Source organism: Ornithodoros turicata, chromosome 1 (assembly GCF_037126465.1).
Source record: "Ornithodoros turicata isolate Travis chromosome 1, ASM3712646v1, whole genome shotgun sequence".
Taxonomy (NCBI): domain Eukaryota; kingdom Metazoa; phylum Arthropoda; class Arachnida; order Ixodida; family Argasidae; genus Ornithodoros; species Ornithodoros turicata.
This window is the reverse complement of record NC_088201.1, coordinates 159,239,754-159,311,842: the sequence shown is the minus strand read 5'-3', so window position 1 is coordinate 159,311,842 and position 72,089 is coordinate 159,239,754. Positions and strand designations below refer to the sequence as shown.

At 45.4% G+C, this 72,089-nt stretch overlaps 2 protein-coding genes across 8 annotated transcripts; one reads left to right on the top strand and one right to left on the bottom strand.

Annotated features, from left to right (window-relative positions):
- The first annotated feature begins 30,918 nt into the window (after window positions 1-30,918).
- LOC135378702 (uncharacterized) lies at window positions 30,919-46,231 on the top strand. 3 transcript variants are annotated; one of them, XR_010418541.1, is made up of 6 exons: window positions 30,919-31,038; window positions 31,474-31,650; window positions 32,390-32,553; window positions 33,872-33,998; window positions 38,513-38,659; window positions 45,940-46,231. XR_010418541.1 is itself a non-coding variant. In XM_064611797.1 (5 exons), exons 3-5 carry the CDS (start codon window positions 33,984-33,986, stop codon window positions 46,123-46,125), a joined length of 348 nt encoding a protein of 115 aa, XP_064467867.1. In that variant the 5' UTR covers window positions 30,919-31,038; window positions 32,390-32,553; window positions 33,872-33,983; the 3' UTR covers window positions 46,126-46,231. The 3 variants fall into 3 exon arrangements, 1 of the variants encoding a protein (XP_064467867.1); XR_010418540.1 differs by lacking the exons at window positions 31,474-31,650; window positions 45,940-46,231 and adding an exon at window positions 39,164-45,929; XM_064611797.1 differs by lacking the exon at window positions 31,474-31,650.
- A 15,155-nt stretch (window positions 46,232-61,386) lies between these two features.
- On the bottom strand, window positions 61,387-71,695 carry LOC135378701 (uncharacterized). Of its 5 annotated transcripts, none has more exons than XM_064611793.1 (3): window positions 71,592-71,695; window positions 69,254-69,540; window positions 61,387-66,421 (listed from the first exon to the last, which is right to left on the bottom strand). In XM_064611793.1, the coding sequence occupies exons 2-3, from the start codon at window positions 69,371-69,373 to the stop codon at window positions 61,907-61,909; spliced, it is 4,635 nt and encodes a 1,544-aa protein (XP_064467863.1). In that variant the 5' UTR covers window positions 69,374-69,540; window positions 71,592-71,695; the 3' UTR covers window positions 61,387-61,906. The 5 variants fall into 5 exon arrangements, 4 of the variants coding, with proteins under 4 accessions (XP_064467863.1, XP_064467866.1, XP_064467865.1 ...); XM_064611796.1 differs by having other exon boundaries at window positions 69,265-69,540; XM_064611795.1 differs by having other exon boundaries at window positions 69,254-69,380; window positions 71,592-71,685.
- Between the last annotated feature and the right edge of the window lie 394 nt (window positions 71,696-72,089).

Genomic DNA, 72,089 nt, shown 5'->3' with positions numbered 1-72,089 from the left:
TCTTTCTTGCTGCAATTTTTACCCTTCGCTGATATCTTGTTGCTGTCATGTTGTGCTAGCCGCGTAGCGATAAGCGGTGATTCTCCGATTATTCCTAGGCGGTACGGCTTAAGCCTTTTCCCTGCTCACTGAAGGAAATTTGTGTATCCCTGTCCTGTGCTTTCTTTACGCAAGGGTAATGCGTCTGTGTATGTGGCACTATCATATAGCAGACATGAGTGTCTTTTTCTTGGTTTATTGGCATATGCTTCAGGTTTTTTAAGTCAAGCAAAAGTGCGTGTAATATTTCGCTGCTCTTTTTCTTATTTTCTCTACTTTTATGTAGAAGAAAGCCTCCTGCGTAAAAGCTGAATAGTGTTCTACCAGTGGAAGTGGGGTTGTTTGTTTGATTTTGTTGGGTGTTCGATATCTTGACGAAGTAAGCAGTGCTTAATTTTTGCAGGTTTTTGAGCAGAAATGCTGGTATCTGAGCACGGAGTAGAAATTTCTATATTTCTCTGCTCCTTAAGAAAATTTGTACGTCGTTTTCCAAGCAGACCGCGTTTAGTTTACGCGAAGTAGAAAAATGAAGTTGTGTATGCTCTATGATGATCCGCCGCGGGCTTAGGCCTTTTCCCCGATGAGCAGTGTTTTGTATGCGATGTCGCATGTCTGGACTTGTTCAGTGTTGCAATTTTTACCCTTCGTTAATATCTTGTTGTTGTTGTCGTCTTGTGTTAGACGTTGAGCTTCGTAGCGATGTGCGGTAACGCTACGATTATTCCTGAGCGCTCCGTGTGTTTAATGCGTTGTCCTCTTTGCGTGCATGCGTGTGCTTTTTTTCTCCTGATTTGTGACGTCCTCGTGGCATGTCTGGACTTGTTTAGCAGTGTTGCAGTTCTTCCCGCTGCTAGTATCTTGTTGGTGTCATGTTGTGCTAGCCGCGTGACGATGTGTGGTGACCTGAGGTCTTAAGCCTTTTCCCTGCTCACCTAAGGAAATTTGTGTATCCCTGTCCTGTGCTTTCTTTACGCAAGGGTAATGCGACTGTGTATGTGGCATTATGCAAGAATTATCTGGTGGCAGAAATAGGTGTATTTTTCTCAGTGTATTGGCGTGCGCTACGGTTTCTTGCAGTTACAGCTATTGGAGCACACATACGTGTAATTTTTCGCGGTTCTTTTCTCCTTTCACGGCTTTTACTCAGAATGTAGATGAGGGGAAACAGTCAGCATCCAGGTAGAGCAGGAGAAAGTAGCTCGGCAGAGGAGAGAGTTCATGAGAATGGAATTTGTTTGTTTTTTGTTATATGTTGAGTGTTAGTATTCGCTTTCCTCGATATGTTGAGGAAGTCAGCCGTTATAGGCATTTGTGCAGAAATGCTGGTATCTGAGTGTGTGGAGTAGAAATTCCTATAAAGCACCTCTCCTTGTGCATTCCTGAGCTGCTGTGTGCGCGCGCGTGCTTCTTTTTCCTGGATTGCGACGTCATGATGGCATGTTGGGACTTGTTTAGCAGTGTTGCAATTTTACCCGCCGCTATTATCTTGTTATCTTGTGTTAGCCGCGTAGCGATGTCCAGTGACTCTGCTATTATTCCTGAGGTCTTAAGCCTTTTCCCTGCTCACCTAAGGAAATTTGTGTATCCCTGTCCTGTGCTTTCTTTGCGACAATGCGTCTGTGTATGTGGCACTATCAGATACCAGACATGAGTGTCTTTTTCTTGGTTTATTGGCATATGCTTCAGTTTTTTTTAAAGTCAAGCACAAGTGCGCGCAATTTTTCGCTGCTCTCTTCCTCAGATCACCGATTTTACGAAGAAGACAGTCGCATGGTACAGCTGAGAAGAGGGTTTCTCTGATTGTTTGTTTGATTTTGTTGGGTGTTCGATATGTTGAGGAAGTCAGCTGTTAAAGGTATCCGTGAAGAAATGCTTGCACCTGAGCGCAGGATAGGAATTCCTGAAGCCCGGCACCCTCAGTGTAAATTAATTATGTTGGATATGAGTCTGCTTCCCTGCATGACAAGGCTGAAATGGGAAGAGAGAAAAAATTGGAGCGCTTCATTAGTAGCGATCCAAGTAATAGGGCAATTATAGTTTCCATAGAAAGTTGGGTTCCTAAAATTATAGTTTAGTTGTAGTTTTTCTAAACTGCAATGCAATAATCATTAATATAGTATAGGAATGCTATCGTGTTCCCGTAAAGGCGTTCTGTCTTGTGCTTTGGAATGCGCGAATAGAACTTTGCTCGCAGCCTTTCCCGCCTTTATGCTCGCAATGCGCGAATGGAACTTTGCCCACCCGGCTTCCGCGCCTTTTTTGCTCGCAGGTGTAGCCTCAGACAACGAATGTATGAGCATAGAAAGGGTCACGTATTACATAAGCCTGGAGGTGATGTTGAGTGGTCTCACTTATTATTTTAAAAGAGCAGTGGCAGTTTACTGTAATTCTAATGACCATGATGAGCCTTTGGGGTGAAAATCGTTAATATGCGGGGTGCTTTTTTGTTGAATTTTAATGAGAGAATCAATGTCATTAAGAGTAGGACAAAGGAAATAATCTTGCGATTCAATAATTAATAGGAGTCTTTGCCGCTGTCTTCTTCTTCAGACAGGATGTGATGACGTCACGCAGTCTGTAGCAATGCATTGACCGTCACTGGAAAAAAGTGTGGCAATAGAAAAATAGTGTGTATTGCCCTGGACGGATTTATGATGTGCACTGTTTTTGAACAAGAGGAGTGCGTGTGCTTGGAAATAGTTTGATGCTGGTTTCCTTCTTTGCTTCTTTTCGCTTTTTCCCCCTTGTTGTCTGACAAACATGCGCTGACATGCCTGGGCTTGTTCTGACATGCTTTCCTTCTACATGTAGTTTTTTCTTTTTGTACAAGGCATATTCTTGACGATAGTGCTGCCTTGAATGGGAGTAGAGCTATTCTTAATAATTTTGCGATTCATTTAGTTCAGAGAGTAACCGCGAGGGGGACAGGTGTGTGACTTTATGTCTTGCTGAACCATTTTTTTTTCCTGTACAGTAAGACTTTGGGAATGAAATGCTGCAATCTCCTCTTGTCTATGGTGCTCTTCTGCAATAGTTTCCTACGCAATCGTTATAGAAGAATAAAGGAAATAATCTTGGGATAGTGATTCAATAAATAACAGGTGCCCTGTCTAGAGCGTACGCGTCCTTGAGCCACGCACCTGCATGATGACCGCATACCGAGAGACTATTGTTTCAGGTTGACCTTGTCTAGAGGAGCATTAGTGGAAAAAACTGTGTAGCCCTGAGACAATAGGATGACGTTACGACCAATGAGAACGGCCTGCAGGGGGCGCAAGGATTCACTTCTCTCTTGGACACTGACGGGTCTCGACACGCAAATTCTGCTCCTGGCGTTGGCCGTCAGTGGAAGAGCATAGCTTCGGTGGGGTTCTGTCTGCCTCTGATGGGGTACGGATGTGTGGTTCGTCACTGGTGAATGGTGTTCGACGATGCAGGTGGATTTTGTGACGAGCGGATTTACAATGAGGGAATGCTGTGAACGGGAAAAATGATGGTGAGTGCCTTTTTCACTCTGTTCAAGTGTTTGTTTTCCTCTGTTGCGCAGCAGTCGTACGATTTGTCCTGACGTGTCCTGATATGCCCCGATATGCATGCTTTCCTTTGTTGACGCTTAGTATTTTTTTCTTTTTTGACAAGGAACATTGTCGTCTTGACGATAGTGCTGCCCCGAGTTCTGCGCGCGTTGATTTGTTGAGTGCCTAGTCCTCTTATTAGCCATTGATGGAGTTACATGTTAGGATGTTTTGTTCTTTTGCAAGTCTCATTTAGTAAGACTTTGGAATTCCTACGATCAGCTTTCATGCATGGTGCTCTTCTGCAATAGTTTCCTATGCAATCGTTATAGAAGAATAAATGAAATAATCTTGGGATAGTAATTCAATAAATAATAGGTCCCCTGTCTAGAGCGCACGCGTCCTTGAGCCACGCAGGTGCATGATGACGTCATACCGTGGCTTCACTGCAGATTGACCAAAGGAGCATTAGTGGAAAAAAACAGTGTAGCCCTGAGACAATAGGATGATGTCTGGACCAATGAGAACTGCAAGCAGGGGGCGCAGGAATGCTCTTCTCACTTAGCCTCACGACCAATGAGAACGGCCAGCAGGGGGCGCAGGAATGCTCTTCTCTCTTAGCCTCTCGCAGGTGGCGGTAGGAGCGCGCAGAGGGCGCTACGAGCGCGCGCATGCGTAGCACCCGTAGAGTGGCGCTTACGTCAGTCCACCTCTGGCTCTCGTTTGGAGAAGACGTGCGGTCGTTCGCTCCGTCGTCACTTGATCCCTGGCTGTCGACGAGAGCAGTCGCATCGGTCTGCGCTCCTGCTGTGGTGAGGTGATTTGTTGCGTAACTAATGCTTTCATCAACTTTGTTCCCGCTTTGTTTGCGATTTTCGTGCCAGTGCTGGTTGCTGTTGTCCGGGCATTCCCGCCATTTTCTATCATCTTCTGCCTTGGGACCGGGAGTAGCGCTGGCGTGATTCTTAATAATTTTGTTGTGAGATTAGTTGAGAAAGTAACCGCTAGGGGGTGCAGCTGCGGGGCTTTATACAGGACAAAAAAGCATTACGAGTCAGTTTCTGCCTGCCTCTCGGATGGCGCAGTCGCATGGTTCTGCGCTCCTGTTCTGGTGGGCTCATTTGTTGTGTAACTAATTGTTTTTTCTTGTTAGCTATTGATGGTTTGCATACTCTTGCTTTCCCAGCCTCTGTATTACGAGTGTTTTTCTCCTTACATGTCCAGAGCTGTCCTAACTTGCCCAGACATGCCATGATGACGTCACAGCTGACGTCACAGGATGTCCGGAACTGGTGCTGCGATGCTTTGCAACCTGCCTCCGTGCTCCGTCGCGGCATCGTTGATTTTCGAATAAATTGTTTCTCTCCACTCTATTTCCATCTTTTTATTTTATTTTCTACCTATTTTTTTATTTTTTAGCAGCTCAACTAGCCCACAACTCACACAGTGGTCTGGACTTGTCTTAGATGATCCCCAATTAGTGTAATGACTCCCTGAATGATCCTAATTACTGTGGGGGGTCCCAAATTGCTCTAATTGCTCATTAATGGCGTCCAGGCCACTGTGTGAGTTGTGGGCCAGTTGAGCTGATACATTACTACTGCCGGCAACTCACATCTTCGTCTGGACGTGTGTTAGATGGTCCCCAATTAGTGTAATGACTCTCTGGAGGGTCCTGATTAATGTGGGGGGTCCCAATTAGCTCTAATTGCTAATTAATGGCGTCCAGACGAAGATGTGTCTTGCCGGCTTCTTGAGCTGATACATTACTACTCAAGAGGAGAAGTGCGCGTACAGAGAGATGCAGGCTCAACTTTCAGCTCTCCTTTGGCATAATGCCCAAAGGTGGACGGCACCAGGCAATGAGCCCGGGAGTCGGCGAATTCCTGGTCATGTGCAGACGGCTCTAGCGGAAAATCGTCACTCTCCGCGCGTACGCATGGACCAACTCATAAAGGATGATGGGACAGTTGCGTCCACAATGGAGGATCTTTTGGCGACTTGTCACGCGTACTACGCTCGGTTATTTTCTCAGAAGCCCGTGGAATCTTCGCTGTGGGACCAAGTCTGCTCTGAGTATCCTAACCTCCGGCCTGAGCAGTCGGGAGACTTGGATTTAGACATATCAGTCTCAGAAATTTATCAAGCGGCTAAAGAGATGAGGAAAGGAAAGACACCGGGCCCGGACGGTCTTCCTGTAGAACTCTACCTACGCTTCTCGAAATATCTTGGTGGAGCTCTCGGAGAAGTGTTCTGCATAGCTATTGAGAAAGGAGTCCTTCCTGAATCCTCCCGCTGCGGCTTGATCAAGCTCCTATGCAAAGACCCGATGCGCTCCCAAGAACTTTCAGCTTGGCGACCGACCACTCTTTCGAATACGGACTACAAGATACTGGCCAAGGCCCTACAGATGCGTCTTTCACGAGTGTTCGACACGACCATCTCTCCCGCCCAAGCGTGTGCAGTACCCGGCCGAAGCGTTCAACAACATCTTTTCGCCCTGCGCGACATCTTCTACTGGGTAGCTGATCGCCGGTCTTCAGCTCTCCACTTCTTTATGTCCTGGTGTTCGAGGTAGCCATTACGATGTTGTCCAAGGACTGTCATCTACCTCGCTTGCCAGTCCCAGGAAGTCATCGCTGCCCCACGTTGTTTGCTTACGCGGACGACTTGACGGTGTGCGTGCCGTCGCCAGACGCGGTCAAGCAAGTCTTGGCTTGTCTCGACAAGTACAGCCGTGCTTCTGGTGCAAAGATAAACGAGAGGAAGTCAGCCATCCTACCCATTGGCACTGACTGCCCGTATAGCGACGCTCATGGGATACCGGTGAAGGATTCCTGCCGTATCCTGGGCATTCGCTTTAACCGAAGAGGGCCTCTTACTAGGAATTGGGAGCTGGCTTTACGGGACACAACTCGCCGGATCGAGTCCTTGTCCCACGTTGTCCTCGACTTTCGAGAGCGAGCAGAAGTCGTCTCGCGCCACCTGTGTTCGCACTTCTGGTATTTCGGAACAGCTTTCCAGCCTTCTACAGCTACCGCTCGACGAGCAAATAGCCTCACCTTCAGGTTTTTTTTTTTTTGAGTGGACGTCCCGAACTAGTTCAGAGTGCGCTGATGATGAGGCCGGCAGAAATGGGCGGATGGCGGTTCCCGGACGTTCGTCTCTTCTGCGCAGCGCTGGGTCTCGCCCCTCTCTTTGCCATTCTGCGAGATCGAACGCATATATCCCACAACCTTGCCAACTTTTTCCTGGGTACATCCATCAGAGATTTGGGTGGGTCATATGATAACACTAGACGCCACACCGAGAGGTTAATGACTTTTTATTGTCTAACGAAACGGTATGCGGTGCGACTTCGCCAGCTCCTCCCGGACACAGACTTTACAACCAGGTCAGTCCGAAAGCTCTGTGAAGCCCTTTGCGAGCCGTCTTTCCCGGTGCAGGGTCCTCAACCCCACGTGAACCGGCGCGACATGCCATCCCGTCTGATTGAAGGCCAGAGAGTGGATGTGCTGTGGCAAATCTCTCACGAGATCTTACCGGTACGGGAGACTCTGCCGTTTCGGTATGTCCCGAACGGACGTATGTGTGGTGTGCGGTGAGGTAGAAAGTCACCACCACGTGTTCTATGACTGCCTGAATGCAGCTGCCTTGTGGCGCAGGGTGGCAGCTCTTTATCGTCTGCCTGGTATCTGCTACGACACTGTGAGGTTCCTGTACCCGGTGCCGATGCCGTCGAGGAAGCAGCCCGCGTTCATACTTCTTGTAGCGGAGATCTGCTGCCAGCTCTGGTGCGCAAGGACAAGGTGTGTGTATGGTGGTCAGCCAGCGGACCTTGTGATACTAATGATGTCTACCCGACTCGCCCTAAAATCACAGCTGCAGGCTGAGCTCAAGTCGCTTGGCAGAGACGCTTTCCGCTTTCCTGTAACCTCGAACAGAATGAGGAGACAATAAAACGTCTCCTCGTGAGCGAACTTGTTTCGTAAAATAGTCTATTTATTTTTTCACGACATACACAAGACGCTTGTGAGACGATCTTCCAACGTGCTGACCCGACGCTTGTCGCCGGCCACCGTGACGCAGAGGGATGTGTGGAGAAGCCAGTAGTGACGGACGATAGGTCGGTTGAAACCCACGTTGATGAGACACGGGACGACTGCCTCTCCTCGTATATACTTTTCCAACAGCTCCAGCTTGCAATCCACGAAGCGCTTCATTTTCTTTGCAATCTTCCCACTGAAGGGGAATAGACGTAAGGGTGTCGTCTTGAGAATCGAGCGAAAGTCACCCTCGCAGCCATCGCCGTGAATATAATCGCGTATCGTAGGAAGTCCTCATACATTCGCGTTTGCACAAAGGTTGCAAACCTCTGCTCGGGCGTCATCACTGAGACGGAATGAGAGTACACCCAACCTTTTTTATTTATCGTGAGAAGTTGCACATGAATTAGGCTCCAGGTTTGGTTTCGTAGCCAGGAAGACAGCCCAAATACGGACGAAGTCGAAGTCTAGTCTAAGTCGAGTCTAACCAATGGCTGGGGTTTCTTGACCACAGTCCACCTCAACGACAGGTGGTCAGCTGATCGCCGATCCGCAAAAAGAAGGTCTTCGGAGGAGGTTGAAGGTTAGGACCAGGGGTAGATCTCCCGTCAGTAGTCATTCGTAATCTGCATGAAAGAAGCGTGAGCCACACGCGTTTTTATCTTAAACACACGTACAATCTTCTTCAGTCACAGAGTGACAGTGATGGTCCATCTTCTCCATCTTCCTTCAGTAGTCGAAGTCCTTCGCAACGTACGTCGAACGGTATTGTCCTACAGCCGAGAAACGGGCGTATCAATCGGTCCGTCCAATGCTTTTGCTCTGAAAAAATGTAACTGGTTATAGAACGCATTAAAAATAACGAGGAAGCGTACCTTTGACCACAATCCACCGCAGTTGATGCAGAAGAAGCGGGCGGTGCCAATCTCCCGAATATGTGAGGCAGGAAAAAACCAACTTCACGCGCAGCAAAAGTGTTGTAAACTGAAAACGAAACTCTTCAAACATTTCGATGACGATGATGACGACATGGGTCTTACTTACGAGGATCTACCAAGCTGAGCATGATGGCACGAGAATGGCGATCAAACAATCGCTTCGACATTTATAGTAATGCTTTTCCTCTCACTCTCTACGACGTCCTTGAACGTGTTTGGACATGTTTGAACATGTTGTGACGTGTTTAGACACGTACCCCGCGATGCGAAAAACGTCGCGCAGAACGAATTAGTCTAGTGGTTAGTGTATCACGGCCAGCGCGGGAGGTTCCTGGGTTCGAATCCCACTCTGGGTCTTGTTGTCGCCATATAGAAGTCGGCTCAGAACCCAACAGAGTGTTAGCTAGACATTAGTGTAATGTTTTATTCAACGACGATGGTATCATCGCCATATCCAACATCGCAAACAAAAAAGGCATAAAAGACGGAAGGTGGGGTGGGCAAAGTCGCAATGCGAGGAGGAGGAAAGCGATGTAGCGACTATAAAAGGTGCTCTGGTTCTACGACGATTGATCGAAAGCCCACGAGGGGTATCCATCCATCCACCACGTGAGACGTTTCTCGGAGCAAAATGGAAGTTGACCGGTGCTCCTGTGTGAGTGTATTCTATGTATGACATTGTTTTTCAGGAACCAATAGCCACTGTTACCGCATGTCACTAAACACACAAGGACTCATCCTATCCTCTCTCATCATAAACCTCTCTCTCATCGTCAATGTTAAGCGTTCCTCAACTGAAGGGAAAAGTGAGTATTGTTTTGTGAAGGGTAATCTCGTGCGGATTTTGTTTGACCGCAGTGCCACGCTGTCTCGTCTGTGAGTACGACCCAATCGATGCCATGCTCCTTGCCATAGAAAGAGAGCACGAAGCTAGAATACAGAATCTCGGTAACAGTGCAGTCGTCTTTTCAGATGATGACGACGACAGAGTTAGTAGTCCGCCTTTCGTAATAACTGAAACGAACGAAGATGACGAACCCCTAGATGGGCACGATAATGCAGACGAATTACCTCATGTGGGAAGGGGATCAATTCCATGCAGATTTCATTCTTCTCTCTGGTAGGGCTAGAGACGAATCACCAGATGCAAACCCAGAATTTCGAAACTAAGTTGAACCTGTCCAGGTTCGTAGAATCGCTGAATTATGAGAACATGTCGTAGAGAATCATCCCTCCGTCACCGATAGGCGATGTCTTCCTTTCTTTGTCACAGATCAGGCATTCGACGGAACGGCTACTAGGTACACGCTTCTCTGTTCCCCGCACGACGACAACGTTGACGATTTGTGACTCTATCTACCGAGCATAGCTCCAGTAATCACGCGCGTCCTCGAAGCGTATCCCATGCCTTTCAAATTTTGTCTGTGCTCGAAAGCGCTCATGATTAAGGACGGAGCCGACGGGTTGACTTCTCATCTTCTTCACGTGAACCTTCACATGAGAATGGCTCATAACTGCCAAGAAATCCAAGGTGCGATAAATGCTTCCATTGCATTGTCCTCGCAACGCGTAGAAAACTATGCGAGAGAAGCGTTTGGTTTCACCTCGAACGACTTCCAATGTGTCGACTTAAAACTAATGCAGTTAAAAGCGAAGCGGATTGGGTGCACGATCGAGCTTCCCGAAATGTTGAAGAGAAAAACAAAGACTCTCAGAAACGTCAAACTCTCACCAAATCACCAAAATGAGTGTTTCAAGTATAGCGTGCTGGCACTCTTGCATCCTTTGAGGAACAAACCAAACGATTATGTCAGATACCACAAATACATGAATCCTTCGAATCCGGAGACGCGCCTAACGTACTGGCAACCCTGCGTCCCAGTCACTTATGTAGACATTATCCTGTGGGAGAGAAAAAACAAAATCTCCGTGTACATCTACATCAAAAATAACAAAGACGGTTAAGAGCATCAACTGTTTACTATTACATAAAAACAAGACTTTCGTGCAGTAGGCTGGACTTCTTCAGGTGAAGAAGTGCAGTCTCCTGAAGAAGTGCAGCCTACTGCACGAAAGTCTTGTTTTTATGTATATAGTAAACAGTTGATGCTCTTAACCGTCTTTGTTATTTTTGATTCTGCATCGCCGGAAACTTGTACATTGTTTTTTCTTCATGTTCTACGTACATCTACATGTTCGATGAGCAGACGAGTTCAATATCTACCGGGCGGATTCCCTGCACGCTACATCAGGATAAAGTCCATCTGCTTGAGGTTAGGGGGAGTTTCTATGGAATCAGAAAATTTAGCACTTTCATGGGGCAAGGAGACTATTTTTATTGCGAGAAATGCACGAGCGGTTATAGGACGAGAGGGGCGTTGGAGCAGCACGAATGTCTGTGCCGAGACGTAAACGAAGTGATTCTCGAAATGCCAAAAGTGGGGGAGAGCGTCTCCTTCAACAACATACAGTACATGCATCCCTACCCTTATTTCGCGGTATTGGACACGGAGAGCATATTGGAAGCATATTGGAGAGAATTCCGAGTCAGCCGAGTCGAGTCGTCAGGCTTCGAGTGATCGTTGAACAAAGAGCAAGTCCTTCGAGCACGCGCATATAATTCAGAATAAAAGTTCTAGTCCAGATATGCTTCTCTCTCTCTCTTTCTCTCTCAGACAAGAGAAGCACGGGTCATCGTGGCAGTGTGGTAGCGGAATGTGTTTAAGAAAAGAATGACCATTCCGTCATTGTGCTGCTACCGTGACCCGTGCAATGACGACGCTCCGATGACGATTCTATACCTTTTCTGGCACGCCTTGTCTTCTCATAATGTACTGTTCGTGAGATCAAGCAAGTCAGGGAGGGTGGACGCATCTATCGACCAACTTCTTTGAGTGTATTCAATAAAGATGTTACGGTGAAAAACACACAGTCTCGTCAAAGTTATTCAGACTGTTTAATGCGTTGCATTTCAATAACCAAACAATATTTCAATAAATCAGTGACAAAGTTTAGAATGTAGACTGCTTGCAGATGTTGCTGCTTCCGCAGAGCGTACTTAATATGCGCAACGGCACGAGCGAGAAGGTCCACGATGTCTGCAGAGACGTAGGGAAATTCGGTGTTGGTCAAGCTCACAAATTCGCTCATCAGTCCCGGGGGTCCGTCCCGAACCGTTATACAGACGTTCTTGTAACGGCCGTAGATACGACGCACCATCTCCTGCAGTGGCCCCGGAGAGATCCCTTCTATATTGCCAAAGCCCACCATGTCTACGATGTAGCGAAAAACAGTAATGACAAGCTCGTTACGGGGGCTCTCCTTGTTGAAACATTAATTCTCCAATTCTTCCCAAGAAGCATGGATACGAGGACAATTTTGTGTGGTAGCTGAACACGTATTGATGCCTTTATACAAATAAACGCGCGCAAAGAAACGAGAGCAAAACCGAAACGGAGAAGCCACCCATCTCCGCTAGGAGCGCGCGCGCATCGGGAGGAGCAGAGAGCGAGACCGAAACCGCCCGCGTGACCCCCTCCATGCCGGGCGGGCGGGCGGGCGGGCGGACGGCGCTAGGAGCGCGCGCGCACATGCGTAGCTGCCGCGGAGAGGCGCCCCAGTCACTTCCTCGCTGTCTCTCGTCGAGTACAGACGTGCGCTTGGGTGGCTCCGCTGTCCCTGCGCCGGCTTACTTTCTGCCTGGCTGTCGATGGGATCGGACACACTTTCGCCGTGGTGGAAAAGGTGAGTGATTCGCAGATGTTTGCGCATTGTTTTACCGCACTCCTTTTCTGGCATATTTGCCGTAACGGATATTCTTTGTACGCGCATGTTTAGACTTGTTTAGCAGTGAGCCGTAGTGGCCTTTTGTGCGTGTTGTCGCATGTTTAGCGTTGTGTGCCTCGCGTTTTGCGGTTCCTGCCTTGTGTTAGCTGCATAGCATTGTGAGGTGATGCTGTGGTTAGGCCTAAGCGGTAGCCCCTAAGCCTTTTCCCCAATGTGCACTGTTTTCTTCGTGCTGTTTAGCAGTAGCGGTTAGACCTTTTCCACGCGCTCTGGCATGCCTAGACTTGTTGAGCAGGGTTGCAATTTTACCTGCCGCTAGTATCTTGTCGTTCTGTCTTTTTCACATAGAGCTGTGATGGTGGCGCCATCTGGTGTGATGCCTTGCAGCTAGGTGGCCACCTTTCATCGATCTCTGCAACTATCCGACGCCTACAAGCAACATGGCGGGCGCTGGTCACTCCGGAGTGGTTTCTTCGCCACAACATCATTGATTGTCGAATAGATTGTTTCTCCCCACTCTATTTCTATCTTTTTATTTTATTTGCTACCTATTTTTTTTACTGTTTATCAGCTCAAGTAGCCAGCAACTCACACAGTGGCCTGGACACGTCTTAGATGCACCCCAATGAGTGTAATGACTCACTCAATGATCCTGATTACTGTGGGGGGTCCCAAATTGCTCTAATTCCTAATTAACGGCGTCCAGATGACTGTGTGAGTTGCAGGCTTCTTGAGCTTATTCAATACTACTTGCGTTCACCCGCGTGGACATTTGAAATGAGCCGGGGTTCACCAACCCCGGTTAACGAGATTGAACGCTCAACCAAGAAATGCTGGACAGTGCTGTTGAAAGAGAGTTCTCTCACAAGGTCATCACTGCTACACATCTAAGGCATTGTTATTTCCTTGGACAGCGACAAAATGCTAACTCCAAGGAGCTTTGAGAAAGCATTTGCGTTTCAGCTCGGACCGAATTTAAACTACGGTGTGCAGTACCTGCCACCAACATTTCTTATGTTACAATTCATGCAGTGGTATGCGCTCTCCTGTATTACAGTCGTATCGTAAATCGTTATAACGTAGTCGACAACTACTCCGCTGTATTCATGCTTCTATTCTTCATTGTTACCGCGGGGTGACAATAAGCTTTACGGCCGTGTGTTTCAATTGTTTTTTTCCTCTGTCTTTATATTCCTTGGTTTCACACATACTGAAAAACCTGCTGCTGCTCTAGGCAACGTGCCGTTACTGGGAAACTGGGTCATCATACATTCACTTGTGTACAGCTATGTTTGCAGATTTTATTCTGACGGTTCCAGTTGCACAAGAAAATTAGCAGGCTTATCTAATTCAAGAATAGGTGGCTGACCTGCCCATGAATCTGGGAAGGCAGTCCAGCTCCTGACATGGCAGAGCATGAAAAATTAGGATTGTTGAAAAATGCTGTCCTTTTTATTTCGCAGCTATTTTGGACACATCAGCAAAAAAGAGGAACAAGACACCCCCAACGGTAAACAAGATTAAGTGGCATTCCTGTTCGCGTTCTATCACACCTGCTGCTCTATCCCAGTAAACAATATATGTCTCAGAAACGTCCACACGATATCCCACTTGGGATTTTGGGATATCCCAGGGACTAGGCTGAATAGCCCGTTGACGTCTCTGGGACAGACAGAGGACCCGTATTTCTTCCACATTTGCTGATCCAGGGAAGGTTCCAGGAATGTCTGTCAGGGATATTTGGACATATAGAGGACATATACAGGACGTATTATTATTATTGTATTTTGTAGCTTTTTTTGCAATTTTTATTTATTCTACGGAAAATACCACTCTGCAACAGAGAACATCGTACCAACGAACTCTTGTTTATTGAACACAAACCAAGTACAGTGATGTTACATGCACTGTAAGAAACGCTCTTTCTAATAGTACAAAATATGATATTACAACATAAATAGGCTAATTATTAACAATATAGGGTGACACGGATAAGACTCATAATAAGACAATAATGGTCATAATAATAATCACGTGATTGCTACGCCACTTCGCAACCGTCATCCCTGAAAGATAATCAATAACATAGTTAATTCCATCTATTGGGATAGCAGCTCAAACACTGCCATAAATAGGCGTAAAGAACAGACACTCTGCAAAAGGTGGGAACAAATGCAAGACAGTGACTTACCGCAGTTTATCATGCAGTATAGATGGTTACATGCGGAAGCAGTCTAATCACTGGCAGACCCAAGCGACGTCTTCCGGTTTATGCCTGGCTCTTCAGTGTTGTAGAGACACCAGTAACTTTACACATGTGTGAGGCTATCCATAGTTGTGTGTGGATACTGTAAAACAGTCATGCTTTATTAATCTAGAGTCACATCGCGTCCATGTGACATTTAGGAAAGATAAGCGGTCATGCAAAAAACAAGGAACTTTGAAAAACAGTGCAGTCCAACGTGAAAACATAACTGCTATCCTTTATATGAAAGACAACTGTAGCTGAGCCAAGCTTATCTACTAGCAGGGTGCGCATAGTTAATAGAATTTGCTTCACCATTGCTTTCATCATTTCCAATCAAATCCTGAATCAAAGAGATGTGAAGAATTGGACTTTCACTTTGTAGCTGTACACACACAATCTCACACAGTTCCGCCGTTCGCATGAGTTCGTCAGTGATACGCACCAGACTCTGCAGGTAAAGCAAACTACAGCTGTTTACCCAGATACAAAGCTGTCATTGCTCCACACATCTACAACGTGTGATTGTTGAAAAAAAAGAACAACGCACAAATCTTAAGTGACGCAAAAGGAAGAACGAACTCACCTTAACTGCAAAGCCGGAGAACAAAGGAACGCTAGCTCTCGCACACCACGGCAATCGTTGTTATGCACAACGTAGTTGTTCGACGTACTGGACAGTACTGCCTCGATGCTCCCGAGATTCCAGTACAAAATACGCATGATGCTGAGGTTCCAAAGACCCTTCCGTGTAACATGTCATATCCTACCGAACCGCTAGGGCAACCTCCATAGAGCGAATGTACAGCGAAAAAGCTGCGAACTTCGCTCAGCGTCGGACGCCCTGCGCGAGGCGTCAAAAATGTGAGCGTCCGCCGCCGATCTGCCCATGCCAGATATTTTCGCCCAGCGTCCGCGATTCCGGAAGCGTCAACTGCAGATGAACCAATCAAAGTGCTCTTCCGCTACGAATCTACGCCAGATCGCCTGCACGTGGTCGTCTGCTCTCGTGAATCATCGTCGTCGTCCTCTTCATGCAACTGGATGCTGTCGTCTGCTCGCTGTTTCGCCAACTGCATCGTTAGAACGTGAGCCATTCTCTGCCAAGAAACATGTTTTCTTTTCGCAGTTGTGAATATGCTTTTCGGTACGTTACTGGGCGCATCTTTTCATACAGATGCTGGATTTAGTTGCAAAATTTGTGACATTAAATGCACTTTTATGAGCAATTGATTTCACTAAGCTTTCACCTTATACCCTGGCAACAGTGACATCACAGTATGACTTCCCGACGCCGTCCGCTGGTTTTTCGCTCCATGGAGCTGGTGCCGGCGAACAACTGGCGGCGGAACGCACGTGGCTGTCTGCCGCGCGAACTTCGTTGCAAAAATTCGCTCCATGGAGGTTGCCCTTAAGACGACGCGCCTCGCCTGTTTGAAACGGCGGTTGGGGAATGTCGATGGCGATGAGGCAGACGTCGTTACGCTTCGGCTCGCGCTTGAGAGAAATTGCCACGTCTGAGAATGCTGGAAATGACTGCTATCGACACAATAAATCCTTGTAAGGTAAAGAAATGTCATTGTTGTGATATTCGTAGTATATCCACAGAATATTCACTGGGGGATATTTTTGACGTCTCATGGTGGATATACAGCGGACGTTGTGAGGATACGCGTGACATCTGTGACGTGTGAGACCAATTTGGGAGGTCTGTGGGATATTGATGGTTTGCTGGGATCATTCTGCTGGTGCCTATCAGTGAACGCGTCCACAACAGTTCCATCTTCAGGCAGTGGATGGGTGATTTGCGCTTTGTCTACCATTCGACTCGCGATGTTCCATAGAGCTTGAAGCCCTGTTACCACAGCAACGCTTTTCACTTCGGTGAATTCGTCGCGCTTGAAGTTGAGAAACTTCAGGGCCTCGTATGGATGTTCCTCCTCAATCTGCAAAGATGTGCGAAAATCCCTCCAAAAGAGAAAAGCGTTCCTGCACTCATACACGACGTGGTGCGAGGTTTCTGTTTCACCATACACATCACATCTTCCTTCCCCGGGTAACAGGAACTCCTTGCCCTGGAGCCAGTTTTTGCAGGAAGTACTTCTATGTGAAACTTCAGAAAGAAGTCCTTGGAGCTCGCTGGATTAGGCAGGTATCTTATCTGCTTCAGAACATCCCGCGGGGAGATTTCTGTGAAGTTTTGCCGGTAGAGTGGAGGTGGGGTCATCATGGTCACGGTGTCCCAATGCAACTTTTTCTTCTTGACTGTTGCCATGTATTCCCACTTAAAGACCCCCAAGAAAAACCTGATGCTGAGCTACGATTCCTTGTAGAATAGCAGGATTATCCCGTTGAGCGCTGTACACTACACTGTACACTTTTCGTCTACACTATCCACTCCAGCAGGTGACTTGTTCCCATGACTTGCATGGCAGCACGAATATCGGGCCTCCTTTGATCCCTGAAGTACGGAAAACGCCGAAATTTAATGTTTATTTTCGGGTTTACAAAGCCATTCGGCCCGTGTCCAGCGACCAGAAGATATTTGACCTGCGCATGCCCTCGAATTTCGACTGCCACAGGTGTATTGCACATCGCCTGTGGAATTGCTGCACTGTCCTCCTATCTACAGGAATTGCCTGTTCAGAATATAAGATGGCAGGATAGAAAGCAGCGTTAATTATCACACTCCTGCGTAGGATGCACAGCTCTCTTCCATGGCTGGAGATTTCCATGCAGCTGGTTTAGCTTCTGCTTCCATATGTCAGGGTGCCATATCTCCGGATCTTGTTTTACTCCTAGGTAACCCTGTTGAAAAAAAGCCAAATAGGTTGTATGCGATCCTATTTATCCTATACAAATTGATGTAGGATCCTTTATGTCCTATTTTGTATCATGTGGGAAGGTTGTGGGATCCTACATGTCCTATATTCATTCACATATAGGTGAGTCATAGGATCCTACATGTCTCATATTAGGCTATGTAGGAGAGTTGTGGTGTCCTACTTGTCCCATATTCGGCAATATAGGAGAGTTGTAGGACACTACATTGCCTATATCTGGCTACGTAGCAGACTTGTAGGATCCTACAAGGCATCAAAAAGGAGCTATGGGAGATCTTACGTGACCTGTTTGGTTTCATGTGTGGAGGACTTGGGGAATTATTTTGAGATATGGAAGTGATATATTAACACAGCAACAAACATTATTTGATTGCATATATTTATATATATCCTTCAAAACTGGGGCCTAGAACGAACTAGTCATATTCAATCATGTTTGCCCACGCGCATACATACGGCAGGTTATCAAGTGCGAATTCTATTAAAACCACTACAAATAAATATATATTTTTAGGTTAAAAACAACTGAATGGACTGGTTGCATTCATTTATGGAACATGCATAGAGTATGTACATTACTAGTCGACGAACCATCAAGCATATACAATGATGCGTGCATTCCTTTGAGTGCTATTTAAGCACAAACTTCGACAGCAGTGCGCAACAGGTCGAGGTGGCGGTTGAACCCCATCGAGCGACATTGCGGTGTCGATTGGGTTCTCGGTCTAATTTCTAGGACTAAACCGGTTCTTTCAGGACGCGGTTTGTTGTGACGGATTCCCCAATCCTTCGCCTTCACGTACACGCTCACGGCTCGCAGGAATCCTAAGAGTAGTCGAGATACTTGAAAATTCCAGGCCTCCGTCTGCACTTCCGATACATTCGGAGCTCCGTAACATCCGCCCCGCTGGTCATGTCGACACCAGAATTTCCGTCCTAGTAGGACTTGAGTCGCTCTACGATCGGTCAAATGGAACCATGGGTCGGTCTTTAGCGGTTCGGGGGTTGTGGGCAGAGACGCGTTCGTAACTCTGTTTTTCTAAGCCTTGACGCCCTTTTTCGGACGGAAGCCCGCGATGGACAGTTTTCATCTTTCTAGAGTGTACTCGCCTCAAATCGGTGAACGTGGCAAAATTTACTACAGCTGTCAAAGTCTTCTGGTTCTCGAGCTACAGGTTTCCGTGTTTACACTCCTCCCAATACATGGGACTGCCGGCTGTTTTTTCCCTAAAACCGTTTCCATCGCACCTACAGAGTCGTGTTTGACATAGTTTTGAAGCTCTTGACGTGCTCTTTCCAACCGCTTTAATCCCGTAAGCGCGCGACTCTCCGTTCCCCAGATATGGGCTTTGGAGTTGGAGGGTCATGGCACTGGCGCCAGCAAGTCTGGCTGACGCCGCTCGGAGACGCTTCCGTGAGTGCCGTTCCTTTAGTGCCGTAATCTCGCTTACCTAACGTCCAATTTACTGGAAATTTTGGATGCGTGTTCTTCGTTCTTTGCTCTACAACTTTTCAATTCGCACCTTCCGTCTATTTGCTACAGGTTACGTTATTCCCGAAATTCCTTAGGCTGACTCTCCTAGTTCTGCAACCTTCGGCCCTGTTTTTAGGTTTGAACCCTGTGGGAGATCTGAATCACCTATTAACGGATTCGTGCACTCCGAACACCGAACGGCTGGAAACTTGCGGGATCTTTTTATCTCTCTTCATTCTCGAGTGAGGACAACATGGCAAAAGCGGCTCGTTATACATGGGGCTGGGGGCATTTTTTTCGATGTCGGTTGTTTGTTGGCGTAGAAATGTGATTGAAGACTTAGTTTGACGGGAAAAACGTCCTCTTTCCAATGGCACTGGTCACCCGTACGCGCGACTTTCTGCTTTCTGGATGTTGCGCGAGGAGAGCATGGTGGAGAGCCGTTACAGCCAGGTGGCGCCGTTGGAGCTTGGAATTCCTCCAGCTCATTTCGAAGGGAAATCTTAGAAGCGTTCGGACGCATGTCCAGAGAGCTCTCGTTCGGGAAGCGTCTTTCGTCGTAGTTTTGGTGGTTTTGGTGCCCTGCAGTGCTGTGACTGTATTTCATGCCTTACTAGTGGTATCTGGACCTGTTTCTGTGTGTGTACCTTGGAAGACCGAAAGCTGTTGGATTTCGTGAATTGAAGGTTAGTTGTGTGCATGTAATGCCATGTTTTGTGCACCTTTTGCGTTGTATTCTTCCAAGCGTGTGGGTTCCTATAACTTTATCCGCTCAGTGCGATTATTACCCTATTGTTACCTATTTCCTTATCCTCTATCTGTAATGTTGTGCTCTTACCCTGTTGGTTAACCTGTATCATCACTTAACATCAGGTTGATATCATGTGTGATGCTTCAGCGGCCCTGCTACAGGGTACCGGTGCTCTAAAGATCTTCCTTTTTTGGTTATTAATTCATAATAACTCAGCTTGGGTCATGCATATTTTCCCCGAGTGTGGAAGGAATATGTACAGAATGTAAATAATTGCGGATATTATAACTCAACGTGCATTGTTTTCACCCTGTTCAGGTAATGCCTTACTGACACCCTTGCTGTAGCCCCAGTTGTCATAGTTAATTAATCTTACTGCTAACAAACAAAACCATTCTCTTTGGACCTCAAGTAACAGCATATGTGGGAAGTCTGGTTAACCTGTGCACGAGTTTGGCATATTTTAGGTGACACATAATGTATTATCCCTTGTTAAATCTAACTTCCTAACTCACTTTATTGTTTCAGATGCCTACAAGAAATATATCTTAGAGCTATCATCTAGCATGATCTGTAAAGGTGTTGAAGACGCTGTACATCAGGCAAGAGTGTGATTGTTCCACAGTCATGTTAGAGGGATGGTGAACGATATCAATAAAAAATAAAAAATAGAAGCTGCATGATTTGTTATTTCCTAATATACACAGCACAATAGGGTGCACAAATTATACAGGATCACCACGAGAGACTTGGACCTATTTGCACGTAGGACCCAACGTAGGTCCCACAATCAAATAGGATCCTGTTTATATGCAGGATCGCATTTGCATGTAGGTCCCACAACCAAATAGGATCCTGTTTATATGTAGGATCGCATTTGCATGTAGGACCCACAATTAAACAGGATCCTATTTGCATGTAGGACCCAACGTAGGTCCCACAATCAAATAGGATCCTGTTTATATGCAGGATCGCATTTGCATGTAGGTCCCACAACCAAATAGGATCCTGTTTATATGTAGGATCGCATTTGCATGTAGGACCCACAATTAAACAGGATCCTATTTGTATGTAGGTTCCTTCATCATGTAGGACCTGGTGTCATAATACCATATGGAGTCAAGTAGGAATTTCCAATAGGGAAGTGCCTACTTCTGTAGTCCATTCGATTCCCACAAAGCTTTCTGGCTTATTTGCTCATTCACCCATCCAGCAGCTCTTCGTCTTGTTCACTTTCAATGTTGCTCCCGACACTTCACAGAAGTGGAGCATGATCTCGAGCGCTCTCTCCACATGTGCCACCTCCGTACAGATGATGGCTACATCGTCGGTAGTAAGTGTCAGTTCCTCCTGGGTACTCTTGTATCCTGGATTGTCTCGTCTTCTATAATACGGCAGCATTGTGGCTCCACATACAGTGCAAAAAGCGTGGGAGATATGGGACACCCTTGCCGCACATTCCTCCTAACGTCAAACTTGGGTCTGACGTTACCTGTTATGAATAGCTGGGACGTAATGCATGCGTAGCATATCTGTAACCAGTTCTGCAATTCCCCTCCGATATTTACCCTGCTGCAGCACAAGTTTGTTCATTTGCCCATCACTTTTTGCAGTCATCTGCTAGTGGCCTGGTACTACAGTCGCTTGTGGTTTGCAAGAGTCGTTGCCACGCCGCCACCACTAATTCGTACTGCCATCACTCTCCAGTGTTGAAGTGGCGCCAGACTGCTTCGTGTGTGTGTGATCCAGGCACTCAAGTTGGCATGACAGAAGCAGCTGAAAGCAGGTATGCAAAGTCCACAGAGGGAAGCACTAGATCTCTTACGTGTTTCAGACTTTCTGACATTTTTATAGTCTTTGGACAGGTGCAGAACGTTAGTGTGACGTCAACGGCAGGAGAAGAAACCTATGAGAACGAATAGCTTCTTTGAAGGGTATGGGACTACTTCCTGTTGAGGTACAGCTATGACTATGGAACGCTAATTAATTTTCTAGAGATGCATCATCTACACTTGAATGCCCAGTGATACAGGGAAAGTTCATTGTCTTTGAAGCCTCCCCCCCCCCAGAATTGTTCAAAGCGTGTCACAGCTGCAGTGAGCCATGCAAGGCTACATCATATTGGTGCTAAATTTGCAGAGTCCCCCTATGCAGGACATAACTGTCATTTCTCTTTATTTCTCTCCCAATCCTATACCTTCTCAGAGGTTAATGTGGTTCTGCGTTGCATGGGCACTTCCCTTCTCTACTGATGCTTTCGGTTTCTTGTTCTGTTGAATAAACCTTCAAGTGAGAGTTTGCAGCCATCAAGCTGTCTACTGTGTTCACCCCTCATCTATATTGATGTGCTATAATGGCATAGCACATCAACATGCCGACAACCTACCAACAACAACCAAACAACCTTGCCTAGTCCTACTTTTGGATGGAAACTACATGATGTGGTAGCATCTACATACAGGGTGTTTAAAAAAACGTGTCATTCGGACTTTATAAAAAAAACGGAGCGACGGAAAAATACGGGGTAAACAGCATTCATGTGGCTACTTAGTTTACCATATTGCCAAAATATTTTCATTCGATTTTAATTAAAAGAAATTGGATTACTTTAATTGAACTCCAAAATTTCCCAAGTCAACCTAACGTTTTTTTTTTTACAGAATTAGAGAGCCCGTAGCGAACTCACTCAGAACCACCAAGAAATCCGCTCGATACTGCAAAGGGAACTGCCCAAAAAAAGTCTCGAAGTTGAGGCTTCAGAGTTTCGGGTATTCAACAGCGCACCAAATCAGTCGCAAAGATGCGCGGAGGGCAGGACATGCTCCTGCCCCCATGAAGCTAGAACAGTTTATCGCCGGACCGGCGTGCAGCACAAGACGCGCCGATAACAAGGCGGGTGACATTCCACCATACGTTGATAAACGGCAAACAAAAATGATTCCGCCTCTTTTTTCCCGCCCTCTTTTTTTCGACCTTCTATCTTTCATGGAGGCAGGAGCATGTCCTCCTCTCCACGCATCTTTGCGACTGATTTGGTGCGCCGTTGAATACCCGAAACGTTGAAGCCTCAATTACAGGACTTTTTGGGCAGTTCCAATTGCAATATCGAGAGGATTTCTTGGTGGTTCTGAGTGAGTTCGCTACGGGCTCTCTAATTCTGTAAAAAAAAAAAACGTGAGGTTGACGTGGGAAATTTTGAAGTTCAATTAAAGAAATTCAATTTCTTTTCATTAAAATCAAAAGAAAATATTTTTGCAAGATGGCAAATTCAGTTGCCACAAAAGTGCCGTTTACCCCGTATTTTTCCGTCGAATGACGCGTTTTTGAAACACCCTGTATATAAAATTTTAGTCGACGGAGATTTGCTGTTTTTGTACAACTTTCATTGTACATTTCTTTTGTCTCACTTAGTACACGTAAAGAAAAGTTCTCATCTTCATCATGATGACAGGTCATTGTTGGATGCAGCATTATTGTTCCTGTAATCGTTTCATCAACAGAGAATACAAAAGTGCACAAATGGTAAAATATCCCTTGCTCGTTAAATTCAAAAGGGAAATAGAAAGCTGTTTATACTTCTCCTGGTTTATTTTGTTCCAGGTTTTACAACTCTATCAAGTATATTAAAACATCAGACGCCAAGAGGTCCTACCCTGTTTCCTAAATCTCTGAACAATAAAAAAGAAAGATATGGTTTGAGTTGTGACAGAATGTTGCCTCTGCTCTTATATTATATTTCAATTAGATGTTACGATGCATTTGTCGTGTACACTGAAGGCAGTTTCAGTTTGCATGGCTGTCAAAAGTACTTTACAAAAGTACATCTCAATTACAGTAACAGAGAACTTATGCGCTAAATTATTTAGCCATTTTGGAGTACTAAGCACACCAATGCTGCATGGTTAACTTTGAACCCAGATCAAGGGTTGATAATACAAGAAGTCGGCCCTCAAGTCCTTTACAAATGCTAGTTGGTGATGTGATAATAAATCAGTTTCCTTATGGCAAAACAGAGTTAATCAAGTGTTAAATCCCAATCTTGGTCCAAATATTAATTGGCATTTGGAAACGTGGTCAGTAAGAAGTATATTAAAAGGGTCACACATGTTACACAGTTCAGCTGAATGATAGTGATGAAAATTATCTTATTTACTCCTCATATATACAAGACATGAGTATAATCTACAAATACAGATATGCCCCCAGGTTACTTAACCCTCCAGGAACAAACTATATAATAATTATAATATGCTGTGGTAGCAAAAAAAAATGTCAAAATCCCTAATAGCATGCACGGCGCAGATTGAGATCTAGTGGGGTACTTTCTATTGTATTTTCTCGGAGCACCCCATATCCTTCTTTTGAATGGTCGACAGGTGACATAACAGAATTTCCTGCAGAAATAAGGGTTTTCCGTCCAGTTTGCCGTTCAAGTAGCGCGTAAAGACCACATGGCGCTGCCGCGTATGTTGCCATGCTCTTCGGTGTCTCGGATGTATGTAAAAGACACTTGGCAGTACTTCTGTGCCAAGGCACAGTATTTCGAAATATTCGTTAGTTGTGATGCAATTGTCTGTCTGCTTTTCACACTCATTCTCTACGTCTCGGCAGCAAGAACCATAGTATGCGTCGGTTTGCATTTCACACATGAACACCTGCACGACGAAAAAACAGCAGTTGTTTCGGACACAAGTGCTTCTTCCTGATACATGGAAATTTTACAAACCAGTCCGTGTTCACGGCACGGTGAGCTACTGGTGGGGACGAATGTGACTCCGGTTAATCTCTGGACGAGGCATCTTCTGCTTCGAAGCACACGGAGGCACACACTTTCCAGCCCGCTTACGCACGAACAGAAGTTATGTGTGAGCGACAGTTCTCGAATGCGGAATACCAGCGCACTCATGTTGAAGAGGCTCGAGATTCTCGACGTAGAAAGTGGTTACAAATGCCCACTGCCATTTTTGTTTTCGCCGAATTAGCGAAAGAAATGGCGCGTATTACATGCGTCCTCGACAGATGGCGCGGGGTCATGCAACTGTTGACAGACTGCTCGGTTTCCTACTAGGTCCCTCGACATGCAATTATAGAAAATTCGATTACAGAAAAACTTCAGCAATTTGAGCCGAGTGTTTTGATATTTGAACTTTTGAAGGCTCAAGCTTTTCGCTGCACATAAAGTTTCGATTGGTTTATATTAACTTTTCGGTCCCTTTAAAAAGATCCTCTTCAGTGGGCTTTTTTGAATAAAACACGAATATTTTAGGATATTTTTAGAGAAATATATACAATTCTAGACATGTGACACGGAGTACAAAGGTGCTTTGCTCTTCTTGATTTCCGGTGACCTCCCATAGTTTGTGTTTACGGAACTGCCTTTCCCAGCAACATTGTATCAGTTTCTATTGTTTCCCGAAAAGTGGAGTTCCATGTACACGTGACTGAATGGTATGGATCCTAGACGCCTGTATTAGCTGCTGTGTTAAAAAAGTTAAAAAGACACAAAGTTAAAAAGTTAAAAGCTAATGCTGCGCGTACCTGGGCTTTTGCAAACATTCAACACTACAAAAGAATACACCGGGAATAACGAAAACATTTTCCGTGTGACGTTGAATCAGATTGTCTTTCACATCACATCTGAAGAAAATCTCTAAACAATCCAGATAAAATTGTCTGGATAAGATCCAACAAAAGCTAAACAACCCTGATTGTATATATTTTCATCAAGCAGGAGAACTACACAATGGGGCTAGTATTGTCAACTGTAAGATGGGATGCAGGCTCCTTGAGAGTCTGAAACAGTGGTATTGCTAACCGTTACTACGCCGGCAGTAACTCTACAACAGATTTTAAGAAAAAATCTCCCCGGGAACAGTACCGCAAGCGGTCGTATTTGGAAAGTTACCTTGGAATAGACTTCAACTGCAAATAGTTATTGCTTGGGGGGAGTGTCGGTTAGAATGTATGTTTCGCTTGTTTTCAGTGTCAGTAAACGGTTGAAAGTAGCGTCGTCGCTGTCCTCTTCCTTCTTTTGTCGCCTGGCCAAGGGTCTATAGACATCCTCTTTTCACTTAAGTCATCTCTGGGCCGGCGGACGTTCTTGGCCATGTGTTGCTCAGCCGTCGAAAGACTAATTACCTCAAAAGCCGATAATCGACTTTTTAATGATAAAAGCTACGAAGTTGTCCGAATGAGAACATCTGCTCCTTTCGGTCACCTGATATCGTAGCCGTTCAATGGATCGTCCGCAAAAGAAGTAGTGAAGAACTCCATTTGTTTCTTTATTTTGTTCACTGCCCATCTTCGGAGACGCAACGAACTCGCGGATGCTGCAGCAGCAGCTGCTGCTCTTTCTAATGACACAACTCCTTTCGAGGGTACTTATCACGGCCTTCAATCGGACCCGAAGAAGAAAATTCATGTAGCATGACACCAAGACTCGTATTCTCTGAAAATGAACAAATTACATCTCATTAGGGGTAGCATACTCAGTTCCAGGTTCCGTTTCGAAAATCGTTCGTTTGAAGTCATTTTGAGCCGACTCAGAATGGGACACACACACTTGACACATGGTTTCCTGCTGCGCAGAGAGATGCACCCCAATGTTTGCGCTGTGGAGTGCAACTCTCTGTGCAACTCTCTACAGAGCCTGACCACCTGTCCACCACACGAACATCATAGTTGTCGTCATTTTCATGAATTTTATCGAGATATCGAGAATATTTTGCTGAGTCATGAACCTCTTATACCCCCTTCAAGAACTTTTAGCTTTTTTAGGGGTATTGGGCTTTTTTTTGACCGACTTCCTGTGGCATCTAAAACATATTTCAAACCAGAGCGTCGAAAGGAAACCGTAACCGTAACCGAAAACTGGAATTAATGGTAATTTTTAGCTGGAACTCAACACGAACTGAACCGTAATTACTAGCGTCACGTTGGAGATGAACTGGAACCGAACCGATATAAAAAGTTCCGTTACCCGTTCGGCTTGGTGTGTGTAGGGGGTGATGTGAGGGTTCGAGCGGTCTGCCTGCCTTGATTGGCGGCACGTTGCTCGCGGCACGTTTCTCGTACCTATAATTGTGTAGCATATTAGAACATCGAACCGGTTCAGAACCGGATTACAGACTCTGAACCGGTAAATCGAACCAATATATGTGAACTCCGGAGCTGAACCGGTACCGAACGTTTATGACCGAGCCCGAACCAGAAACAATCGGAAAACGTTTCGGTTCAGCGCTCTGGTGTGCAAACACATTCTGAATACCAACTCTCACACAGGCACTAAGGCTTCGCCAATGCCGTCCTCCTAGCGGTATGTAGTGACGACGACGCTTGGGTTTCGGAAAGTGAAATACCAATGTTGATTATAGTGGTATGAGGGGCGTTCAATCTGTAATTTGCCAGAGTATGAACTATCGTTGTGGAAGTATATATAAAAACTGAGACGATGATTTTGAAACAGCTTCCAAGTTAAGCGGCACGAGAGTCGACATAGGCTGAATGTATATACAGTAGAATGGCAAACCACCAGATGCTGCGGTAGCTGATTCCTTAAAAACTGATACACTCTGACGTGTTTCGCCGCAGTTGGAGAAGGTCTTGCAGCCATGTGAAGCCTGTTCGGTCCCTGGCAGGTCATCGGTCCTCCACAGGATGGTCATTCGTGACGCAATCCAGTGGTTAAACCTGAGACAGCTAACAGCGGTGTAAGCCTCGTTCGACCAGGCAAAAGCTTTCGACAGAGTGCGTCATTCGTATCTGTTTTCCACACTTACAGCTTACGCTTGCCATGAAGCGTGGATTGGCTTTGTGGAAGTGTTGTACCTTGGTGCAAAAAGCCTGTTCTCCGTTGCTGGTGGTCTATCGCGTCCTGTTGAGATTACGCGCGGTGTACGGCAGGGCTGTCCCCTTTCTCCTGTATTGTACGCTGTTGCAATGAACCCGCTCCCCGTACGTTTAAGCTCCCTCTCTGTCCCTCTGAGGTTGCCTGCTGGTTGCCCCCCTCCTGTTTTTGCATATGCAGATGATATTTCTGTCATGCTACGAGGGCAAGCTTGCCTTGAACCGGTGCTGAAGGCTTTCGACGATTAAAGTAAAGTGTCTGGTACACAACTAAACAGGTCTAAGAGCGGTGCCGTCTACATTATGCGGAACCTTCCCGCGTTGCCCCCTACGGCGTACCCTCGAAAACTCTGGTCAAAATCATCGGTGTTGTCTTCGATGGTAGTGGGGTATCTCCTGTAAACTGGCTTAAACGTTCCTCAGTGTTCTCCGTGAACTCAAATCTGTAGACCTGCCCTTCACTTCCCGTGCCCTCTTACTGGCCTCTTGGCGCTACAGCCGTATGTGGTGTCTCGCCGCGTATGTCTGCCATCTGCAGTCATTCGAGTCGCCATAACGCGCAATGCATTCCGTTTCCTGTGGCATGGCCTAGAGCGAAAGGGACTTTGCCATTCACGTGTGCACTGGATCTGTGACCTCCTCCCAGCCTTGGAAACAAGTCTGCTTGCGCTGATATCGTACACCGATAAAAACCAACCTGACTTCTTCGGGACTCCGCAGTCGGCGGCGATCGTGGCCCGAACTATCATCTTGCTGTTACGATTCTAGGTTATAAATGTCACTCTGCTGAGTTACACTGCAATCGACGTAGACAGGAACACACCTGGTCGTACAGCGAAAGGAACTTTGGCATTCACGTGTGCACTGGCTCTGTGAGCTGCTCCCAGCCTCGGAAACAAGTCTGCTTGCGCTGATATCGTACACCGATAAAAATAACCTGACTTCTTCGGGACTCCGCAGTCGGCGGTAATCGTTGCCCGAACTAACATCTTGCTGTTACGGTTCTAGGTTATATATGTCACTCTACTGAGTTACACTGCAGACGGCGTAGACAGGAACACACCTGGTCCTACAGCGAAAGGAACTTTGCCGTTCAAGTGTGCACTGGCTCTGTGATCTGCTCCCAGCCTCGGAAACAAGTCTACTTGCGCTAATATCGTAAACCGATAAAAAGCATTCTGACTTCTTCGGGACTCTGCAGTCGGCGGTGATTGTGGCCCGAACTAACATCTTGCTGTTACCATTCTAGGTTAGATATGTCACTCTGCTGAGTTACACTGCAGATGGCGTAGACAGGAACACACCTGGACCTAGAGCGAAAGGGACTTTGCCATTCACGTGTGCACTGGGTCTGTGACCTGCTCGCAGCCTCGGAAACAAGTCTGCTTGCGTTGATATCGTACACCGATAAAAACCAACCTGACTTCTTCAGGAATCTGCAGTCGGCGGCGATTGTGGCCCGAACTAACATCTTGCTGTTACCATTCTAGGTTAGATATGTCACTCTGCTGAGTTACACTGCAGATGGCGTAGACAGGAACACACCTGGACCTAGAGCGAAAGGGACTTTGCCATTCACGTGTGCACTGGGTCTGTGACCTGCTCGCAGCCTCGGAAACAAGTCTGCTTGCGTTGATATCGTACACCGATAAAACCAACCTGACTTCTTCAGGACTCTGTAGTCGGCGGCGATCGTGGCCCGAACTAACATCTTGCTGTTACCATTCTAGGTTATATATGTCACTGTGCTGAGTTACACTGCAGACGGCGTAGACAGGAACACACCTGGACCTAGAGCGAAAGGGACTTTGCCATTCACGTGTGCACTGGGTCTGTGACCTGCTCGCAGCCTCGGAAACAAGTCTGCTTGCGTTGATATCGTACACCGATAAAAACCAACCTGACTTCTTCAGGAATCTGCAGTCGGCGGCGATTGTGGCCCGAACTAACATCTTGCTGTTACCATTCTAGGTTATATATGTCACTCTGCTGAGTTACACTGCAGATGGCGTAGACAGGAACACACCTGGACCTAGAGCCCCACAGACCACAAGGTCCCAACTTCGTTAGCCCCAATAACTAAAATACTCACACTTTTGCGCCGTTTAGGTGGATGTTCTTTCCCCGGTGTGGACAGGTACTGTGATGGCACTACAACTTTATTCAAACGACACTTAGCTTGGTATCCAATACGTTGAAGAGCTTAAGCGTCTCTTTCGTAATCGCAATCATGGAAATGTTCGCTACATACACGGGCAGTCGATGGAACTGCGCCTTCTTTCCATTCCGGCGGTCCGATTGCTTCCTGGCATGAAAACGCTGTCCGTCTCGTCACTGAGAAGCATATGACACTGGATGCTCGGCGGATATTGACTTGATTTAGGGCAGCCAACCACCCAACGTCGTCTCGGTATGTCGGCGAAAACCACAGGATACGACTGCGATAGAATGCGACCATCGCGCGGAAGCTGGCGTCATCGAGAATTCCACTCCCGATGAACGCATAGCCTGGATCGTACGGCGCATGCTCCTGGCGGGACCACGCACGTCACGATGACGTGTCGCGGACCCAATCTTGGTTCGCGTCAAGTTACTCAGGGTGTCTTCGTGCGGCAGCTCTACACGGCGTGGCGCCAGCTGTACTGCCTTCGCGGCTCCGTTTTAATTCGCTCCCAAGAAAACTCCTCGCATGACGAAGGTAAAACTTTGGTTCCAGACTCAGAAAAGTGTTTTCTTCCTGATGAAAATGCGAAAATTATCATTCCATAGTGCCTGTAAGAGACTCACGATGGTGGTGAAAGGACTCGGCTTTGTCGGCCTCACAAAGGTAATTTGCGGTGGTGGTGGTGGTGGTGGTGGTGATAGGGCTTGCCGTTGTCGGCCTCACGTATGTGGGCAACGTCACGACTCACGCCCTGGTGATTTGCCCTGTCACAGCAAACGTGCCACCAGCGAATTAGAGCGCTGTTGCACGGACTTTTAGATTTCCAATGCATAGACCCTATTGAGATATGAGCAGGTGAAGGCTGCTTTATGTTTTGTCTCGAATTCTTGCGCATTGTACAACCAGCTAGCTTGCATCCACCTATTGTTTCCATTGGTATATTGCCCTCCACCATGCGCAAGGACACTAATCTAGGCGACAAACCAAGACTTGAGGTGGCGCCACACTGCACACTCTCGTTCGTATAATAATCGCGACGCCGGTTCAGTAAGGAGGTTAGATTGATTGCAAGGGATCTAGCAGATCGAAACGTTTTACCTGCCCTACAATGCTGCCATCCTCGGCCGAGATCGAACCTCCGAGCTTGAGCTCAGCAAGCCAACACGTAACCGACTAAACTACCGAGGAGGGCTGCGCTGGCGCTGTGAAAGCATACATCTGTTGAAAGCGGCTGGTATCTGTCATGCAGAAGAAGCAGAAGGAAGCAGCGCGGGCTCGTGAAGAAGAAGAAAAAGTTCTAACACTCCAGTCGCTGTTCAGTCATGAGTGAACCTCAATGGATGTCGTTTCTTTGGCTCACATAATCCCGCTTCCCGTTGCACCTTCTGGAAGGCGAGTGTTACGTTGAAAGCTTTGTGTACATGCTGCTATATCTGTCAAGATACACGCATCTCATGCGCGGTTTATAGCACAGTATATACCGTTCGCAGTTTCGCGAATGTTTAACTCCCAAGCAGGAGCCGAGGCGCACTTTATGCGTTAATTTTCCTTTCTTCGAACTATGAGTAAACTTGAGCAGCAGGTTAAGACATATCGTTGACATAGATCGAATCTTCGAATGGGAAGACCTAACACTGTAGTAAGTTTTATGCTTGTAACACCGGCACCTACACTTGTGGTAGACTACTAATGTAACATGTGGAACAGTGGATGCTATGTCAGATTCATTCTATGGTTCACGATTTTGTCGAACCTCTTCTTATGTTCACAATGTTGCAACTATGATTTCAATACATTGTCAATTACAATAGTTTTAATTTTTCGTAGGCTCCATCAACCGCGGGGGTCTACAGCTGAACAGCAGCGGCGGACGCTGTCGACCCCTCGAACAGGTGGAGCTGTGTACAGGCCCCGCCACCCTTAACCGTAGCGCGGGAGCGCGTGGCCTGCTTGTATGTCAGCGCCGCCTTGCGCCGATGCTGGGATGGAGGCTCTAAGACCATGGTACACGAGCGCCTCCCCTCGATCGGTTGAGCTCAGGGTAATCGGCATGGTACGAATGGATCACCTGCTGTACAGCATCACCTTACGCCCTCGCAAAACAGGCACAATAACCGCGCGTGTGCGTTATCTACCACGCTTTATCTTAATGCCGGTTTGCGGAAGGGCGAGCTTGAGAGGCACAATATTCTGAAATAAGTTTGAGCCATATGCAAACACTGTAGGCCCACCCATGTTTGCTCTGAGCGTTCTGTTCACTATGATATGTGTCATCAGATAATTTTGTATGTTGTTTCATGGTGGTGAGGAAATACTTCGTAACGTATCTGTGCGGATGCAAATACGCCAAAGAAACACTGATATTTTTCCTCGTATACTGATTTTCTTACCGCTGAGGTGTCTGCAGAGAGTACTGAGTAGGTACTGAGCACTGAGTAGGTGATCCGTGCGTGCTTGTCATGCCGCGCTACGGTTAAGGATGGCGGCGCCTGTACCATATCGTAGAGAAAATAAAGTAGCTTTTCTGTTCGGTCTGGACATTACTCCTTGGCCCGTAACGCGTGCGTTTTGCGAAGGCCAGGCACTCGAGTCACCTTGCGCCGTGTTATTCTTTCACCGCTGTGGTTTGAGATCACGTTATCAGTGCTGTTATCGAGCAATATCCCGAGATGGAATGTTTTAGCGTAACAGAGTTCAATTGAAGTGATTGTGTCGTGGCTACTAATTTTGCTATTCTTAGTAGAAAGCCTAACTCTGACCACGACGAAGGCAACCACTCGGGAAGTTTTCGTTGATACTACGACACACCACGGCGACTGCGACCACGGCGCCAATTGACTACTACTACGACTACCACTACCACGACTACCACAACAACGACTACTACTACCACCACCTTGAAACCACGTAAGTGGTTTATATTGTAAATCCTTGATATTGATGATTATCGGTGCAGAACTGTTGTTTGTACGTTGTGAATTCTGTTCACCGCATCACTGCTAATGTATAATGTCCTTTCTTCCCGAGCTTTGCGTAATAAATTTCTTGCTTGCGTCAGCTCAGTCGTTCAGATAACATTTCAAACACTGGATGATGTGTGTTACTTCATGTTCTTCACCGTGTGTGACCGACTTCACCGTTCTTCACCGACTTGTGTGTAGCTGCCAATGTTGGCATCACTAACGTGGACGATATCGGTTCTAAATTTGCAGAGCGGATTTCAAAATTCTAGTCCATACCCATAAATAACTTTTTATTGGCGGGGGGTTTATTACCTCACTTACTTCGCTCACGGGTCCATCACAACGTTCTTTTTCCTTAATTTGTGCAATTTCGACTTGAAAACTACGCAAGAGTATCTAGCAAAAAATATATTGGGTTGTTTCTCTAAATGCTGATTCACAGCTGCTCCGCGCTAGACCGGCTTTAAACCACCCCCACCCCTAGTTTAAAGCAGTCCTATGCAAATACATGGGAGTTAGACCATCGCTAGAGCGCCGGGTTTACGTCGTGTGAACGGCGAACAAAATGAGACATTGAGGGCAAATATTGATTGGAGTGCAACAATATCCGCCTTACGAACGCTTCTAGTAGCTTTACAAGTGTAAACTTACATATATTTCGCCGCAAAATTTATGCGAAAAAAGTCTATGCGCTGTCCACACAAACTCCATGGAGGCCGCCAAGGGCCTCACGGCAGTCGGGTTAGAATAGCAGGGTGGTGGTTCGTGATTTGCGGACGAAGTTCTCACGCGATCAATTTAAACCAGACGTGACCAAACGTCACAAACCCAGTGGCTAAGTGGGACTGCTGAATACGGGCATGTGAATTCATTCTTCCCGGAGAATAAACCACATCGTCTGCTTATCATCAGACGCTAGAACATGATGGATAGCGTGGCAAAGATAGTCTGAAATGGCGCCCTCACCGTGCGATTTCCTCGTACCGGGTACCATCTCCACCACCACACACTAACAGTCGCGACTTGGCCCCAATTTTCAGCTACCAATCATTTTTACTCTGTATCCATGTCGTCCACGTTCGTATTGTGCGGGTGTGGACGGTGTGGACAAACATTACTGTTCAGTTGCTGCTATTGAATGGAATAGGCTCCCTAGTGCGCCGAAATGAATGTCCCGTAAGTCTTGTGTCAGTGCCTACTAGCTACAGAATATGCGGTATGTGCTTCTGGCTGCTTCTCATGATAGCAGTTTCTCTTTACAGAGGAATTAAGCCAGACGCAAGTGTACCGAACAACTCTCAATCGTAATATAACGGACCCATACGCATGCTGGACTACAGGACCGTCACCCTGGGATAGACCTGGCATGCCGTTATGCAGTCGTCATTTGTAAGCAACGTTTTTGTCTCATGTTCGGAAACGGAAAAATCCGTCGCATCGGTACTATTGTCCGATGGAAATAATGTCACTCGCAAAATGCCATGGGTCCGGTTTCACCAACGCTGGTTAACTTCGAACTAAGGTCAGGGGTAGCTAAACCTTGAAATTAGCACTTTAATTCCTTTTAGCAACGTTAGTCAGATATGTGCTGAATGTCTTACTGACAATAACTACTCTTGGTGAAGTAGAGTTCAGGGTTACAATCAAGTTCAGGGACTGCTGATCTCGGTTCAAATGTTAATCTGTGTTGGTGAAACAGGGCTATAGTAAAATATACAGTCGCTGGCCCAGACCGGAACGCTGGCAGGGTGACCGACTTTGTACGGGAGAACATTCTTTCTCCTGAGCAATTGCGTCGTCTACTTGATAGATAAATGCACGTGGGAAACTTGCACAGGAAATTGCAGCGATTCCGCAGTCAACTGACGGAGACGCTGTTATTGCCGCAAAACAACTGTTTCTATGAGTGGAGTATGCAGCCGTGCACAGCTGGACAGAACAGTTGTGACGAGCAGGTTAGTACGCGTCGTGGGCCGAGTTCAGAGGTAACTGCCGACATGCGTCTGGAAGGTCTGCAGAAAAACGGGAGAGCACATCCGGCAGAATTCTTTCCCACGACCTCAAACAAACGAACGGATGTTTTTGTCCAATCAGCCATGCCATTTGGTCTTTCGGCAAAGATCGAGGCGCGTTTCCAGCTCGACAGACGGTGTCGATAAGAAGATGCCTGGCAACGCACGCGCGCTAGATTTTTGCTCCACCTTCCCAACTGTGGTACTGCGGTTTAGCATCGGCAAAAGAAGGGCAAAAGCCGCGAGTTTTCCTGAACGAGGTGTTCATACGCTGTAAGCTAAGCAAGATGTGTGCTCACCCCATGCATATAAGCGTGGATGTTCAAGCTACCTCCCCTTTGGAGCCATTACTGTTCTTGGAGATTCACTCGCCGGCATTCAGGCATGTGACTGGGTTCCAACCACTGCCTTTGAAATCAACGGAATTGCTCTCGTTTAGCGCTGCGGCCCTTATAACCACTTACAAAGACAAGGATATTAGGAGACCACCCATTGCTCCATGCCAGAGTGTCACCCAGGCCATTCCAAAAGAATTGGTAAGCCGAGATTGACTGTCATGGTTCGAACACTGAACGTTATAGGGGTAAGGAAAAAGGACCGAGAGACAAGGTGCAAGAACGACACACAGAATTCTCACTTCGGTTGTGTCGTTCTTGTTCCGTGTCACCCGGTCTTTTTCCTTTTAATCGTTATGCCAGTCAGTCTGCGCCCTACCTCGCCTTCTAAAGGAAAGGAGACAATTTCCTCAATAGCCAAAAGGATAGTGTCACCAGTGACGCTTTTTGTGACAGGTGTCCTCCTCGAAAATGAGGAATACTAGAAGCAGCATTGTTCTATGAGGAAACGAGAAGCACCCAACGTCTGTCGGAAAAACCAGCGTGGGAACAGACAGCGAATGACACACTGCACTGTTTGGTTCTCTGCCGCGGGCAGAGCGGTATGTTGGATCAAGCCGTGGATCAAGGGAGGGGGAAAGTCCTGACCCACGTATATGTAGTTTTTGCAATTGACCTTAGTGCAGTAGTATGCTGTCCAAGGCAGGTCCCCCCCCCCCCCAAAAAAAAGAAAAAGATAAAGAGAACAATCTGCCTGTGGTCGGATCCAATTGTTTTATAAGTATTTGCGCGTTTGTGCTCGTTATTAGAAACAGCAATAAGACGTGGGGGCCCGAATCAATACCGCCACCTGCCTGTTCACGCCGCTCACTCACATTACGGTTACATACGTACAGTGAACTATTCAAGTATCCATGGAAAGAAACTGCGGAAACATAGACGCGACCAACCGACCACATGAGCCTCAGGTAGAAGATACATGATGTGGCCAGAAATGCTTGTAAGATAGCCAAATACCGAACTGTACGTTATCGTAAGAGAAAATATGCGGAGTGGCGTACAAGAAATGCCTCTCGGTTTTACGCGGCCGATGTAGTGCGTTCGACAATTTAATCCCGTAACATCCCAGTAACTGGGTCCCGTATGCACTGCAATTAAGTTAAAATCAATAACACTAATGCTATTCCTGCACATGCGTTCATCTACAGCTTGTACGCTCTAAGGAAAAAAGTAGAAGTTTCTACCCAAACAGGCAACTCCCTTCCTGGTAGAACGACAGTATTTCTACCATTTCTGGCCAACCCACGTGCGCCATCTCCTCCTCGGGTATGTACGCGGCGCCGGCCCCTTCCCTTGCTCGTCTCTCGCACATTTGGTCTAAGAAAAAAAAAGGTAGAATTTTCTACCCAAGCGGGTAGATCGACAGTTTCTACTCTGTAGTTTGTTTCTACTCTGCAGTAATACCCAAAATGTAAAATTTCAGTAGAAATGTGGTTGCAGTACATCTCTACCGAGATGGGTAGAAAATTCTACATTTTTCCCTTAGAGTGTAGTAATTCATTCTTTTTGGTGCAAGCTACACCTTTCTCGGCATCAATCAGGCGGTCAGACACGATAGATTTTGGTGACGGCTACCGGGTTGCAGCGTACCACGCGGTGATGTCAAATTCTGGAAGTGTCATTCGGGTGCTGTCGTCGGTGTCCTTCCGTTTGTTTGGGTGAAGTCTGACAACATAACGGGTGATGTATCGCTGTTATCGTGAGTTTCCTTGTGAAACCCTTCGTTTATTGTTGACTAGGATTTGTCAATCAAATTGGATTGACGCTGTTTCTGGTACAAATATTCCCTAAAACCATACTAACTAAAGACCTGGGAAGATATGTTCCATGTATCGGACTGGGAAGGGGTCCTATCTGATTGAATGAAACAGTTCTTTTCTGAACCACGACCAATCAGCCCGTTGCGTCTTGAGCAAAGTGGAACGTCCGTCCACACGTCGTCTAGGTTTACTAAACGATCAAATCCTCATAAATTAAATTAAATCAAGTAAGCGTTCAACATAACGCAATGCTGAACGCAGTCGGCTGCAATGACGGCGGCCGAACGCAAGTGTCAAGGCACTCCGCTTTTACCAGATCGAACACGTGTCGAGGAGAGAGAACGGTTTATTTGGGGCGGCAGCACAGAGACGAGAAAATATAGAAGAGGAGAAACGGCAGCGCAAAGCGAGCGATTTCAAGCGCCCAAGTGCCGTTTAATAGCTGCTCCAGGAGCACGAGAAGCAGGGGAGCAGTTGCTTGACGCGAACATTGTTTCTCCCGGGAACCTTTACTGAACACAGCGATCCTCCCAACAAGGTCTTCCAAGTGATATGTGACGATCATAGAGAGGTCAGTCATCTGATTCCAGTTTTGCCATCAGAACAGGTCCCTCAAAATGCTTTTAAATCATCTGGGTTAGCGTAGGACGTGCTCGTACAGCCAGGAGGGAAACACCGTGTTCACATTGGTAAGCGGCGTATTTACCGAGGATTTTTCGCTGGTCATTTCGTGGCAACGCCTAATGAGCTCGGAAATTGCGAGGTCGGCGACCACGCTGGACCACCCGAATCCTGTCCACCCGAATTCAGCCGGGAATCTAGCTATTTTAACAACTTTAATCATGTTTGTCTTCGGGTATCGTTGTCTGCTAACCCACGTGAACTTCGGCGTGTGGGCCAATGCGGGCTCGCGCCACGCTCGCGTTGCGAATGTGACAACACCGTATATAGTTACCGTAACGCACTTCCCGGTTATATCGAGGCTGGGTGAAAAAAGTGTTAGCTGGTGAAGATGCCAGAATGGTTCGCTTTCACCAAGGAAAACGCCTGCTCGGTTTCTGGCAATAAAAGAGAAAGAAAATGGCAAGGAAATGACCAGGCGAGTTCCTCATTAGTATATTGCGGCGAAAACTGGAAGCAGACGAGACAATCGTCTGGGCTGCTCTCCCGTTAGCGTGCCCTATTTCACGTCCTGAGATCCTAAGCTGCAGTGGGAGCCGAACATTACCGCATCGTTCCCATAAAATTATAATAATGGAAGTGATTTTTTATGCAAGGGTTGTCTGCGTGTAATACAGCGACATGTTCCACGTGCCACAGTATAGGATAGCGGATGATTTCGACCAGCTGGGGTTTTTTCGACGTGCGTCGTACAACACCGACACACGGTGCTGGAATCAATGTTTACCTCTCCCACATTGCTACAGTCCTCGGTCGAGTTTCAACCGGCGATATTGAGCTCAGCAAGTCCACACGTTACCGATTGAGCTACCAAGGAGGGCTATCTTTCTCGTGCACGCGTTTCCGAATGGGATAGTCTTTAAGCGTGACGTGAAATGGGCTTTCACTGTCACAATCCTGTTTCGGACATCAGGGTCTATGTTCTCATAGATACGGCAGGGAAATTTAGTTAGAAAGTTGGGAAGGTTGGTTCGCAAGCGATTTCAATACTGTATACTGAATGATAATGTGTACCATTTTATCTATTTGTTTTTACGTTGAGTCCTTATTTTCAGGTGTGCCAAAATGGACTATATCATAGGGTAGTAACCGAAAATCAGGGGCACCTTGAAACCGACACCACCCGACTCGACCAAGGGGGCCGTACGTTTGACAACACTTTCACAGTAGCGTACGACTCGGATTGCTCTATGTCGAAAACGGTATGTATATAATTGTGAAGGCCCTCTATCTCAGTAGCCTGACATATTCGAACAATGCGAACATATTGTTAAAAATATATATGCATTACCTTTCCGAGGCGCAATATAGCATATGCTGAAGGGCACTCCTTAGAAGGGCATTAGTAAACTCCTAAGGCAATGTCTTAATTTACTTTCAAAAATTATCTATTATAAAAACTACGAAGCTATCCAAATGAGAATATCTGGTCCTTTCGGTCATCTGATACCGGAGCGGTTTTCGGAAAAAGAAATCTTTCGATAGATCGTCCGCAAAACAAATCGTGAAGGAACGCATTTTTTTCATTTTGTTCATTGCGCGTCTTAGAGACGCGTCTTTTCTTCATCCCCAGTGTGAGAGACGGAAAGACCACACAATCGCCTCTTGCGTCCTGGAAGAACATTAACAGAAAACAGAAAATACAACCCAACATAAGGGCAGTTCCGATGTCACAGGGTACATTTGTTTTTGTTTTCTTTCTGCAGGTTAGAGCTCATCTTCGACGCATGAGACAGCACTGCGCTTATTCACCCTCCCACACTGGGGGTGATGGAAAGACGAGTCTCCGAAGATGCGGACGATTTATTGAACGTTTTTTTTTTCTCTTTTTTCTGAAAACTGTTCTGGTATCAGGTGACCGAAGGGACCAGATGCTCTCATTCGGACAACTTTGTAGCTTTGCTTTGCTTTCGAGTTTGCTAGTGCCCTCCTAAGGAGTGCCCATCAGCATATATTATATTGCAATAGATTTGATCTAGGAAAAAAGTGATATACATATTTCTTTAAAAATATGTTAGCTGCGGCACCCCGTATTCAGTGTGTATCAGAAGCCTCTGTGGCGCAAGTTCCAAACGATAGTTTCTAATGGTGTATTCTACAGAAGCGCCGTGTCAAATGGCGTATTTCATAAAACGCAACGTCTCAGGGGTGTGCTCCACAGCGGTGTTTGTCAGCTTTCTGCCTGAAAAAAGGTATTCATTTGCAGACACTCTATGAAGGGCGTAGAAATTTTTCTGTGCTCTTCGTGTGAGAGCCACGCCGCCCTTGCGTGTCGGTACATCTCGGGCAATTATCCCGGATAGGCTTGACTACTTAATGGAAGAAATGAGTGGCTCGATGAAAGAGGTTAGCTTATGGGTCACGCCGACGGGCCTGCAGACAGTTGGCTACGAAGGACTGTGCTCGCTGTCGCTGCGCGCGCCCTCGTAGCCCCATGTGCGAAGAGCACCGCAGATAACACGGGAGTACCTGCGAAATTGAAGCAATACGCTGCAAATTCGAGGGAAAACAAGATGTGCGCGTGCTGGTGCATCACGCTGTGCACTTAATGCGCTGCGCAGTCATAATGTTGATAATCTGCTAACAACGAGCGAGCTTGAAGTTGTGCAGGGGTTCCACTCAGCAGTTGGCAGTAATGTTTTTGCTTTTAATGTATGGTAAAGGTAGCGCCTCAACGTACACGAAGAAAATGTCACTCTACGATTCTCCTGTTTTGCACGTTACAAGCAGGGTGCGAAATATTCGCTACAGTATTTTGATCTACGTGGTTGGCCCGGATTTCATTGTACACTCCGTCCCACGCTGCTTGTAGTGAATGAATGGAAGTTGTGTGCGCACGTACACGTCCTTGCAATTCTTTTCGGTGAATAAGTTTCGCACATAGTGGCGGTGACCCGCTGAGATTTAATACAATATATCAATTTAAGTGGAAAAGTAAAATATCGTGGTATGTGCTCCGTACGTCACGTAATTCCTTGTCGTTCCCGCTGAGATTAGCTTCTAGCTGCAGCATGTTCGGAAACATAGCGATACGTGCTATTACGTTCAGAGTGTTTGAAATTGCCGAGAACCTAATACTAAAAGGGTGTGTGACACCAACAACATACACCAACAACTTTATTTTTATGCTGAGCAATGGAGAGTTTCACTAGGCATTCAAAGATGTTGTTATGCGTTTGTATTCGTAATGTGACGTTGCAAACATCATGCAAAAATCATCAAACACCGCAAGTAAGCGAAAATGCGGGACACTTCGAGGCTCGTGATGCCGCGATAGGCCATCCACCAGCCCAGTTGCTTTCGCACTGTCGCACACAATCTGGATCGGTCAGCAATCCAGGTCCGCGCAATCCCGCTGGGCGCGCCGTGCCGTCCGCACTTCACACTCGTGATCTTGGTGTTTCGTTTGCAGCCGTCTGGTGGAAGCTTTGCATAATACCCCCTGAAGTTTCAAATTAAAAGAAAACACTGGCCTAAGATGTCTACTTGAAATAAATTTACATTAATACAAATGCGATTTTGTCTGTTTCGGCGTTTGTCTGTTTTCTTACCCAGGCAGAAATCAGGACTGGTTCCCGAATGGTCCCCAAGTGGTTCCATTTGCAGTTGAATGGTCCCAGATGGGTCCCCAAGTGGTATTAATGATCCCACTCTGGCTTTAAGCGGGTTCCACTCTGGTCCCAGATGGGTCCCCAAGTGGCGTTAGTGGTCCCATTCTGGCTTTAACCGGGTTCCATTCTGGACCCAGATGGGTCCCAAAGTGGTGCAGTGTTCCCACTCTGGCTTTAAGCGGGTTCCATTCTGGGCCCAGATGGGTGCCAAAGTGATGTGTGGTTCCCACTCTGGCTTTAGGTGGGTTCCAAAGTGGTGTGTGGTTCCCACTCTGGCTTTGAGCGGGTTCGATTTTGGGCTCAGATGGTTCCAGCACTTCCAGCTGGAGCCTCACAGGTACCATTTTGTTCCCAGAATGGTCACTTGAGACTCCAAGTTGGGCAGCTTCCCAGCTTTCCCCTTTGAGATTTCATCTTGTCCACACTTGTCATATATCCTTCTGGTTTTGTTTGATCTATTACTCTGATCTATTTTAGCACATGCATGATCTCTTTTTATTGCTGTTTATCCATGTGCGTGCGTCTGCGATAAAATATATGCTGTATCCCTGTAACTCCAATTCGAGCACATATTCCCATCTGAAGGTGCATATCATAACATATTAAGTACCAGAGAAAGGTACAAAATACATCTCAACAACAACAAAAATTAAGCTAAATAACTAGAAGAAAGACAACGAAACAAAAAAGAAAGGGTAACTGCAGAGGCTGATGCAATGTGAAGACGCTACGGCGGCTACAAATTCAAACTTCAAACGGCGAGAGCCGAGAGGGAGAGGAAGGGCGAAAGAGGCGAGAGTGGCAGGTGGCATGGCGGCATGCATGGCAGCATGGAGGTAAGAAACTAAGGAGATGCCCTAAGCGCCTCTCCCAATGCAAGCGAGCGTGCTGTGACCCGCGCATGGCATTGTGGTTAGTTGCCCACACACGCGACCCATAAACGTCACGGCAAGACGTCATAAAACATGGCGTCCTCCATGTCCGCGGCGTATCTTACCTGAATACAGAGACGAGCTGCGGCCGAATAACTTGTTTCCGCTTTCATAACATCTTAGAAGTTATCACACCCGTTGAAACACAAGATAGATCATCTCAGTGTGGAAGCAATGGATCACAAATCGCTAGAAGGCGTACGTACGTCATCGTGACATTGCCTGGCTTCTCTTCTGTTTTGCTCAACTTTTGTTGTGATTTATCACGCGGCAAATGTTGAAACAACCCATAACCTTCAAAGTATTGTGCGAATGGACTCCTTGAAGGTAAGACGTTTGCTGAAGATGAGGTTTGCTAAACTTCCAATCCTCCGAGCAGACCGCCATAACGCCGAAACATGTGGGGATCACGTGACCGGGCAACTAGATGGGCGTGGTATTGCCAGGAGAGACCGCTAGAGGGGTCCCACGGCCCTCCGATCTTATAGCCCTCTCCTTAGTTTCTTACCTCCATGCATGGCAGTTAGAGCTTGAACGCGTCGCAGCAAGTTGGTTTGGTCTTCAGTTGCCGTCGCAAGGATGGTGTATCTCCTGTGCAGTATTTACGTGTGTTTTAGTGGGCTTTGTAAGACAATGCGATGACAATAGTTCCTGTGCAACACATTGTCCATTTCCCGGAAGAGTTTTGACGCCAAGAAGACCTGAACGGCGAGGGGCAAAACGCACTGTGAAGCGCCAATCGCACTGCACGTCGCGAATGTTTGCAGGTATGAGTGATGACCGTGATGTTTTGATTACTATTAAATAGATGTTTCATTTTAGAAACTTAGGAGGAACTTGAAGAGAAACAGGATAAGAAGATTCCGAACGTACGGTGAAGAGGAAAGGGGTGTCGTGACCTGCATGGAAAACAGGAGTGTCATGTGTCATCTTCTCTAGGAAAATACAAGATGTGAGGTGGCCAACGAACGAAAGCTCCCTGTGGTCCGTGAGTGCATCGCACAATCAGGCATATGCTTTGTCAAGACACAGTGAGTGATCAGACTTATACTACGTAGTATGAACAAGTAGAGATGTATTGATTATTTCTTTCTGCTCAGTGTATGCTTTTAGCAGAATAAACGGTATTTACTTGAGCAATATGTGCATTTCTACGCATTATTTTCAGTCATGCATTCAGTGGCCCCAGCTGCTATGTGGCCGGACCCCGGACCACTTAGCAGAGGGGGCCACTGGATCAATTCCACTGGTTCCAGTTCAAGTGGGACCATCGTGAAGCTGGTTCCACTTTCAACTGGTCCCAGTCACTAAGTGGGACACACTCAAAGTGGGACCTGTCCAATAAACCACTTTGAAGTGGTCCCACTCCAGAGTGGTCCCATTCTGAAGTGGTTTAACGAACTGGTCCCCCATGGGACCACTTGGCAAGTGGGACCAGAGTGGGACCAGTTCGTTAAACCATTTTGAAATGGTCCCATTCCAGATTTCTGCCTGGGTAGTGCGGGCGGCTGTCATCGCAACAATCTTGCCAACCCTGAAGCGGCACTGCGAGTAGCGAGAAGGCGAGGGTGAAAGGAAGCCACTGCACTTGCGCCAACCCTCCTTGAATCTTGGAGTGTGTAATCATGTTCCCGAGTGGGGGACAAGTGTATGCGTTGTTGATCTCTGTCGCCGAGACTCACTTTGTCCACACCTGGGGAAGATCACAATCGCTGCCTAATCATGATTGCGCGCGATGTGGATCCTGCATCAGTACGTTTTGGGTATTAGTCGACGAGGTGCAAGGTTCTGCCTTTCACAGGAAGACACGTGAGCATCTCGCAGCCCCATAAAAATCGTTCCGCGCGCTGGGAGCATCAGCGCATAGACGTAAACAACGTCACCGAGTGCCATTTCCGCGACCAAGCGCTCCCATGGGGTGGATAGGCCGGTAAGCACACCGGTCCTTCTAGTTCACCATAGTTGCCCGCCATCCGCGTAGCGTCGTCGTCTTCGCACCGACTTCTAAATCTCTTGCGTGCGCTTCTGTAAACCTGATTTTCTCACTGACCTGTGCCTCGACGACATTTCTAGTACGATCCCACAGTTTGGTGACACAACCTTCGAATGGCCGCACTGTCACCGTCGTAGCCTTTGCTAAATTGTGTCCACTAGCCTAAATCATTTTCTCACTGCCTTCGAAAGAGGACATTTCGGGACACATTTCTCGGGAGAACAAGCTTTGGAACTTCCTGTCGACGACTTCATCGGTGTTCCTTTGTGTCCTTCTACGATATACGCTTATGTGACTTTTTGTGTTCCTATGTTTGCCGTACTACACCACAAACTTTACGTTAGGTTGAAAATACGAGACACGCTGCTCGTTCAAAACTGTGATAGGATAGTCTCTCAAAATTTGTTCTTGGGAAGCCAACCGAAGCCGTGTTGTCCGAGCTTCGAAAGCAGATATTAAGTTAGAAAAATTGGAGGAAAATGCACGTGCTCTATCTCTGCACATACAGGAACCGCTTAAGAAATTTACTTATAAATAAGTTCTGCAATAGTGCAAAGAAAACACGTGCAAGTTGCACTTGAGCTGTCTGGCTTTGACCGAATAGCGTCCCTATACCCTGCTGCGTCCCTATATATAAGGCATAGATTGAGATGTTACCCGTCAGAAAGAACTCGTTACAAGCTAAGTTACCGTGTGCAAAATGAAACTAAGTTAATGACGAAGTTGTTCAGCATGAAATGTAATTCGCAGTTACTGAGTTACTTTAAAAAATAATGAATTACTTGCAAGTTACACCGGACACAAAATAACATTGCGCAGGTGCAGCGCGCGTGGCAAGTTGAGTTAGACCTTGAGTTGCCTGCGGAGGAGTGCAACACGCTTAGATCGTTTTCGTTTATGTCCAACAATAGACATCTCCCTATTTGTAAACAAATGACGTCGAAGTCTTCGACAGCGCCAAAGTTCAGTAGAATTCAACCACACTCGAAGCTAAAGGTGAACAAGGTCGCGCCCGACGGCCACGGTCTTCAGGGGACTACGACATGGTCCCTTGAAGGGACGCGACCCTTGGGCGCACTTATCTTTCAATGTGACACAGCGAACAAGTGTCCGTTCGTGGAACCCAGCCCTCCTTCAGATTTGTTTCGGTTTCATTCTGTCTACAAACGTCATGATGGCGTTTCTCTTATAGAGGTCTATCTGAACGCTTTGCATCTTACCCCAGGTAGGCGCACAATGGTTCAGCTTGATTTCAATGGCAGCGCTTCCTACTTCCTGAATAAAAAAATGTCATTGATTGAATAACACGTTTTATGGCAAAAAACACCATAAAGGAACCAGAGAAAAAGCAAGAAAATATGTGGACGTGAGTGAAAAGCGAATTAAAGGAACTTAGCTTAAGTTAACTCGCTTTTCACTCACGTCCACATATTTTCTTGCCTTTTCTCTGGTTCTTTTATGGCGCTTTTTTTTTGGCAAAGTTGTTGGTTTTGGCAAAAAGTTTGGTTGACTTTGGCAAAGTTACCTGAAAAAGGAACGAGTTACTTGTAACAGTTTACCTCGAACTCTGCTATAAGGCGAAGATTGTTCTGATTGCTTCAGATAATGGGCATATCTCCCTTCTATTCAGACCATTTGTCCTTCCAGAATTACAGGCACTAAAATGGGAAGTGGGTGTCTGTGAATAATTGATAAGTAGCGAGCTCGTAGCTGTAGTATGGCAAGACGAGGGATTTTCCGGGGTTTCGTTAACATGAACGGGTGTCGGTTTGCGAAGAGTCCGGATGTAAAATGTAGATGCGGAATTGTTCCGACTCTGAAGGATTAGATACTGTACTGTACTTTACAGCTACTAGTTCGAAGACCTTTTTGAGGGAATGAGTGAGTTTTTACAAATTGCGAGGAAGCATTACAATTTGCTGACAGCATATTTCTTTTCTTGACAGATGTGTTGGCCTTTCAATAACTGTAGCTTCACGGGCGGCTACGTCATCTTCGACGTCCACTTTCAGTACCTGTGTTCAGCACCCCCAGCATTCGTGGATTCCAAGGGTGACTCTGGCGTTGTGAAGTGGGCAAAAGTTAATATGAACAAGAACTACGTCGGCATAAACTGCAGAGACTCCTGCTGATAAGTTCATGGGTAAAGAATGTGATTACCATTTGGGTGCGGAGTATTGTTTATATGGCCGTGAAGCAATCTGATGTGATATGATGCAATATATGATATTCCATCCATGACTCCTGCCTGCAGTCTTCCTGCCCTGTTAGACAGCGTAGGGGCTGTGTTATGCTGCCTTGCGTGATGCTGAGCCAAAGTCTTAAGCTTAAGCTGGAAAGCCGAAGTCCATTAGTATGGACTCTAATATAAAGCTATGAGAAGTGTCGCATTTGCATTTGCGTTCTGAGTACGGCCAGGCGGATATCCTCTCGGAGACAGTACGTATATTGCAATACCGTAGAGCAAAGGCCGTTCTATCCTCAAAATCGTGAATCCTAATTTTGCTGTGGAAATGAATCGACCATGGTAGGTTTCACTTTATATCCTGTTCGTATTAAAACATCCAAAATTAAATCGAATATAGAATCCCGTATTGGATGTGATTCGCTTCGGTATTCAAAAGAAGGCGAAAATTCGCATATATGCGACATTGCGAACGACCCAAATCATAAACAATGTCGCATAAAATGAGAATGGATGTCAAGCATGCCATGCCCAAAGCAGAGTGGGGGAGTGACTTCATTTTAATAGTTTTCGTTTTCGATCAATCGGTCGACACACATGAGTAATACACAAAAAACGCACTATATTACACAAATAAGTAATACAGTAATGTGTAACAAATGTAATACAAAACAAGAAACATATGGCGCACGTAAAGTCGAAAGAGTTAAATCAATCAGTGCGTCTTTAAATGTAGAGATGTCCCGGATGGCGACGATGTTACGGGGAAGAGAGTTCCACTCCCATGCTGTATGAATAGAGAAAGAATAGGAAAATGACCGTGTTAGTAAATGAGTGGGCGACACGGTAGGAGGTGTAATCTGGTGATGAAAGGTGGTGTGCACCATTGGGCCGTTGATGATGCAGCTTGTGGAATAGCTTGTGGAATAGAAGCAGCGTCGGCTAAAGCCGAGATGGAGGAGGAATGAAATGATGAAAGGGAATAAAGCCATGGATAACGCGTAGCGGCATTACATATCTGAGTGATGTGGGTTTTCCATGACAGGTTGGATGGTATATGAACACCAAGGTACTTGAAAGATGTAACAGACACGAGAGCTTCGTTTTTAATAGTCTACATCGGATGGGGCGACGCATGAACAAGAGAATCTTCTAATGTTCCACTGACCACATCGAGTACCATGTTTGTAATGAGTTATGGTCCGGCTGAATGAAAGGAATGTCAGGAGGACTGGTTATTGCTCGATCAATTGAACCTCTGTATGCAATAAGGGAATAAGTCGATTTATCCCCTTTTTGCTATTTTTGCTGCAATGACATCTACATACCAGTATGTACCTGCCAAAGACATTATTGCAATTCATTGGCCCGCTACAGGAAGGTAAGAAACGGGAAATGCATGTATGTCAATGGGACGGGCAATCAGATAGGCCCCTTTTCTCGGTTTGGGATTTATTTACTTAACCCCTTATTGCATACAGAGGTTCAATTATAGAATCATCAGCGTAGAGTGGAATAGATAGGCAATGCCGTCAGGTAAAAGCCTAAGCCTGAGCCTAAGGTGATAAAAAATTCTGACTGCCTACGTACTCGCCGGAGTATTGTCCTACTTTCGGCAATTTCGTAGCCCTCCTAGCGAACCCCACTTTTTTACGGAAATATGAAGTCCTCCAAGGATAACCACACACCCAACCGAAACTATGCACAGTATCGCAACAGAAATAGTCTAAAACAATCAGAAAATTTTCGGCTTTAGCCCAGCCTGCTTGATTGTCGCAAAGAAAAGCGCGCGGTATTTGCAGGGAGAGGGGGAAGTGTTCCCGCCGCTTGTTTTACCTTTCTTTGCGCCGCGTTGACCTTGATGCTGGTGACAACCGACTTATCACAAAGAAAGCAGCCATCTCATCACAAAGAAGGGGATCACTCTGCTTTACACTTCATAAAATAAACTTCGAGAATAAACTCCTCAAAATAAGTCACGAAAAAATCCACGGTGTAAAGATAAAGCCGTAAAAACCAACTTTTGCTATACAAACGCTTCAGATTCAAACTTTCAAAATAAATCGTCTCTGATTGGTCGATAGCACGACAGCCTCAGAGCAGCGAAGGCTTTTGGCTCCCGCGTCTCAAAATAGTTCCTCGCAGGGTAAGGCTTTTTGCGGTGGGCTGGGAACGAGAGTACCGAGTCCTGACGAATCGTTTACTGTATTCTCCGCCGGCTATCAGGATTCTGTTGACACTGCAGTTAATGATTTGTTCTGCTGCTCCCCTGTCAAATTTGAGTATGTCCAACTCTGAATTCGTGCGTGCCACCAAATGAGTTCCCGGTGTTGGTTCCAGCTATGGTGGACACCTGCTATATTATGAACATTGTCGCGAACATCGCCATTCTCCTGCAGCTGCCTTGGTTGTGAAGTCGTAGAGTTGAAAAGTGACGATCGGCGAAAAAGCCTGATTCCGATACCGTGTGGATGTGTTGTGTTTGTCCGTCTGTATGTGTTTGTGTGTGTTCCAGCCTCAGAACCGTAGAATCGTGAAATCAGAACCTGCCTGTGGTTTTCCTTGTGAGCCTACGTTCTGATAAACGCAGGGACCAGGTACTGGACAGACTCTCGAATGCATTTCTGCAAATAAGCTGCATATGAATGTGAAGAGATTGTTTGTTTGTTTGCAAGAAAAAACCATTTTCTCTCGGACGAATAACTTGAGTCAGCAGAGGTGTCCTATTTTTTTGTAACCAGCATACGGTAATCTCAAAGTGTAACGAAATAAGATTCTGATTTCAGGAACATCCACATTGATTCGCGCACCTTCCTAGACAACGATTTGCCATGCAAAAGCCGCAAAAGATGTATCTAGGCATAATACATCAAGCACTTTGTTTTCACTGGTCTTTGAATACCCTGGAACCTAAGAATGCCATTTTCTTAAATACAGTGAAATTTTCTCACGGAAATTTTTTTCGTCTTTTTTATTCACGTGGATATACAGTGCAAATTCGGGTTATCAAATGTTGGAACTGAAGAAAACCAAGCGCAATAAGTAACTGAAATCAGAAGTGCGAGAAATGAATGGCACACGTTGTTGTATTTCTTTGCCTTCCTTTCTCTCCTATGATCTTCACATTTACAAATCCCGAAGTACGTTTATTAGCAGGTCACTCTTTATGCCAAGCACCCACGCCAAGAAGAGGTCTAAACTTTACGGTACCAGCTAGTTCATTGTATGGTACCCTTGCACCTATTTTTACAGCTTATAAATATTGTGCCGAAATATGAAATCGCTGTAAAGCTTTCATCCTGCGCGACATTACATTAAATGTGCTGCTTGCAGTTCTCCAGCGTTGTTTCTTCCTCACGTTCAAGCGAAAAGGCAAAAAGAACGCTCCGAGGCTTACTCTCACACAACCATTATTTCGGGGCCATGTCCTCGCGCTAAATGGTCACGAGCATACTTTTGAAAACTACAGCGGCACATGCGGAAACCTACGTTGCATTTGCACCGACCTTCTATTTCCAATAATTAAACGAGACCTAATTAGTACATCCACTTCGGATGTAGAACATGTTGTCATCCCTTATAACTGCAAAAATATGATTTCTCTAAGAATAAAAAAATCAGTCCATGGACACGCTATATGCACCGCACCTACTAGAAATTAATCATTGCTCGCTGAAAATATACTGGTATTTGTGTTTTTTGCGATGTATGGCCCACATTTTATTTTTGACCAGCTATGCCAGTGTAAGAGCTCCTACGCCAGACTAGCTAATTCCTCCTCTTTGTCCTCCATGCGGTCACATATATGTTACACTACAAGGAAGCTAGCTGGTACCACAGTACCAAACAGGTGAATTAACATGAACACAATGACATAGCAGAGTGAATAACAACCACCATTATTGAATTAGTTTGCTTGGTCGATGGCAACTGAAGGTGCCATATTTCTTTCCTCAGATTTTTTTTTGGTTTGTTCCAGCTAAAAACAGAAGCCATACACTGAACAGCAGGGCATAATAAAACCCTCCATAAGCATCACTTTAGCTTTGGCAAGCGTGGCTTTGCCTCCACAAGCATGACTTTGACATAATTGCTTTGTGTCGTGATAAAGGGTACTATGACTGTGTTCGCAGTACCATTTAAAACGTTGGCACCTATAGGGCTAGATTGCAGCCCCCTATTGCGTGCAGATATTCTGATGCCTGCAGGGCTGTAAGCTGTTCCTCCTGGTGAAAGAAAGCTTGAAAACTGCATAGGTTGTGGCTCACTGCCAAAGAGATACGGTTGGAGAAGAAATTACTGGACATAGAGCACAGTGAGGCGTGCTCCACCCAGGCCACAAGGAGGTACTATAACTTTGAGCCACCTTCTGTTAATGCAGAAAAAACACACATTTCCACTGAAAGAAAGACTGTGGGCTTTTTTTCTGTTGTGGTTGAAGGGCACACGAGATCCTAATAAATTGTTTCCAAAAGCTGTTACGTCGCATTCTGACATGATCTGAGCCAATATGGTCAGCTGATGCTGTAAGATCTACATGAAACACATGCCAGCAGATTCTGAACATGCTATAGGAGAGGGTATGCTCTTGAAATGATGAGATTTGTTCACTTTCCAGATGACTTCAGGTATGTGAAAACAATCATAAATGTTGACAAAGCTGTTATGAAGCAGCGACTGCAACTAATCTGTAGAACTGGGCAGAACAGTTGAATGCAAAATTTGTTCAAAGTGTTCTATAGCGTCAATAACAAAAACAATAACAAACAACGTTGGACTAGTTGGTAAGCATATGACATGGTAGCGTGATACAGATGGGATATGAATGAGCTGACGAAACATTTTTCTTGCGTAAGAACAAATACACGTGTAGGTTCTCAAAATGGAAAAGCAGTGCTTCGATTTTCGCAGGAGAGAGCCACAAAGGCAACTTTTTTTTTTTTTGCTTCTTAGATGGCCTCAACTGACGAACAAGCTGCAGCACATTATGGTGACAAATTTGATTTTTTTAAAGAAAAATAAAGCTGTAGATTTTCAATATGTTGCAGGAGAGGACTAGTATACAAATAAGGGAAGATTTCTTTTAGACGACCCATATGTGAATATACTATCTTAAAAAAAAGTAATTTTTTTCAAGTGCTTGATATTCTCAAACACATGGTTAAACAATGAGTATAAATCAGCTTGATATTTTTATGTGAACGTAATCACAAGCATTCAGTTACAAGCATAAATAATCTGGGGCTCCTTCAAGAATGCTAATATATCATAAATGTATTGTAAACTTGACTCCAAATGTGCTCCGTTCTTGAGTTCTCACCACGTCACCAGATTTATTCTCGTTCTACATACCCTTTGGGATGGTAGACCCGTGCTTCCCCTCTAACACCAGGCAAGGAAAGCGCACAAATGATGTATATGTAGATGTCAGAGGGAAGCTCGTAAGGGACAACTTCATATTTCGGCACAGTTTAATGCGCCCCATTGTTCAAGAAAATAAAATGATGATTTACATTCGATGTATGCATCGTCTAAAAAATGCACACAATTTTTTTCAGTGATATTTAAGGGAGTCAAGCTACATCTCTGGCTAGTTTTGGCTGGAATAGCACAGGTTGACAGTTACACAAGCTGATGTATGTCAGCATTGAAAATATGAAGGAAAAAAGCAATTTAAAATGCCTCACTCAATTTGCTACTTTTCATAGCTTACACCTTGACAGGTGTTCTTTATCCTAAAATGGTTTCATTGCCAAAATCAACGAGAATGACCGTCATCACATTAACAAGTTTCAACTGTATACCAAGTAATAACAAACATGTGCTTATTTTTTCTGCAATCAAGATGTGAATTACATTGTTGAGTTGCAGGCTTCAGTGAAAAATCACGGCTTGTGATGTCAGTGCTGAGTGAGTACGGCAGTGCTAGTGACACAACATGTGATTCCAGTGTCTTTCACCCCACCCCACGTTATTTCGTGAGCAATTAGCATCAGAATCAATAAGCTTGCATGATGCACTTATGAAGGGTAATTTCATGTGTGCCGATAAACATACTGCAGTGCTAATTTACAGTGTAGTTTGTGGCTGTGGAGCACACTCATATTCAGTATGCCATGTGAACTAGAGGAGCATTTTCTGCCATAAACATTAGATGAGCGAAGACCCCAAAAAATGTAAGCATTGTTTACGTGCGTTTTACAACCTGCATTTTTATTTATGAGAGGCTCTCTTCATAGCAAGAGGGAAAGGGTACTGGCAATGTGGCACATGTTCATAAGATGTGGAACCAGAGTCACAGAAAAAAAAAAGACAGCATATCATGATCTCAATCATGTCATTGTGTCCGTCTTTCTGTCTCTTGTTCTGCATTTGTTAATCTGTTTGTGTAGTTGCTGGATTTTAGCCCAACAGCAGGGGTCAGCAATTACAGAACATCCAGAACATGCAAGGCATATATTTCCTCATTCTCCGCATTCAACGTTCAAGCAACGTTGAAGAAGTAACCATGCGAAGAAACAATACAACAGTGAAGCTGGCTTCAGTACACTACAAATATGTCACATGTAACAATATACAGTATGCCTGAGTGTTTCCCAAACCATGTGTCAGGACCCCCGTTGAGGTCGTGATAGCCCAAACGGGGCCCAAGAGAAAGCAAATGAAGTGAGCGCAATATGCCACAAAACCAAGGAAACTATCTCTCTACGACTGCATTATATTGAAGTTGTTTTACAAAAATGCAAGTTCGGTCCAGCGCACAATCAGTCGGCAAACAAGCTAACTCGCAGCAATGCTTTCAATGTTCCTCACTGTATCATGACGAGACCGTGGACCTACATCATACGCTACTTGCACGCAGTAGTATAACATTCATATTTATTTATTTATTGCATTCGAGAACCCCAAGGGTCCGGAGGACATTACATTGGGGGTGCACTCTAAATCGTTTTACACCTTAAAGGGTGTAAATCAAAATGTTCATGGCGCACACCTTTTAAGGTGTATTTTAACACCCTCATGGCAATTGGGGTGTAGAGGGTGTAATGCCGAATAAAACTGTTGGGTTTCTGGCAATATGCTGGTAACTGTGTTTTCACAATTAGCAGCATATTGCGTATAATCACATTGAGGTCCATATATGTATGCACATCAAGGTGATTAAATATGTGTGTAAACATGCACAGCCGACATACAGACAATCATGTATGGAGTGGCAGCTGTGCATGGCAATGAAGCATGGCAGCTGTATATAGCTTTTCGTGAAACTGTAGACCTTCTCATGAGCAGGCACCTCCCCCATATGCATGTTCATTACTTAGAACGCTACATTTATTCGCTTCTTCAATGTTTTGCAGTGTTGTAACCCACAAATATCTAACCCTTGTAAAATGCATTACGTTGTTCATTATCCGCAACTCATCAGGATGTTTGGTCCTTTCCTATCTGTATGGTTGTACGCGTTTCGAAGGGAAACACCAGCATTTTAAAGATGTTGCTAGAAAAAATTGACATTTTAAGAACATAACCCTTTCATTAGCAAGAAGGCATCAATTTTATCACATGTATGTGTGGTCGCAGCCCTTCATGAGAAATGCCACATTTACTGATGGTTTCAAGGAGATACTACCTCAACATGCCCCAGAAGCGATTCAGAGTTACATTCATGACCGTGATATTCACGCAGAATCTATAGTCTATGTGAAAAGTGCAGTTGATAATGATAACACATTTGCTGTTGGCTTGCCAAAGAATCTTCCGAGGAGGACTTACCCGTGTTCATTGAGACTGCAGGCGTACATGTTATTAACTCTGATACCATTTTTCTCATACAAACATTAACTACAGTTGAGTATGATGAGCACTATCATGTATTTGTTCTGTCTTGCAATGAGGAGCAACGTGTTTTAAGAAATTTAAGCACTATCTCAACATATCTTCTAAATCTGCATGCAATACCAGATGGTAGACGTGTTGTAAATCCAGGGCATGCACTTTTGTAATGTAACTTCCTGTTCCCTGTTGTTGTATATATTTACTTTTGTTCATGTGAACGAAAATAAACATACTCTCTTTATACACCCAGGCGACACACTTATCACCATATTTCACCTGAGGGTGTAGTACACCATTGTTACACCCTCAGGAACTTCCAAAATAAAGTTTTAGGGTGTGAAAGGGGTGTGATCTTTGTTAATACACCTGTCTTATACCTTTAAAGGTGTGAAACGATTTAGAGTGTGGGAACTGGAGAGTAAGATAGATTTACAGCAACTTGATAGAGAAGCAAGCAAAAAAAAAACAACACAATTAGCTGAAAGAAACGACGACAGTACAAACTTATATGAAAACAAGTATTAAAGCGTGAAACAGGAAGTTCGTTCACATAAGTACAGTTAATTAACAAATATGATAAGGGGTAGGTGAAAAATTTCATAGCAGCTGACATACAAGCGTGGTGGTCTTGTTGGTAGAGTGAACAGCTAGAGAGGTGTTACAAAATTCTGTATGGCCGATAATAGTTGCGAGAGATGATGGGAGGTTGTTCCATTCGATGGCAGTTGAACAAAAGAATGATCTGCATAATGCATTGGTATTACAATGAAAGCGTGTGACCTTATTAGTGTGGTCGATGCGAGGAAAAATGACACTCGGGCGGGTGATGGGCGATTGGTGTGGTGGCAAGATGAAAAAGAACCCACGGAAGAGGGCTAACTTGGCAAGACGGCGACGATGTTCGAGTTAGTCGAGATTAAGATTTGATTTTAATGCGGTTACAGAGGTATTGAATTAGTAGTCGTTGGAAATGAAACGGGCAGCCCGATTCTGGATGGCTTCTATGGCATCGCAGAGATACTTTTGGGGAGGGTCCCAAATAGGTGATCCCTATTTCAGCTTGCTTCGTACAAGAGCCGTGAAGGTTAGGAGCGTAAGATGGAGGGCGCCAACCTGAGGGTGTGTCTAACAAAGCCTAGGGAGCGAGAAGCGTTAGTTATTATGTGGTTGATGTCCTCGTTCCAAGTTAGGTTGGAGGAAAGGTGGATTCCAAGATATTTGTAAGAATCTGCTCGGGTTAATGTGATATCACTTAGAGTGTAGGGAGAAGGGAGGAAGACAGAAGACCCGTCTTCGAGAAAACGACAGAATGCGACACTTTGCAATGCTCAGGGGCATTTGCCACTCATTGCACCAGCGCCGGATTAGTTAAAGGTCGCTTTGTAAGGTTAGTTGGTCAGAAGGAGCAAGGATTTGCCTGTACACTACAGAGTCGTCAGCAAAGAGACGGATCGTGGAAGATATGCCTGAAAGAAGGTCATTTATATAGATAAGGAAAAGGAGAGGACGGACGACTGAACCCTGAGGGACACCAGAAAGCACAGGTACATTTGGGGATAGGTGGTTGTTGCAAGTATCAAATAACGTACGATTAGTCAGAAATTGAGCTATCCAACGGACGACATACGGGTCGAGGTTAAGCAGAGGGAGTTTGTATAGAAGCTTAGAGTGCGGCACCATATCGAAGGCCTTGCGAAAGTCTAAGAAAGCGGCGTCAGTCTGATTATTATTGTCCGCGTGGAGAGAGATGTCGTGAACAAAACTGGCTACTTGAGTTTCACACGAAAAGAGCTTTCGAAACCAGTGCTGCAAGGGATAGAAGATGCATTTTTCTTCAAGGTACTTAACTACGTTGGAGTATGCGTTCCAGAATTTTACATACTATAGAAGTGAGTGAAATGGGGCGGTAGCTATTAACGATGTGGCAGCTGCCTGATTTGTGAATAGGGACAATCTTCGCCATCTTCCGGTCCTGCGGTAAAACAGAATCTTGGAGTGACTGAGTAAATATGCAACATAAAATCTTGCTGGAAATAGATCTCGTGTTGTATAGAACCTTCGGGTTAATAGAGTCCAGACCAGCACTTGACGACAGCTTAAGTGACCCAATGATTTTACAAATGCCATGTGTGCTGATATGAATGGGGACCATAGGTGAGGAGGCGATTACTGATAATGAAGTTTGGGTGTACCCGTTATCGGGGTTGAAAACGGATAAAAACAAGGAAGCGAAAGCGTTGGCGCAGTTGTTGTCGGCGGGTGTCAGACTGATAAGATGGGATTTTGGCGGAGATAAAATTTTCCAAAATTGTTTTGGTTTATTTGTCAAGAGAGACGGGAGGTCGATGGTAAAGAACTTATGTATCACTTCCTTGATCGAGCGCCTGTACCCGTATTCCCGTTCACGGTAGTGAAATTTAGCCCGTGATACGTCGTCGCCAAGACACTTTGCCTTCCTGAATAAACGCTTTTTCTTGGTTAGCAAGATTTTAAGACTTTTCGTGAACCAAGGATTGTGATCATAAGATTTCACTCTTATCTTTGGAACATTGTACTCGGTAAGGTAGTTTATGTTGTCACGAAAGAGGGACCAGTTATCCTCAATGGAGTGAGGCGAGGTGCCATGAAAGGAATTTTCATACAGAGCTTCAAGACCCTCGTTGATGGCTTGGAAGTTAGCTCGAGCGTAGTCGTATATGGTTTTATCGTTTAATTTACGAACATCTGGACGACTTGAAGAGATATCGAGGAAAATGGCCTTGTGGTCACTGAGACCATCAGTGACATGCAAAGAAGTGATGTGCTCAGGATGGGAGGTTAAAACCAAGTCAAGGGTTGACTGCGTGGCATGAGTTATTCGGGTAGGATATGGAACGACATGCGATAGATTAAATGTAAGGCATAAATCCGCAAACAGTGTATCTTGTGAACTCCGGGAAAGATTGCAGTGGAGCAAGTCCCAATTTATTGACCGTATATGTATCAGCATATATTGAAGGTATATATTACTGTATATGTATCAGGGCAGATTTCAAGCTTCTTGAGCACGCACAGACGGTGATCTCAGTTGTCTCGCGACAAAACAGACGGAGAAAGACACCGGCTCTCACACACACAGCCATCCCGAAGGTTATGCCCATCTTCGTTGATGCACCCACGAATCCACAGGAAGACTGCCGAAGCTCTCCTACTCGTATTAAGTACCTGTAGCTTGAACTACAAACAGTCCGGTGCACACTCCCCAAAACGAGAACAGCTGATTGCTGATATCACGGGCGCGGCCATGCGAGCCGAGAAGGACAATTCAACACAGGAGCAATTTTAGGTAAGTTCGAACTTACGTCGTCGCGCTAGCCGTCGGTGCAACAATTTCCAGAGTGAACCGAGCTGGATCAGCTCAGATAACGCTTTTTTCATTCTTTTCCTTTTTAGTATTATTTATTATTATTTTTGACTCATTTCCAATTCTAATTTCAATTCCAGCTCAACCGCTCAGCGCGCTGACACTAGTGCAACGTAGAGTCAATAAATCTCTCTCTTCCTCGCTTCCCTAAGGAGAAGAGTACTTGGGGGTACTTGGAGGTCCACGCTTCCTCAGGTAGGACCTGAGGAAGCGTGGACCTCCAAGCGAAAGCTTCTACAAATTAAACTTAAATAAAAATCTTCAGTGTCGGTTTCTGTATTTTGTTTATGTAACATGTAGTTATAAGAGTGGTTTAAACCACATCGCAGAAGTTGCAGATGTTGTTCATCAACTTTATTTTGAGATGGACAGGGAGTTTCATTGCCTGGGGCGATACTCTACCCCATAACTGCTTGTAGTGTGAGGAAGGAAATGATGTCCCATGGAGTCCAAAATTGCCAAAGCTTTGAGAGCAGGCATTCGTGGGCTCGATTTAGCCACAAGCCAAGCAATTTTATCTGAAAATGGCAGTTCGGAAAGCTTGGTAGTGTGGGCAGTGACACAGAATATACTCTGGGTCTTCTACAGCACTGCAGTGACAGTATCTGAGACAGTCAACTTGCCTCAGATGGTAATGACACTGAGCAGTAAATGTCCCATTGAGTCACAGTCCATGAGTCACAGTGCACCATCTTGGCGAGAAGTGTTTTGTGGCATCCTTGGGTCTATAGTACGCGCTGAGATTACTTTAGTGCTTCATACTTACTAGTGGTTCGAGTGGATCATGTGTTGATCAGGCTTTAATATTGCGATTGCAATTTACTCCCTACAGTTCATAATTAAAAAGCTAATTACGTCTCTCTTTAAAAAAATAATTACAATATCTCTGTTAATTACTACTCTAATTGAACAAAAAAATGGTTTCCTAGTAGCAGCCCCGTCGAGTAATCCAATGACAAATGTAAAACCGCCCTAAGGCAACTCCCATTTTTATGAAAATTTGTTGCAAATGCAAGGAAACACCCTGTATATATGTGTGTATGTATGATAAAATAGAACAAAAGCAAGCGAGCTTGCTGGCACATAGCCATGATGAAAATCACGGGACTTAAGGAACAAAAGCGACTCTTGTACCCCGTGTGTGTCTCTTTTTGTTCCCTAAGTCCCGGAGTTTGTGTCATAGAAAATATATGTTCGTCAGGGAGCATGGCTAGTTATTCAGCGTGCACAACATACAAAAGAAGTCAGAATAAAGAATACTCACCGCCTGTGAAAGGAATGGAGAGCCCGCACGCGGCCCCAGCTAGGATCATGGACAATGATTGACTTTTCCTACGACCAGTTTTCTGAACAGCAAGAATGGAGAATGCGTAGGCAGGAAACTCCACGGCCCCAGCAACAGCGAAGTTGAGGAATGGATCGCCGGCCAAGTCGCTCGTGCTCAGGGAAGTGGCGAAGTAGGTGAAAGACGCTAGGTAAAGCTAGGTAAAGCTAGGAAAGATGCAAGCTCTGGGTCAACATTGCTCAGTATAGACGGGAGGAAAATGTCAGTTGTCCATTGACAGGAAGACTATTTATACACTCCATTGATGTGTTGGTGAACGAGATCTGCTGTCTACACGACCACTAACAGTCCTTTGCTATCTTTCACTGTGATTTAATTAAACACCTCCCTCATGTGACGGTGTTCCCAGCACAGTTTTACCTTGCTGAACCACTTTTCGCGGCTCTTATCAAACATAACATTAGCGGTTCTTCGTAGGCTGAGGCCGCGGACCGCAAGAGACGTTTACATGATGTTTACGTGATTACCGTCGTGACAAATGGTCGACACAGCAGTTTTGCGGTACGTTTTATATGCTGCTCATCCTGGACATTTTTCGCTACCCGATTTCCTGTCCAAAACAGCTACGACTGCATCGATGTCACTTCACCCACGATTTCCTTCATCAGTTGCACGCGCGTGTCAGCACAACAAGTCGTTACACGTCTGAAAAATAAATACCTGACGAAATCAGCAGAAGAAACATATGCTTTATTAGAGCTTGCAGTGATTATCCTTTTTATGCAGCACATCCCGCAACACCATACGGCTCCGTCGTTACTCCATTTTCTCAAATAGCCTCGTCCTCGATGGTAGCCGAACGGCCGAACCGCTGTTTTCCTAGTATTCATACGCGTAGTTATTTACGCCTGTAACTTAATTAAATTAATGAATAATTGAGAGATACATGGTGAATACGACACAGAATTCCATAAGGACTCGTTATTCTCGAGTGTGACCCTCTTGAACACTGATTTTCTCACGTAAAACCATGCTTAACACTGGACTGCATAGACCCATTGTGATTTATTTTCACAGCTATGATTTCAAAGGATTGGAATTTGAATGGTGTATTTCTTAGCGTGGATTTCAAAAGTTTTATTATTAAGAGTGGGTAACAGGGTACACTCCGAGACGGAATACTAGGGCACGGCGTCTGCTCGGCTTAAGGAACGCTGTTTCTGGCTAGCGTCTGACGTGTTCATACAGTCAGGTGCGTAAAACCGTGTTCCACGCAACATGGCAGGGCAGAACTCACACTCGTAGGCGAACGTCGGCGTATTTGCATAGGATTTTTCACTTCGTATATTGCGATGGGAACGCCAAGCAGAGGGCCTCGGAGACAATACCCTGCGCTGTTCTCCCGGTTGTGTACCTGGCTTATGTACCTGGAATTATGTACCTGGAAATTTGCCAAAGCTGGGTGTGAAGTGGTGATGAACATTACCGTATTAGCCCCATACATACGTTCCCAGACGCGATAGTCCCTTTAAATCGACCTGACTGGTGTGGCAGCTACCGTTCAGGTGACAAATGGCTACCTGGAACTGCCGATACAACTGCTGGGTCACTAATTGTCATCATCGACACAACATAACGAGAAAAAGGGTGGCATGTGGATCAACTTCAACCACAAGAGCCATCTCCCGTCATGCACCAAGCAGACTGGGTTTCATCGCCTATCCGAGCTACGTCGGAGGCCGCAGCGTCTTCGGAATGATACATCAAGAGCTGAGTGTACAAGCACATAGAAGATTCCTCTCGTACATCTCGCCCGTTTCAGCAACTCACCTACATGTGTAGAAGGGTGCAGAGTATTGCTGCGGGATCATCCGGAGACAAGGAAAAAAAAACGTGGCAGAGACAGGGACACGCGCACTTGTTCGCCAACTCTTCTTATCGAGAATACTACAAAAGACGGGGAAAGTCACGGTCATCCCTTCAAAGTATACTCCGGCACTATAACATGGTAACGATCCGATCCGAAAGTTCCGATAGAGCATTGTATCACATTGTTGCATTATATCACAGTGTCGGATTGCATGTTTCAGGAGTATACTGTTTTTGTTCTCTTGGCGTTGGGGGGGGGGGGGGCAAACTCACGGTATCGTCTCATTGGCATGTGAACCCCGGCTACGACGGAACAAATAAGAAGACGCTCAAAGGAAAGGAAAAGCTCATTCGTTCGCAGCAGCAAGCAAAGCTCGGTGTTTTTTAATTGGTCGAACAGCAGGCTGTCTTCCCTATACGTCGTTTCCTATTTCCCTTGTCAGCTTCAATGTATGCATTCTTATATCTATTATATTGAAATATACAGGGTGTCTCTTTTTTTTTTTCAATACAGATTTTTCATTAAAAAAAACTATAAGGGCTATAGACGTCCTGTTTTAACTTCTCTCATATCTGGGCTGGCGGACCTTCTTGCCCACCTGTTGCTCAACCGTCGAATCACTATTCGCTAAAAAAATTGTAAAATGGCTTTTTTAATGATAAAAGCTACGAAGTTGTCCGAATGGGAACATCTGTTCCTTTCGGTCACCTGATATCGTACCCGTTTTCAGATCAAAAATAAATTCGGTAGATCGTCCGCAAAACCTTCGCGAAGGAACACCCTTTTTTAATTTATTTTCTTCGCTGCGCATCTTCGGAGATGCGTCTTTCCTTCACCTCCATGGGAGAGGCTGAAGGAGCACAATGCGACCTCATGCGTCGAACATGAGCTCGAAGTTGCGGAAACGAAACAAAAACATGCGTTCTACAATGAACAAAATAAGAAGAAAATGGTGTTCCTTCCAGAATATTTGCGGACGATCTACCGACTGGATGCTCTGAAAACGGTTACGATATCTGGTGACCAAAAGGAAGAGATGTTCTCATTGGAACAGCTTCGTAGCTTTTAAAATTAGAGTTAAGTAACGATTTTTAGGTAATTAGCCATTCGAGGGTCGAACAACAGATGACCAAGAACGTCCGCCGGCCCAGAGATGATAGAAGTGAAAACAGAATGTCTATAGCCCTTACAGTTTTTTTACTGCAAAATCTGTATAAAAAACACCTGTAAGACACTAATTACCACAATATAATGAAAACTTGGTCGTATTTATTCTTCGTCAATAACGTCCTCGTGCGTGAATAATCACATGACGCAATGCTGACGACGTTGCTTCATGGAGCGCATTGTCCTGCTTTTTTAGTCTTCATCGTCCACCGATCAAACAAGTCAGTCACTTCTTTTCTCGATGCTACGCATGAAAGTTGGGAAGCGCTTCGTCCTTCTTTATCTGTAACAAAGAGATTCAAATGGGGAAGTAACATCTTGATTTCGTCTACCTTTCCAAGTCTAGCACAGAGGTGCAATGCTGCGTAGTCGTCTTTGTCCGTAAACAAAGTGTCGAAACGGAGAAGTACGTGTTTCAGCACGGCAAGGTTCTTTGCCTCGTAGAGTATATCCGACGATATGAACTGCATCGTATATTTAATAAGATCGCCGGTTTCGAAATAAGGAACCAAGACTTTAAGTTTTTCAAGTTGAGTATCGTGCGAACGCTGCACGACTTCGCATATTTTCTGGGGTGAGTAATAAAGCAGTTGACTGCCTGGTCTCCACAAATCCAACTGGGCGCCTCCGGTAGCCTTCGATTTGTCGCTCGAATAAGGTGAAAAGACTGTGTTCACTGCAGGATTGCACATCAAGGCATGAGGAAGAAGCAAGTTGATGACGTGAAGCTGGCATGAGGATTGCAGCAGCATCGAGCGCCACGTTGCGGCGGGACTCCTCAGCGATCGGAGCAGCAACAATTTCACTAACTTGGTCTCCACTTCTTCTGTTGTCTGCTGAAAATGAGTTGTCTCCCAGCTCTTCCGAAAATCTGCAGTGGAATGGAGAAAAAGAAACTCTACCTCCTCGAAGGCAATCGTCCCGAGAGAAGACGGGCTTTTCTGTTGATGCCACGTGATTCTATAATGCAACACAGTATAGCCATATTTATCTATTGCCAGAAGGTCACAGTATGGCAGGAGCAGTTCCAGCACAGCCGTCGTATTTGCGTAAAACAATAGAGTTCTCCCCTCCTCATCCCTGATAGTATCGACGTCTACAAGATCGGGATTAATTCCCTGACGACACTCGCTGCGTTTCCTGCACAATCCGCTCAGAAGGAGCCTTAACGGGGAATAGCGGTTCGCCTTTACGACTTCGTAGAACACAGACTTCCGGAGAGATTTCTCTGTCGTGGCATTTCTGAAGGCGGTCGGAAACTCTTCGGCCAAGTCGGAGCTAGCATTGGAGAAGCAGTCACAGATTATGTCGAATACACTCCCTTCTCGCAGTTTTTCTGCGTACATGATGGGAGTCATTCCAAGCTTGTCTTTCCGTATCGGTGACTCGTTAACTGGGAGCGCCTTCAGGGTTGCTGGGTCTGCATGCAGCGCCGCTACGTGGAGTAGCGTTCGATCTAGATGGTCTAGCTCGTACACGTCTTCTTCTCTGATGCCTGTTAGAGAGGAAGTATCTCCACGGATAATCGCGGAATGCAAGGGGAAGGATTCGGTTGCGAAATGATCGAGGAACATCACAACCTGCTCATAGTTACTTTCCACATACAGTCCTAACACTGCCGTCACCAGCATGGAAATGTTGCTTCCAGCTTTCTTAATCTTGCAAAACAGAAAATGGGCTGCAAAGAATTCGGCGATCGTCCTGTGAATGAAAGTTGGATTCCCATCATGTAGGCCATCAACTATTCCATGTCCAATGAGACCGTCAGCCACGTCTCGCATAAGAGGTCCGCCTGGCTCCAGGACGCTCCTCTCTGTCAGTGTCTCGATCAGTTCGTCATCAAAAATGGCATTCACAGCTAGAAGACCTAGTACATGGTAGAACTCTTTTTCCGTAGTCTTTTCGGCATATTCTCCAGCTGAAGCGAACGTATTAAGCTTTAGCTGCAGCTTTTGCTTCTGGTAAGTTTCGTACTTGCAGTCTGCGAACGTTCTGTAGATATCAAAGATGTTGGTGCTTTTGCGAAAACTTGCCTCTTCGTGGAACTCTGAATTTTGTTCCAGCTGAGCAATAATTCTAGTGAACATTGGGATTTTAAGGGGTGTGTTAGGGAAGCCCATGGCCACCAGGTACGGCTGAAGCACCAGCTCAGCCCTTGTACGTAGTTCCTCGTAGGAGACGCCAGTCATTCCATTGGCGCTCCAGTGCTTTATCATATAATCAACGTTATCAGAGTACGAAAATGGAGCGAGTTCAAAAGGAATGGTACGAATGGTATCCTGTATCACGGTCTTAAAAATTGTGCGGCTCATTATAAAGGTCTTTGAAACTTGCGTTGTAGTTAAATATTCAACAAGTTTAAGAATGTAGTTGCGCCAGTGTCGATTGATTTCGTCAAATGCATCGAAAATTATAAAAATCTCGAAGGGGATCCCATTCTGCACACTTTGCTGAAACAAGAAGAACTCCAGCCCTGTTTTCTGTACTCCGCATAAATCGGCCAAATGTAGCAAGTATCCGGCATCCGTTTCCGTGCCAACTGATTCAACTTTGTTTGGCAGGTCCACGTGCAGCACGCATCTCTTCGTACCTGCATGTTTTTTCAGTTCTTCGGACAGCCGAGATGCCAACGCGCTCTTGCCGATTCCGGGAGCACCACAGACGACGACAACTTTTTCCGGTAACTGCAGGAGGTCATCCTCGTCATGGTACACTACTTCCATAAATGGAAAACGTCCAGGGCACTTCGAGTGAGTCTTGCCAGATATTCCCGGAATCTCGCTGTACTGCAGCAGATGTATCACTTTGTTGTTTTGAAGATACGCTTTCACCATGTACTCGTGTTGCTCAATGTCGTTGTGAAGAACAAACCTTTCAAAGTTGCCACAGCACCAACTTTTCTGAACCCGTTGGTGAGGTGGAAGAAACTTAGAAACTGTCTCTGCGGGACATCCATAGAAAGCAAATGCGTCGCTGGGAGAATGAAGTTTTGCTTCGTTCACCTCAGTAAACCGTTTCAGTTTCCGTTTGACGTACGTTTCACCAACATCGTGTTTTAATCCACAAGGTGTGGGTCCTACGACTATGTCAGGCGTCTTACAGAGCCCCAGGAAGGTTGAGGGATCGATGAAAGCTGAAAAGTTGTCGAAATCTATGACGTCCTGAAGTTCAAACCTGGAATTACATCCTTGGAAACGGATGCGGGACGCCTTTCTGATCCGATCCTTGCATTCTAGCGTGATGTTTTTCATGTGCGCTGTGTCGACATCGGCGACATTGTACTTGCTCGAAAAGAACTGGTCGGTCCGAACTTTTTCAACGAAGTGTGCTTTCTCATCCTCTCGAACGATCAGAATGACTTTCGTGCCAACCACATCGGAAATTTCCCTGAGCACTTTGAGTATTTTACAAAATTTTTCTCTATCGTCGCACGTAATAAGCACAAGGTTGCATTTGTTGACGACCAACACATCCTCCAAGGTTTCGTCATACTGGGACGCGTCGAAGAATATGTATGACAATCCCGTAGACTTGACATAATCGTGAACAAGTATCTCGAGTAGCGAGACTTCGGGACCTGCAAGAACCAGGAGTGGAACATTCTCCGTGTTCAAGCGTTCTAGTGGCTCCCCAAACACTACCCCAAGTGCTTCGGTGTTGCGTGCCTTGTCGAGTCTGATATTTTCCGTCATAATATTTTGTGCATCTTTACTTGGAGAAGCAATCAGGCTGTGTGCTACCAGATCCGGAACAATATACTGCTGGTAGAATTGAAGCAATTCCGGCGTCTGTGTCCGTAATACTTCTATTCCTTGTCCGGGAATGCTGTGCAGAGCGAGGATATGAGGCACACGAACAATCATTTCCTCCTCCTCATCGTAGTCGAGGGCCAACCTGAGTATCTCGTCTAATTTTTCTTTTCTCTTCTCAATTTGTCCAATGATCTTCTGATAATTGAGTTTCCTCTCCATAACGTGGCTATGATAAGGCTTTCCACCATTTCGATACACCGCATGGAGGGCGAAATGACAAAGCTCGTGGGCCAGCGTTCCAATAACTTCGTTGAGAGGAAGTGACCCCGCTGCAATAAAAATTTCTTCCGCTGCGTAGTCCGTTATTCCGTAATTGGATCTGTTCCGACACCCTATCATCGGCTGAACATCAGATCTCTCGAAGTCGAATCGAATATTTAGATGGTGCGCCAGAGCAGATACCTGTAGAATGGGGCGAAGTAACTCAATGCTGTCGAGTACGTGCAAAATGTGGTCGACTTTCGTTGCAAACTCAGGGATGTTCGTCTGACTCGCCGTCCTTCTTTTTAACTGGTTTACGTAGGAGTCCTCATATTTCGTTACAAACTTGCGCTGTCTTTGAAGTTCACGTCGTTGAATCCTGTTCAAATGGTCGAAGCATCTTCTCTCTTTCTCGCTTTTAAAGTCGCTGTTGTGCGACAGCAGCAGACTGTAGATGTAGAAAGCTTTCTCCTTCACCGCTCTGTACATGGCCGACTTTTCCGTGCTAGGATGCAACCATAGCCTCAGATGAGGTGCTGCTCGGAGGCATTCTTGTACCTGGACATGATCTTTTTTCTCGATCGCCTCGTGTATTTTCCTTCGTATGTCTTCGTCCTGGGGTGACTTCTCCTGATCCATATTGGAATTTGTTTTGCACGGGAACATACCCTGTGACGGAGAGATGTGTGACCTACATTATGAACGTAATAAGACACAGTATGACAGCTCTCCCATGCACATATCCTTGGTTTTAGTTTTAATTTGAAATATGGCGCGCTTGTGCATAGCAGGGCCAAAGATCAAGAACAATTTACTGAGACAGAAAGTAGAAAAACCCTTACTCCGGACTCTTGGTGCGAGTCCTGTAATACAGTTCCTTAAGCAATCAAATATTCAGACAGTAGCCCAAATAAATAAATACAAACAAACAACAAATAAACAAACAAATAAATACACAAACAAACATGTAACAACGGAGAACGTGTACGGGGTTAAAGAGCATCTGTTGTAAGAATATGTCTCTACGAAGGGGAAAGCTTAAGCTCTTTTTGATCTACATTGATTCTGAATGCTTCTTAGCTCAACCAGCAATGAATTCCAGATGTTAGAACCAGAAAGAACAATGAAAAACCTATCGAAGGTAGTCCTGGGAGTGGATGGATGTTCATATAGGGTGTTCCCTGAGCGAATATCTTTAAATTCTTGAATTATTATTATTTATATTCTTATTTTTATGGTTTATGTTCTTTAGTTATTCATGGTCTTATCGTACTTCGCCTGCTTATCAGTGATTAAGATATCCCCGCATCCCTTCTCGCGTGATTATTACCTTTGATGTACTTACGCAACACATCAGTAAGTGAGGTAACGAACTGTTCATAGATATCTCGAACTTTGCAGCAATACGAAAAGTCTAAGGACTACTGAGCAAGCAAACTTTGAACAGCGTTACAATTAACGTGCCTAAAGATATTCGCGTTTTTCATGACCTGTAGGGGGCGCATCTAAACTCCAACATGGCGGACGTATCCAAGTTGTCGCTTAGTTTCGATTTTGAGATTTCTGAACTGCAATGCTAATTCTCGATGCGTTGAAGGCGAACGAGTATTAAACTCTGCTCATATGCTTCTGGAAGGCGTAACCGGGTTGTCTAAAGAGAAGGCTATAGTTGTCGCGTATTATTTGCTAAGTTCCGGCGTGTTTGATCAACCACACTTCGTGAAGGTGAATTTCACGTTTACCAGTTGCGACGCCGAAATAGCAAGCAGCGAGTGTCCTGCGCTGCAGGAATGTGAGAAGAGACATGCAAGCACACGACACGTGTGATGCAGTTCTCTTACAGCTAACATCTACTAAGTGTGTAGCGCGTGTACGAATGTAGTTTACAAGTTACACGGTAATGTTGCGACATCTGTGTGTCACTGGTGCGCATGTTTTTGGGAAACGATGAAGGATGAAAGTCACTGAAAAGGTTAGCCTGCTGTAGGACTCGAACCCACATCTTCTGGATTGCCGGTCCAGGGCTCTACCAATTGAGCTAAGCTAACACACCTTCTCAGCGACTTCCAGGGTGCGTCATCTGAAGGGACGAACCAGCTACTCTCTCTCACTCATCCTCCTTTCACTCTTACGTTTACAGACTCATACAGACATTCATACGACGGGATCGACGCAGGCGGCAACTGTTGAACATGAAAGAATTGATGGTGTGAGGCTGGAACAACATGGAAGGGACAAATACATACCTAAGCCTCAATTTGCCTAAAAAGTAACGATGAAGGATGAAAGTCACTGTCATCTTCACCAGCTCGCTTGCTTCCTAGCCATTTTTTAATGTATACTAATTCGAGATCAGAGATATCGCAGGCAAGAATACCAGCATTTTATCTTCAAGATAATTCCTTATAATATGATAAATTATGGAGCCTATTTCGGGTGAATTAAAAAGATGTTATGGATGACATTATCTGACGATGGCAAAATGACGTAGGCACATCAGTGTAGGTGCATGCCACTGAGTCATTACACACTACATCTATACAGATATCACCAACGACAATAACAGCACATTTTCATGACCATAGCTGGACATGTGAGGACTTTCCACTGACCAATATAGTAGGCCTACCTGAAGTGGTCGTTTCGAAAAAAGAAAACAGACTGAAGGCGGCTATGTGTCAGTGTGAACAAAAGTTTATTCAGCAAAGAGAGTTGAAAACCGGATATCTCGTTGCATTCCATGCAAAATGATCCCAAAGTTCCCTCGACCCCCATTTAATTTAACGTGATTTTTGTGCGTATGTGGTTCCTTATGACTCTGGAAGCAACAAAACATTGTTCTTTTCTAACGAAATCGAAGTTTAGGGGATGCATGGCCCCTCAGAGCTGCAATGTCAGACGAAAACCTATGTCGTTTTGAGCAGACATTACGGCCCACATAGGGTTCGGAACATAGTAGCAAGCATCTTATATGATAGGTGAGAGTTTATTTTAAGGTATTTAAGCAATTTTTATAATCGCACTGGGCGGGCTCGACCCTTGTGGGATCCACGAAATTGCTGCATTTTCACAACTTCCCGATTTTTTTGTTTTTTTTTTCTTCTGCGGCTTACAGTACTTCCGAAGGACTGTTTTTTTTCTTCTCGTTTAAACAACAATGCGGTCGCCATTCACAAAAATAAATATATATAAATAACGTATTGCGAAATTCTATGTCTAAACATTCGTGATCTCAGGCAAACTTTGCAAATTTCGTGCATTCCAGTTGCGTCAAGCCCGTCGAAGGCGATCATGAAAATTGCTTAAACACGGCAAAGTGAACTCTCCCCTCCCTGGCCACTCTGCTCGCCCCAGTACGACATCCCACACAACGGTCTGCGACAAAAGCATTTTGACGTTCCACAGCGACACAGATCTCACCAACACCCCGTGAACTCAAGTCCTCATTCCTCAAGGTTTGTGTCAGACCAAAGAGAAAAGGAAAAGAAGAAGGAAACGTACCCACAACATACCTGTGCGAGTAAACAGGGCGTAAGTGACAATGCAGTGATCCCCGCGAGGCTGCAGACAGATGCGGCGTTTATGGTTGGCACATAGCCCGCAGCAGACTGGACATGACATCAAGGAACTGACGTGCCAGAATCACAGAGTCGATGAGGAAGATATGAAGATGATAACTTGATGGGATTCCCAGATGACTGGAACCACTGACAGGTGTAATATGTGACATGTGGAGGAGGTAAATACATGCACAACCAGATCTTGATGTCGTGCAATCAGGGACCGTTCTGTGCAAGAGAACAGGGCATAAGTGGAAGTGCAGTGCTTCCCACGATACAGCCGTAGCCTCAATTGTCCTTCCAAGTCATGAAGAGAATTCCCTGACTATCAGGAGTCATGGACAGAGGAGAAACACAAACGGCCGAGACGAGTCTCGTCTTGTCTCATTGTGCTTGTCCTATGTTGATTAGCCATAATTCAGGATGCGTGAAAATCAGGATCGAAAATGACGCCACAAAGCTTTGGCATTGAAAAGTCTCCGACAGCATACAAAAAGCTGGAAGCTATCGATATTTCCTTTATATCCACATTCAGCACAATGAGAAAATGTGTGGAGAATTGCCCTCTTGTGCTGCGGTTCCTCTGACTTCGGTATTGACACTGCAGCCTCTGTTTCAGGCGTTCTCAGCAACAGTATATAATTTTGTTCGTTGTCAATTGAGCTTAGAAACAATTTCAGTATCATGCTATTAAAACCACGGCGACACCTACTGCAGACGCGCAAGGCGCGTCAATTTCTAAAAGGAGAAATGTCACCTTTAGATACCTTCGTACACTTTCGTCATTAAAAGCCATTAAAGAAACAAATAAATGACACTAGACGTGTTTGAAATTAAAAATTACAGATTAAGATGGCTTCTATGGCTGCACGCAGAGAAACAGATACTCATGGAACGATGCGACAGCACCAGAGGACACGTGTTTCGCCGTGTTTGCGGCTCGTCAGCTCTGAGTAGCTGGGCATCGTTCGGTATTGACAAACCAGGGGTCGCCCAGCGAGCTATATACACCTGGAGGGTGACTGAGCACTCCTCAATGCCACAGTGCAAGTCAGTGAATTATAAGCAGGGAGAAAAGCCATTAAAGAAACAAGTAAATGACACTAGACGTGTTTTAAATTCAAAATTACAGATTAAGATGGCTTCTATGGCTCCACGCAGAGAAACAGATACTCATGGAACGATGCGACAGCACCAGATGACACGTGTTTTGCCGTATATATATATATATATATATATATAGGACGTCATATACTGGATCTAAAAATATAAGAATTTTAAAATTGTGTGGAGTTGTGTGGTCTAGAACCATTATTGATATGCATTTAAACAACATAATCTGAACCTCTCCTAGCTGATTGCGCCTTGCTGTGGGTCGGGTTCCACAGGGGAGGGGGGGGGGACACCACCACTGCCATGTATTTTTATGCTCTTTGAAGAAACCTTGCGTGATCTCACAAACTTTTACGGGTGTCTCCCGGAGTTTGAGGTATTTGGGGCTGCAGGGCTCTGGATAAATCACTGAGTGGGGATCAAGGACGGGGCGCCCCCGTCCCTCGTTGGGTAATGTAGTTTAGACAACATCATATTTTGATGTTGATTGTGACACGTGTTGCTCCTGCGTAAACGTAGGTGAAATCAGAGAGTGCGTCATTTATGCTGGGATAAAGTGCGTAATATATCACTTGCTTGCTGTACCTAGGTTATATATATATCGCGTAACATAAGCGTAACCTAAGTATAGCAAGCAATATTACGCACTTTCACTGACCCCCTATCAGTGATTTATCCAGACCCCTACAGCCCCAAATACCTCAAACTCCGGGAGACACCCGTAAAATTTTGCGAGATTACGCAAGGTTTCTTCAAAGAGCATAAAAATACATGGCAGTGGTGGTGTCACCCCCCCCCCCCCTGTGGAACCCGACACACAGCTAGGCGCAATCAGCTAGGAGAGCTTCAGATTATGTTGTTCAAATGCATATCAAATTCTAGACCACACAACTCCACACAATTTTAAAATTCTTATATTTTTAGATACAATACATGACGTGCTTTCACTTGCACGAACGCTTTCACTAATTCTAAAATCCTGTGGTTCCGAATCCCGACAAACAGCTACACCCCACACGTACTTTAACCTAGATGCAGATAGCAATTAGTACAAACCCGTTTACTCTTTTCATTCGAATCACCGTCCAACGCAAAGTTTAGAGAGTGTAACAACAGTATTCAGTGAAGAAGGAACAGCGTGGAAAATAAAACATCTATGAACTCACTTTAGTGTAAACGTAGATGGTACCTCCCCCCAGGTGAACGCCACAGCTCGGTCTCGAGGTTAACATATACTGTCCTCTGCCCCCTTATACATCTCATTGCTATCTGCGACCACGGTAGGAAGCTGGTATTTGCTCATGTAGTATATGACCCCAACTTATCGTGCAACCCAACCTATTTTCTTACTGCGATATCTCTTGGCAGCATTCCATAGTTCTCTTCGCTGACACATTGCGGTAAAGCTTCAATGCTTTGGTAACATATACCGAACTGATTAGAAAGTACCCCGCATGGACTTAGTTTAAAGGGACCGAAAAGTGAAAAATAACCCCCATATTTTTGCCCACTGTCGTGCACAACATCACTGTTTGATAAGACACAGAAAGCATTACTTCTCAATTCGGCATATTTTTTACGTATAAATATTTTGAACATTGCCGGAACATGGACGGTGCTGCCAACAAACGGCAAAAAAGAGAAACATGGGTTTCGGCGGTTTT

Coding starts and splice junctions, on each gene's coding strand:
- LOC135378702 (XM_064611797.1), top strand. Junction 38,660..45,939: donor ATTGCTCTATGTCGAAAACG/GTATGTATATAA, acceptor TTTTCTTGACAG/ATGTGTTGGCCTTTCAATAA.
- LOC135378701 (XM_064611793.1), bottom strand. CDS start 69,373: ATGTCATGTCCAGTCTGCTGCGGGCTATGTGCCAACCATAAACGCCGC. Junction 66,422..69,253: donor CTCGCACAGGTATGTTGTGG/GTACGTTTCCTT, acceptor TCTCCGTCACAG/GGTATGTTCCCGTGCAAAAC.